The sequence below is a fragment of the Plecotus auritus genome, assembly GCF_963455305.1.
Source record: "Plecotus auritus genome assembly, chromosome: 3".
Classification (NCBI taxonomy): domain Eukaryota; kingdom Metazoa; phylum Chordata; class Mammalia; order Chiroptera; family Vespertilionidae; genus Plecotus; species Plecotus auritus.
The window spans coordinates 174136816-174208106 of NC_137772.1; the positions used below are offsets into that span (position 1 = coordinate 174136816).

At 46.0% G+C, this 71291-nt stretch overlaps 3 protein-coding genes and 1 pseudogene across 4 annotated transcripts; 3 read left to right on the forward strand and 1 right to left on the reverse strand.

Moving 5' to 3' along the window:
• Nucleotides 1-2297: 2297 nt before the first annotated feature.
• KRT4 (keratin 4) lies at nt 2298-8442 on the forward strand (the record flags this gene model as incomplete). The annotated part of the gene is made up of 9 exons (XM_080659056.1): nt 2298-3004; nt 4599-4813; nt 5712-5772; nt 6066-6161; nt 6693-6857; nt 7109-7234; nt 7647-7867; nt 8126-8160; nt 8270-8442. Exons 1-9 carry the CDS (start codon nt 2516-2518, stop codon nt 8440-8442), a joined length of 1581 nt encoding a protein of 526 aa, XP_080515182.1. The 5' UTR covers nt 2298-2515.
• A 14549-nt stretch (nt 8443-22991) lies between these two features.
• Nucleotides 22992-28597, forward strand: KRT3 (keratin 3; the record flags this gene model as incomplete). The annotated part of the gene is made up of 9 exons (XM_080660222.1): nt 22992-23582; nt 24566-24786; nt 25341-25401; nt 25777-25872; nt 26168-26332; nt 26771-26896; nt 27223-27443; nt 27806-27840; nt 28257-28597. The coding sequence occupies 9 exons, from the start codon at nt 22992-22994 to the stop codon at nt 28595-28597; spliced, it is 1857 nt and encodes a 618-aa protein (XP_080516348.1).
• An 11683-nt stretch (nt 28598-40280) lies between these two features.
• LOC308243496 (keratin, type II cytoskeletal 2 oral-like) lies at nt 40281-49095 on the forward strand (the record flags this gene model as incomplete). Its single annotated transcript, XM_080659038.1, has 9 exons — nt 40281-40871; nt 41913-42133; nt 43652-43712; nt 44338-44433; nt 45002-45166; nt 45276-45401; nt 46025-46245; nt 47693-47727; nt 48596-49095. 9 exons carry the CDS (start codon nt 40281-40283, stop codon nt 49093-49095), a joined length of 2016 nt encoding a protein of 671 aa, XP_080515164.1.
• Nucleotides 49096-58699: 9604 nt separating this feature from the next.
• On the reverse strand, nt 58700-59154 carry LOC308243514 (ADP-ribosylation factor-like protein 2-binding protein; annotated as a pseudogene). The gene has a single exon. The product of its transcript is annotated as an ADP-ribosylation factor-like protein 2-binding protein (transcript).
• Between the last annotated feature and the right edge of the window lie 12137 nt (nt 59155-71291).

Sequence of the window (71291 nt, forward strand, 5' to 3'; positions counted from 1 at the left end):
AATTAAATGTTTGACCAAATATAGCAGGCTAATTTTTAAGTTGATAATTTTGTATGGCCTGTGAATGATATAAATACTCACATGACCTTTGGCAGAAAGAAGGTTCCCACCCCTGTTAGCTTATAAATGTCCTTGGCAATCAATCCCCCAGGGACAGCCAGGAGAATAGAGCCATGAGATGGAAGGGCAGAGATCCAGGTGAGGTAGCCAGGGGTCTGAGCCCCTGGGCTCTCCCTGAGGCTACGATACTAATGACCTTCCTACCTCTTCTTGGGGTAGGAAACCAGACAATCAGACTCAGCTCCCCAAGGGGTAGCACCAGGTCTCCTCTGCTCCTGCAGCAGCAGCCCCAGAGACCTGAAGTGGCTTTATCTTCCTTACCAGCCAGGCCCATCCTTGGAGTCAGGGTGGAAATCAGTAGACCCTTGGATGCTGGGCCCTCAGAGGCCCTTGGCCTGATCAATCAGTTCAATCAGGTTTGTTCAGTTGCTGAATTCTGGATTGGCTGCTGCACAAATCAGACAAACTGACTTCATGCCAGCAGGATGGTATGGGTGAGAGTCCAGGGAATGCAGAGACTTTGGGAACAGACTAATGTGGGTCCAAGTCCTGGCTCCACACATGCTCTTGTGTGACCCTGGGGCTCCTTTACCTGCCTTGGGCTTCCAGGTCATCATTTGAAGACAGGGCTAATCATACTGACGGCATAGCTCTTGAGGAAGATTAAATAGTCACATGTATATAAAGCATCCCACACAGTGCCTGGCACAATGTTGACACTCACTAAATACGCATTAAAAGGATGAAGGAATGTTCAACCCCATCCCTTATAGGAGATGGTCCTGGCTATAGAATGCTCACTTACTATAGGTGGATGGACTATCCCTTGGGCTTTCTCCCATGGACCTCGGATGGGGCCCGGCTTTCTGTCCTCACTGCCACAGCTCTTCCACCCACTCTTCATTCAGTCAGAGGCCACCTGGGCAAGGCAGGGGGCGCTCAGCAAAGGCTGAGGTAGCTGGGCCAGAGAGAAGGTGCAGATCAGAGGTAGAGGCAAGAGGAGGGCAGGTAGAAGCGGGGAGAGTGAAAGTGGGAAGAGGAGAGGCTGGCAGAGGGGAGAGACTTCCCTGCCAGTCCAGCCTTCCCTGCACTCCTGTCCCCAAAGCCTGGATCCACTGACCAACCTCTTCTCACCCCTCGGGTCCTGCTCTCTCTCTTTGCATGGAGGGAGCTGTTCATTTTTGCTGTAATCAGCTTTAATTCATTCAGGGTCAGCTCAGGTCTGGGGGAAATATCCAGGCCCTGGTCACTGCTGCTTCCTAGATTTGGACTAGCAGTGTCATGAGGAATTGAGAAGAGGAGAGGGGTACAGATCTAGCTAATGTCTCCTCATGAGTGGCAATGGCAAAACCCGGGCAGGAAAAGAATGAATACTTACTGACCTACTAAGTGCCAGGCACTATAAGTACGTTGTCTTATTATCTATGAGGTAGGTTACCGATTTTATGGATGAGAGGATGGGTTGAAGGGGTTCAGAGGGTTAGTTGACCTGCTCAAGACTGCACACCTAGTTAGTGGCAACAGGTGGGATTTGAACATAGGTCTGTTTGTTGCACTCAGTGGGGAAGAATTTAAGTTAGGGCTTAAAAGTCAGATTTTGTAGTTGAAAACACTGCTTTGAGAAGGGGCTCATAGGTTTCACCATTCTACCAAAGGGGTCCCCAGCACCAAAAAAGCTACAAACACTTTTGAACGCTGGGACTAATTATGAGAAAACAGGCTCTGTCCTGGTGGAGGCAAGCACACATCTGGGCAAAAAACGGAGCAGAGTTGAGTCTTGACGTAGGTTTGGAAGGCTATAGGCTATAATACGGATTTCACCCTTGGTATGTGTACATGGGGCCAAGTGCACATGGAGGAATATTAATGACAATAATAACAAATATATGTGCAGCTTCTGACAGTTTACCAAGCAACATTTCTAATTTACAGGTGAAGCAAATGAGTTTCAGAGAGTGACTTGCTCCAGGTTTGCAGAGTTGGTAAGGGCAGGTCGTGCACTTGAACCCCGGCCCTCAGGTTCCAAATTCTGTGGAGTGAGAAAACAGGCAAGGGGTTGTCTTGTCTGGAGCAGAGAGGCCACTGGCAGCTGGTGAGATGGAAGGATAGTGGGTGGGGGACCTAGAAGGTGGGGCCAGGCAGGGCCGCTGATGCAGGAGGCCCTGAGGCACCCGTTCAGGTTCTCCTGGAGGGGAGTGTGTTGGGATCCAGTTACCTGTGCCCTCCGATTGACTTCTGTAGGTGTGTTTAGTGACATGCTCAGCAAGTGTGAGAAGGATGGGCTGGTGCCAAAGGCCAAGCCCAGAAATGTTTCAGATTTTTCCTTTATGCCCCTGCAACCAAGCCCTTCTGCTCCAGCACATATAAGAGACCCAGGCTAGAGCTGCGGCATTCACTGGCCTGGCCCCTCTTGCTTCTCTCTGACAACTCAGAGCTCACTCTCCTCTCTCCAGCCATGATCTCCAGACAGCAGGGTGTCCGAGGCGGGTCCCAGGGCTTTAGCTGTGGCTCGGCCGTCGTAGGTGGGGGCAAGAGGGTTGCTTTCAGCTCGGCCTCTATGTCTGGGGGTGCAGGTCGTTGCTCCTCTGGGGGCTTTGGCAGCAGGAGCCTCTACAACCTCGGGGGAAACAAGAGCATCTCCATGAGCATGGCCGGATGCCGGCAAAGTGGCGGCTTTGGAGCTGGGGGAGGTTTTGGGGCTGGTGGCTTTGGTGCTGGTTTAGGTGCTGGCAGCTTTGGTGGTGGATTTGGGGGCTCATTTGGTGGACGGGGTGGTTCTGGCTTCCCTGTCTGCCCTGCTGGGGGGATTCAGGAGGTCACCATCAACCAGAGCCTGCTGACCCCACTCCATGTGGAGATCGACCCCGAGATCCAGAAGGTCCGAACTGAGGAGCGAGAGCAGATCAAGACCCTCAACAACAAGTTTGCTTCCTTCATTGACAAGGTGAGTATCCCCTTGGCCAGATAAGGTGGCAGAAACCAGGGTTTCTAGAGTCCCAGCATCTCAGACCTGAGCCTGCCATGGGAAAACCACTGAACTACCTGGGCCTCCATTTTCCAGCTGTTGAAGGGGTGTCAGTGTTCTGAGTCTCTTGTTTCATGCCGGTGGGCTGTCAAAGTAGTTCAATATTTGGAGTTTTCTAGATGTGCTGTGTGATACTTGGAAACTCATTCAACTTTTCTGGGTCCAATTGCCCCAGCTATAAAGTGGGTTCATTGTTACCCTGCTTTTTTTCAGATTTTGGTTTTAAAATAATACAGTTAATAATTTAATAATTAATTAACAATTAATTGTAGTTAATATAATAATTTAAGTGTTGGCAATTCTGTTGTAACAGAAGGAAACCAGGCTGGTTTGTCAAATAAAAAAGAGGCTACTTCAATGGCAGAATCTAGGTCCCCTCCTGACTCTGGGCAAAATTGCTTATCTGGGTCTGTTTAAAGAGATGAGAAGATGGGTCTCTCCTGTTCTTTTAGTAGTCCAACTTCCTTTTCCACACAAGGTTAGAGATACAAGTCCTCAAACTCAATTATAGTCAAGTATGATGGATGATAGCAAGCAGATTAGCCTCAGAGAGCTGAGGCATCCAATGACTAATAAATGAATAGATAAATGTAGCACACTCAGTCAAGGATGCTCTGGGTCTCCATGCTTCAAAGTCTGAGTCTGCTTAGCTGTATGAGGCAAGAATGAGCAATCTTGGAGTAGATTGAGTGGGATTGTTTGCTCTTCCTGCTAGTTTGAATAAACCAATAGTAGCTTAAAGAGGCTTTTTTTGCGACCCTAGGGCATACAGATATAATAGCAAGACCAAAGGTTTGGTGCTTGTTTCATCTCACCTTTTTGGTTCAAATTGTGATCAGTTGCCCTTACCTGCTTTTATTTCAATTCTAAGCACATAAAGTGGAAATGTCATGCTAAGCTGCTACCTTGATTTATCTGGCTATCTTTTCATAGAAAAAGGGAAAGTTCTGGGAAGTCCTCTTGCAGAACTGAATCTAGCTGAGACTCAGAATATGTCTAGGGCCTTGATCTTAGTTAAGTATACTCAGCTGTACACAAGTTCACAGGGACATACCAAGTGCATTTATGAGTAAGTGTTTTTAAAAAATCTGCAATGAATTTATCATTCCTTTGCTATGGGTCTGAATCACTTTGAATGCAATCACTCAGACTATGGGTGTATCCCCTAATTTTATTTTATTTTATTATTTCATAGAGGTTCAGTGTTCTTAGTAATTCATCCCAGGGCCCCTGGATCCCTGTACAGGAAGTTGTTCTTGCTGCATGGTCAGGCTCTGCTGCTCTGTCTGTGCTCTGTTTTTCACAACCCACATGGCCCATTGGTTTCCAGGAGCTCACAAGTGGGGATCACCACATTGACCCAGTGGATGGTTCCTGAAGTTGCAACATGATGGCCCTACTTGAATGGCTCTTGGGCCCCCTGGTTGACTTGGATTGAAGAGGTTGGTGTTGGCCATGGCCAACTCTCCTGTCAAATCTTCAGGCCTTCATTCTGTACCTTTTTGAAACACAGGTGCGATTCCTAGAGCAACAGAATAAGGTCCTGGAGACCAAGTGGAACCTCCTCCAGCAGCAGACGACCACCACATCCACCAAAAACCTGGAGCCCTTCTTTGAGGCCTACCTAAGTGCCCTCAGGAAACAGCTGGATTGCTTGGTCAATGACAAAGGACGCCTGCAGTCTGAGCTGAAGACCATGCAGGACAGCGTGGAGGACTTTAAGACCAAGTACGTGGGGAAGAATGAGGGAATGCCATCTCACAAGTCTGCCCAGCCATGTCGCAGGCTTCCTGGGCTCCTCTCCAGTCATTTAGAATCCCAGGCTCTGAAGATATCCCAAAGGTGTCAGGAAGGTCCTCTAGTCTGCTCCCCTGTATCACCATGGTTACATTTTAATGGGGTAAGGTCTAGTAATCCTAAATTGCCCAAACATAAAATGAATGATACATTCAGAGAGCTGGGCTTGCCATATACAAACAAGATTAGAAATCAAACAGATGGAAAATACAATACCATGATCAGAAGAATATAGGTTGTAGAGACAGCTGGATTTGGATTAAATACTGAGTCTTTCACTGGCTGTGTGATCTTGAGTAAGCTTCTTAACCTCTCTGAACCTTAGTTCTTCATATTTAAATGGGGATAATAGTCCTACCTTATATGTTGAGAATTAAATGAAATTAAATGAGGAAAAGAAAGCAGGTAGCAATGGACATATAATGAACATTCAATCCATAGTAGCTCTTATTATAATGCTGACTCATTATGGGGTGCAGATGAGAAGATATCAACACTCTCAGTTCACTCTCACATGAAACAAAGAGAACTTCTATGGAAATAAAATCAAGCAGATCATTGCTGGTTTTTTTTCTCATATCTTATCTCTTGAAAACAGTCTTTTTAAAGTTTGGTTTTCACTTCTCTGAATAAAACAGGGTCTAGATTGGTACCTCATGCCTGGTCATTATTCAATAAATGTAGGTTGAATGAATATTTGTATGAACATGGGGAAATGTAGCCAATTAGCTGGATATTTCCAAATAGATGTTTGAAAGGAGTAGCAGGTTGCTGAGAAACACTAGCTCACTGTGGGGCTTCTGTCTTTTCCTTTCCATCTCCACCCCAGGTATGAAGAGGAGATCAACAAACGCACAGCTGCTGAGAATGACTTTGTGGTGCTCAAGAAGGTAGGGGATAAAGGAGGACAACCTTCCCTTGGGAGTGGTCTTTGGCTGGAATCATGGGGTTGGTCTATCTCTGCCTCATCTCCACCACATTTGATACTATCCAGATCTACCTGAACTGGGTCCTAAGGAATTAAGGCTGGGAAAAACCCTGTTTAGATAATTAACATCCAGGTGGCTTTAGGGGCAGAATATGTCTAATGGCTTAGTTCCTCACCTTTCTGTGTCACTTAACATCTGCTGCCCCCTATTATAATTACTGTAGCGCGTCTCTTCTCCCCACTCTTCCTCTGTAGGATGTGGATGCTGCCTACATGAACAAGGTGGAGTTGGAGGCCAAGGTGGATGCCCTTAATGATGAGATCAACTTCCTGAGGGCCCTCTATGCTGCGGTGAGGACTCCATTGCCCCCTCTATTCAGGGAAGGGAATCCTCCATCTATGAGGCTGCTGGTTGGAGTTCACAGTTCTTTGAAAGGACTCTAACTCTTTACTTCAGGTGGGTGGGTTCTCAGCAAGGTCATGGATACAAGGGGTAATGTGAGAAGTTCTCAAAACCAGATGTCTTAGAAGAGGTGATTAGATCTAAAGATTGCATGGGATAGAATTTATTGCCATTTAGCATTTCTCTAGTGAAATGCTTTTATTCCATTTTCTTTCATCCAATGTACTGACTGCCCACTGATAAGGATGGCTGGTAGTCCCTGGGGAGCAGTAAGGACTACAAACATTACTTTCCTGTCTTGAAATGTCACAACCACTTGATTTATACATAGAAATTTTCACCCCCCCTCCCCATTGGGAATGCTAACTCTGCTTCCATCTGAGCTTGTGGCATGGCCATTTCTGTGACGACAGCAGATTTCTGGTCTTAGATAAGGGAAGACTCTCCAGGTGGCCTGATGTGAGACATTTTTCCTGTAGGAGCTGTCCCAGATGCAGAGCCACGTCAGTGACACTTCCGTGGTCCTGTCCATGGACAACAACCGCTGCCTGGACCTGGATAGCATCATCGCTGAAGTCAAGGCCCAATATGAGGAGATCGCCCAGAAGAGCAAGGCCGAGGCTGAGGCCCTGTACCAGAGCAAGGTGGGTCCTGAAGATTTCTCAGGAGTTCGGAGTGGCTTCTGGGGTTTTGCTTTTGATGTCTGTGAGCAGGCAATTATCAGCTTGAATCCAAAAGAAGTCAGAGATGAACTGATTCTTTGAGGTCTGATTTGAGATTATGTGACATTTTGTTTTATTCCTTCCACCTGTGGCAATTCTTGCTGGGATGACTTGAAAATAGACCCTACTCAGATACCTCTAACCCCTGGTTCCCTGTGTCTCTTGGGTCTTAGTTCCAGCAGCTCCAGACCTCAGTTGACCAATATGGTGACAACCTGAAGAACACCAAGAGTGAGATTGCAGAGCTCAACAGGATGATCCAGAGGCTGCGGTCTGAGATTGAGAATGTCAAAAAGCAGGTAAGTGTCACCTCCTTCCAGCTGCAGTACAGAGCCGGGGCCTAACAGATGTCTCCACAGGAGATGAGATGGTAAGGCATCAGGCCAGAAAATCCTGAGCTTGCCTGCAGGGGATTTGTAGCTCTTTACATAAGCCATACCCAGATCTTTTCAGCAGTATCCTAGTTAACATGACATGCCACCCCAGGAAATTAGATTTCTTGGCTCTTTTTCATTGGTTTTTGCTCTTTAACCAGTCTGGTGGGGGCACTGGTGGGCCCTGGTGGAGTGGATGAAATGCATAAGAAGGTGCATCAGGGAAGGTGGGGAGGACAGACAAACATGTTAAGTCCAGCAAACAGGAGAGGGGACAGATGTAGAGTTCTTGACAGCAGGACACTGACGATTGTCTGTCTCATGCCCTTGTCTACAGTGTCAGACTCTGCAGGCCTCCGTGGCTGATGCTGAGCAGCGTGGGGAGCTGGCCCTGAAAGATGCCTACAGCAAGCGTGCAGAGCTGGAGGCTGCTCTGAAGAAGGCCAAGGAGGAGCTAACCCGGATGCTGCGCGAGTATCAGGAGCTCATGAGTGTGAAACTGGCCCTGGACATTGAGATTGCCACCTACCGCAAGCTGCTGGAGGGCGAGGAGTGCCGGTGAGGAGGGGAAGGCAGGGCAGGAACATGAGGAATGGAGAGGTCTGGGGCCATGGCAGGTCTGGGGCACTTCTATGGGGCCACCTGCTTCAATGCTGCTCTGGTGCATTATGAACAAGCACACTGTTAGATAACAGGTTCATAGTCAGGCCTTATATTTGTCTGCTTAAGGATGGGAAAGGTGCTCGACACCTGCTTATTTAATGAAGTGTGGCTCTGGGCTCTGCTGTGGCTCACTGCTCTTTCTCTCTCCCACAGAATGTCTGGAGAATGCCAGAATGCTGTGAGCATCTGTAAGTACCTTCGGTCCCTGCCAGGCCCATTTGTTCACCCTGGTTTGAGCTGCAATTCTTGGTTGCCCACACTGTTGGAATAACCATGTCCTTTGCTTCTCTCCCACAGCTGTGGTCGGTGGTGCTGCCAGCGCAGGAGGCATTGGTGGAGGATTAGGAAGCTGCTCTGGGTTTGGCCTGGGCGGTGGCTTTGGCTCTGGCTCTGGAAGCGGCTATGGGTTTGGTGCTTCCAGCAGCAAGATCATCTCTTCCACTACCCTGACCAAGAGATCCCACCGATAGAGGAGATGAGGTCCCTGCAGCCCCCTGAGCCCAACTGGGCCCAGTCTTGGTGTCTCTGTTCTTCCTTCACCTCCGCCTCCATGCTATCTTTCTGGGACTCATCTCACCAGTGTCACCTCAGTGCCGGGGTGTGGACTCTGCCCTTTTGGAGTTTGGTAGTTTCTTCTCAATGTGGGCTTGGTGACTTACCTGGAATGGGAAGATTGTCAGCTGACTCTTCACCCGACATGGACAGAGGAGAACACAACCACACGCTTCATCTTCAGAATAATTGGGATCATATATGTGCCCTCCCAGCCCAGTGCCATCTCCTACCGGATCCCAGATATCTCTCTACATCAGGACCAACTCCTTCTCCATCACTTGGCAGCAACTGGCCCTGCAAGGTCAGGACAAGAACCACTCAGTGTCCCATTCAACTTTTCTCCTTCCTTCTATCCATCTGTGGGTGAATTTTCAATAAAATGCTTTTGTCATTCACTCTGAGCAATTGTTCTTGTTCATTAGGAAGAAGTCTTCCGAATTCAGGTGAAAGTGAAGGAAGCTGGGGCTTGAGGGCTCTGTCTGTGTAGATCAAGGTCATCAGTTAATTTTTCAGGTCTCTTTTTAAAAAAATACTCAGATTATTGAGGGAGAAGCATATGGAGCCTGAAGGCTGCATCTGGAATAGAGACACAGACTCAAAACAATTAACAATTATACAAAAATAAACCATTGTAGGGAATCAGGGCCAAGCCATCTCAGTGCTGAGCCTGCAGTGAATCTGGAGGGAAGGGGTCCAAATCTGGGAGGTGTGGAGTGTATGAATGGTTTGAAGAAAGGCAGTCAGGAGTCTCTACTCAATATGGAATAATTGGGTGTTTACACACAGAGTCTATCTAGCAAGGCCTCCCTAGTTACAAAATTCCATGTGTGGGGCTAAATCTCACCAGAACAGCAAGGCTTTCAGAAACTTGTTCTAAGAATCAACATGGTCATGGTTGTTGGATGGAGGAGTGAAAGCTTGTCCTCTTCACAAAGTTTTTGTGCTGTGCCCACTTCCCCAGCTCCTCAGGTGACTGTGTAATGATGCAAGAGTCGGGGAGGCGAGCAGTAGAGGGTGAAGCTGCCCGATGGGCCAGCCCTGGAGATTCCTGTTGGTAAAAGGAAGAATGGGGGTAAGGGCACTTAGAGGTGGAGGTTTGGGCATAGCCTTTGTGGACACCCTGTTTCTATACTGGACCAATTCCAGGATACCTGGAGCAGCATAATCTTCCCTTCACTAGAGAAAGACTGCATAGCTCCCCATGTGCAGTCTGACACTCATTCCCTTGGCCACCCAATTGGTGCCTCACACCTTTGACTTCTGGGGCGTTCATTCAGACTCCAATCCCTCCAGTGTAGTGCCCATGTGGCCCTGATTATGTGCACATAGAAGGCACACATTTTGCTCAGGGCCAGTCCTTGCCCAAGGGGCCTTCACACAAACGTGGAGGTAGGCTCAGGGCAGCAGGGGTGGAGCAGCAAAGAGTTAATCTGGGCTCCCTGGGCTGAAGCTTTTTGCCAGGAGCAGCCACTCCCTGGGCAGAACTCCTTGGTTCTTCAAAAACCCTGCCCTAATCTCCCCATTGTCTCAGGGGCTCACCCCAAGTGTCAGAACAGGAAGTCTTTGACTTCTTCCCACCACTGCACCCCTCTCCTGGGAAAATGCTGAACTGGCTCTTTTCTGAGTTTCTGGGGTACCTACGAGGGGAGGAGTCAGGGGTTAAAACAAAGGGAGAAGCTTCTCAAGTTCACCCACCAGGAAGTTGCAAATTGTGATGGACCACATTGAGAGGTCAAGGGTGGTGGTGGTAGTAGTTGTTGGGCAGGTTAATGAATTAGTCATGTCCTCTGAGCAAGCGAAGAATGAGAGAAACCACCCCAAGTGCCACTGCTAGGTCTCTAGGTTTTATATTTGTAGGTATGTGGCTATGTGAGTGTTTTTTATTTACTTATAAAAGAAGATTCCTATTTTACAAAAAAGAGGAATAACATTCATGTTGTTCTCTATTTTCAGAACAGTCCAAGGCAGTGGATCCTGGTCATGAGCCATAGTTTTGAAGCTGGGTGGCTAATTGAAGGGAATTATTTGGGGAGAAAATCCACTTCTGAAGTAATTGGTGCCACCCTTCCCTCAGACCCCTTAAATTAAATTCTGGCCAGCTCTTTGTGTTCATGGGGAACTATAGAGACACAGGTTGCATTACCTGCCCCTTGAGAGCTTCCCTCCCTCTCCCCCACCGCCACCGCCAATGCTTTACCTCGAAGTATTCTTAAATCACTTACCACGTCATAATGTGAGTTGGGAAATCTTTAACTCAGTTTTTTTGATTCATCTGCCCTGATCTCTGCTCTCCAAGCTCTTGACTTCTAGTCATGGCTGAAACCTCACCCTTGGTTTGGCTCAGGCTCCGGGCTCCCAAGCAATGACCACATTTGCACAGGTCCCTCTGCCTTTACCAAAACCCTCTGTTCTGGGTCCAACCTTCTCAGTTTCAGCAGATTGTCCCTCTCTTGCTGCTAGTAAAACCAGAAGGTTATAGCACAGAGGAGTTTATTAGGGTTGTCCTACTGTGGGATTTTGGTTTAGCTTACTGTTGGGACCCAGGTTTTGGATTCTAAGACCTTGGAATATGTCCATTATTATTTCTTGGGTGGATGGTCAAGGTATAGCTACCTGGGAAAATAACTGAGGGAGCTGTTCCCCCTTTGTGGTCCTCCAGGGCATGGTACTAGTGGGCCAGCCCAGGACAAAGGGGGCTTCATGCAGGAGGTGGCATTTAAGGACATGTAAGCATGGGTGCTAGAGGTGGAGAAAAGTGATCTGACAGAGAGCAAGATTCTATTTTATTTTTCAATTATAGTTTACATTCAATATTATTATTATTATTTAAAAATATTTTTATTGATTTCAGAGAAGAAGGGAGAGGGAAGGAGATAAAAAGATCAATGATGAGAGAGAATCATTGATCAGCTGCCTCCTGCACACTCTACACTGGGGATCAAGCCTGGACCTCCTGCACACCCCAAACAGGGGATTGAGCCCTCAATCCAGGCATGTGCCTTGACTGGGAATTGAACCATGGCTTCCTGGTTCATAGGTCAGCATGTGCCCTGACTGGGAATTGAACCGTGACCTCCTGGTTCAAAGGTTGACGCTCAACCACTGGGCCACACCGGCCAGGCTATATTCAATATTATTGAGAACAGGATTCTAATCTCCTCTAAGAGGAAGTCCTTTTTTTCTAGGAAGCCTCCCAGAGTGGCTCCGCCTTATTGGCTTACCCTGTTGTTCTGCCACCCACAGGCCTCTTCAGGCCTCATTCTGATCACTCTCCCTTCCCTGTGAGGTGTCTACAGCATTTCCTTCATCAGACTGGGAGCTCCCTTGTCTGCAAATCCACCAAAAGCTTCAGCTGGACAAGCATCACACAGGAGTCCATGCCATTGAGAAGGATATAATTCTATCTGAATATGTGTGCATGGGTGTGGGGAGCACTGGGGAAGCAGACATTAAATATAGATTTTCCCTACTTTCAGGAAAGAGAGCGATAGTAGATGTAAATACTGAGGCTCTGGCAAATCAAGGGATAAGCATTTACTTTTGCCTAGGGATTCAAGGAAGGCTCTATGGAGAGGTGACACCAACAAATCTTGAAGCCTGAGGAGTTAACCAGGTGAAATGGGTATAGACTTGGAGTTAAGGTGAGAGGTGCAGGTGTGCAGGGGAGAAGGGCGCTCTAGACAGCATGAATACCAGAGTAAAGGCAGGGAAGTATGGCCCAGCGCAGTATATCTATGAACCCAAAGCAACTCAGCATCCCTCAATACTAAGAGCAGGGAGTGGTGGGAGAGGAGGCTAAAGAGGTAGGTCTAGGCCAGTGGTCAGCAAACTGCGGCTTGCGAGCCACATGCGGCTCATGAGCCATGGTTTGCTGCTCTGTTGACTAATGAGTTTGCCGACCACTGACTGACCTAGACTCTCGATTCCAATAATTACAGGCTGTTGTTCTTCCTTGTGATTAAGCCCCTATCCCAGTGGTTGGCAAACTCATTAGTCAACAGAGTGGCAAACCGCAGTTTGCGAGCCCCATGTGGCTCGCGAACCGCAGTTTGCCGACCACTGGTCTAGGCCACGCTTGGAGGACCATTTGGTTCAATTCGTTTGGGGCTTGGCTTCATGTGCCAAGACTGAATAAGCTCAGGATGAGGCATGTGTGAGAGAACAAGCTCTGAAAGAGATGAAGAGGGGACTCTGGTTCACCTGCTTTCAGGATGTGGCCTTTAGGTCCACGATGGGCTTTGGACTCATGTCTGGGAACTGCCCCTGCACCTCACTCCCTTTCTACGGAACAGTAATGCTGAGCCTTGCAGCTGCTCTACTTCTTTTCCTCTCTTGTTTACTATGAGAGATGTTTTCAGGGACTGGGAGATTTATTGCCATTCCTTGGTCTCCTGGAAGAATCATCTCCCTCAGAATAACATCCATCCCTTCAATAATTGTTGCCTACCTTCCATGGGCTAGGGGCTGTGAATCACTGTCTCTAAATCTCCCTAGATTACTTACACAGTATCTCATGGTCATCTTATTTCCTACCATGCCCACATCCTCAGCTTTAAGTCCAAGTGGAATCCCTTAGATTCTCCAGTGGAGGGAGTGAGATCTGTGCTTTTCAAACCATTGCACAGTAAAATTAATGTATATTTCCTCTTAACTTCCTCTTCCCCAGGTCAAATGATCACCTAATTTTCCCTCCTCCTCTCTTACCTTTTGTCTCAAATAACTTATTTAGTAACTCCCTGTTATTAAACCTCTCAATGAGGACAAGATGAGCTTTCTGCTACTACAACCACTGGTTTGAGGAGGCACAGCAGACAGACAGGATTCAGCACAATGATGGGGTGAGCTCTTAGCCACAAAGGAATCTTACATAAATAAAGGCTTTCTCAGGGTGAGCCTCATCTTCTGTCTTGTTGTCCTGTTTATCTTTTCTGCAGTGCTCTGTGGCTGCTGTTCCTTCTTCTTACAGCAGGAAGTGGAAGTGAGTTGCTTGAAACTGGAAGGCGAGTGTCTGTCACACATTCTCCCTGACCCCTGTGATTGAACATCCACACAGCAGCTAGACTTATTTATTTATTTAAATTTTAAGAATGTACTTTATACAACCCCCCCCCCACAAAAAACCCACCCAGTTAATGGAAAGAAATCTACAGACATCTGAGGATCTAAAAGCTTTTTAAAACATTCTTTTAAAAAATTATCCAAGCCCAGCTGGCATGGCTCAGTGGTTGATTATTGACCTATGAACCAGGAGATCACAGTTTGATTCCTGGCAGAATCATCAGGGCATATGTCCCAGTTTCAGGCTTGATCCCCAATGGGGAGGTGTGCAGATGGCAGTCAATTGATGATTCTCTCCCATCATTGATGTTTCTGTCTCTCTCTCCCTCTCCCTCCCTCTCTGAAATCAACACAAATATTTAAAAAAATTATTCAATATATAATATTGAACTTACTATTGAGATGTCGCTCTCAGTAAAACAGGGAATTAGCAGACCACAGCAAAATATACACAATATAAAAGGAAATAGCATTCTACTTCCCAGTACTAGCCAGGAAAAGTTCTTGTGGCTTTTGTAGCAGGAGCAAAGAATCCCTGATCCTGTGTGTCATAGGCTGGTGGACACTGGCCTGGGCTCCCAGGAGCTGTGTGCAAGGTGGGACGGTGAGGGGCCTGAGCCCAGCTATGGAAAAGAAGGGGTCCAACAGAGTGTCTGAGTCGGGGCTCAGCATTTCAGTAACCTACTCCTGTTTCCAACCCCACTCCACCCCACCCCACCCTAACCGGGACAATTAGTTGGTTATCAGGCATCTATATCTACACTAATAAAAGAGAAACATGCAAATTACTGTCACTCTGCTAAGCCCAACAGCCAATCAGAGTGAGTATGCAAATTAATCTGAAAAGATGGTGGCAGCCCTGCGGCCCAGACGCTCTGGGCCTGTGGGAGTCAGAGAAGTTGGGTGCCAGCACCTGAGGCTGGCTGCAGCCAGGGAGACCAAGAAGCCACCTGCCCCATGATCCCAGGCTGCAGCCAGCCACAGAAGTCACCCTTATTGCATCCCAGGGAAGACGGAGAAGCCGCCCGCCTGTGGTCCAGGCGCCAGCACCTGCAGCTGACTACAGCCTGGTAGTCAGAGAAGCTGCCCACCCCACAGTCCCAGGCACCAGTACCTGTGGCTGGCTGTAGCCCGGGAGACAGAGAAGCCACCCACCCTGCAGTTCCGGGGGCCAGCACTTGCGGCTGCAGCCCAGGCGAAGCCACCTGCCCACCATCCCCTGTGGCTGCAGCTGGCCCGAGCGCCTATGGCTGACTAGGGGGAGGGAAGCCCAGATCCCGGTGCCTGTGGTCGGCTGGAGGAGGGAATCCTGGGTCCTGGATGCAGGGTCGCAGAGGTGGTTAGGGGCAATCAAGCCAGCAGGGGAGCAGTTAGGGACAATCAGGCTGGCAGGTAAGTGGTTAGGAGCCAGCAGTTCTGGATTGTGAGAGGGATGTCTGACTGCCAGTTATCCCCTGAGGGGTCCCAGATTGGAGAGGGTGCAGGCTGGGCTGAAGGACACCCTTCTCTCCTCCCGCCCCCCTTCCCCCCGCCGTGCACGAATTTCATGCACCGGGCCACTAGTACATATATAAAAGCCTAAGAGATCGTTTGACGGAACGAATAGAAGGATCAGAACGACTAGTCGACCAGTCGCTATGATGAGCACTGACCACCAGGGGGCAGATGCTCAATGCAGGAGCTGCACCCTGGTGGTCAGTGCACTCCCACAGCCAACCTCCTATGGCCAGCCAACCTCCCTGGTCTCTCCCCACGGCTGGCAGGCCCCAATCAGGACTGGGTGAGATGGCCCTGATAGGCCCTGATTGCCAGCCAGGCCTAGGGACCCCACCCAGCATGGATTTCGTGCACTGGGCCCCTAGTTTCTACATAAAGGTTCAATAAGACCCCTGGTGCAGAATGAGGGAAAGAGACTAGCAGGAGATAGCCCCTGTAAATGTCTGTTTAGTAAAAGCTAACAAAGCAGAGAGGGATAAACTCTGGGGTTTCCAGAATGCAGTGGCCCAGCGCTCTGGTCAACACTGCAGTGAGGATACTTGAACTTGGCTGAGCATGCAGAGGGTTTTCCTCCTGGCCTCACAGCACTGTCCAGGAGCCAAGACTGTAACTGAGCCTTGCTGTGTGAGAAGAAACCAGGTCCCCGTTTTCTTTTTTGGTGGTTTGGACTCTACCATGCTGCTTAGGACACTGAGCCCTGTTCTCCATTCCTTTTGGGAAAACAGGACTTGAGTGGACACTTCTGCATCCCATCTCTTGTATGAAGCTGTGCACAAGCTTTGTCTCTAGACTCAACCTTTAAAAAGTCAGCTCTTGTCTCACCTTTGCTAAAACCCTTCAAGGTCTTCACTTCTCAGAGTAAAACACAGCCTTATTCAGCATCTCAGAGCCTTGTGTGATTTGCCTCCCAGCTGCCTCAGACCTCATCTCTGATGCCTGTCCTTTTTTCCCATTTGCTTCAGCTGTCCTGGCCCCACACTGCTCCTCAAACACTTCTCACGCTTCTGTCTCAGGGCCTTTGCACTTGTGGTTTTCTTTGCCAGGACACCCTTTGCTCATATGTCTGCATGCCTTGCTCCTTCACTGCGTTCAGATATCTGCTCAGGTCTACACAGACCACCCTCTATGAAATAATACCCATTGTCATGTCTACCCCTGTTTCCTGCTGCATCTATTTCATAGCACCTTTTACTACCTGACATGACATCTATTTATTTCTTTGTTGTCTGTTTCCTACTGGTATGTTAGCTCTCAGAGAGCAGGGACTTCATCTTGTTTTGTCCACTACTGCATTCCTCACACCTAGAACAGTGCTTGGTAAACAGCAAGTGCTCAGTAAGTGTTTATTGCACGAATGGAGAGAGCCAGGGCAAGCTGATCAGAGTTGATGTGTTGCATCTGTGGAAGAAGCAGGACACTAAATCAAGAATATGATGAAGAAAACGGGTGCTTGGGTCATGTACAGATGTAGACGTCCATCTCTGTGTCTAATTTCATTTCATTTTTAAGTTTTATGCTGTGACCTTTGACCAACCTCACTGTCCTTAGCAATCTTGATAGTTGATGATTATCTGTGTTTCTTAAAATGTAGCTATAAATAGTTTTGTTAGTAAGGGACTGAATGGCATGACAGCCAAGATAAATATCAAACTAGTGATATTATCAATGATAAGCAGTCATCTATCATAAGACCACCAGGAGATAGAGCCCCTGGTATTACTGCATTCTCTATCCCTTTACCTTGTCAGTCATTAGTACCAAAGTTATAGCATAAAAAGTACTCTAATAGGGGTCTATTAGCGGAGAATGATCTGCACAGAATGCTGGGTCATCTTTTCTGCTCTGACCCAATCTTCCCGTAGGTAAATTACTCTATAATAAATTCTGATATATTCTATGGAGTTTCCTGCTTTGTTTTTTGGTTTGAAGATACCTCCTTGTTATGGAGGCCATTACATCTCTACTCCACTATCAGACACGTAGTCACAGGAGCAATTAATTCATTGAATTAACCTGTGATTTTTCCAGAGCAACAGAAGAAGCCCTATTCTCATGTTAGGACACAAGCAACTTCCAAAGTGACACAAAATGACAAATGTTCCCTGAGTATTAACTATATCTAGGTACATTCTTAGTGTTTGCCATACATTATTTAATTCAATTCTCACAATAGCTATGGAAGATAAATCTGCTATTATTTTCATTTCACAGATGAGGAAAGTTGCCCAAGATCACACACGTAAGAGGCAGAGCTGAGATTCAAACCCAGGACCAGCAGTTAAAGAAGGGCATAGAATCTTAGCTTGCATTGAAAGAAGCAGTGTCCACATCACAGACAATAAGGGTCCTCCTGGTAGTTTTGGTGCACATTACACCACGTATAAATATTACATCTTAATCAGGCACCATGGCTTTAAGAGGTACATTAACAAAACGAGTGAAGAGGCCTGGAAACTATGTGTACTGAGGACTGGGAGAAGTAACTGGTTGTATTTAATTTGGAGAACAGCTTCTGGAAATTCAACAGGTTTTCTGATATTGGAAGAATTGTCAGACAGAAGCCAGGGGAGTGTGTGTGTGTATTGTTCTGGAAGGCCAGATGAGAGCAAATTCATTTCAGTTCAAGCCACATCCAATGAAGGCCTGTCAGGACCAGATTGCGGCAGTTGGACATCCCTCTCACAATCCGGGACTGCTGGCTTCTAACCACTCACCTGCCTGCTTGCCTGATTGCCCCTAACTGCTTCTGCCTGCTAGCCTGATGGCCCCCAACTGCCCTCCCCTGCAGGCCTGGTTGCCCCCAAGTGCCCTCCCCTGCAGGCCTGGTCACCCCCAACTGCACTCACCTGCCGGCCTGATCGCCCACAACAACTCCCCTGCCGGCCATCTTGTGGCACCATCTTGTGGTGACCATCTTGTGACAATGTGGGGGCAGCCATCTTGTGAAGATGTGAGGGCGTCATGCGAGGGCGTGAGGGCGTGAGGGCGTGAGGGTGCGAGGGCCACCTAGGCTTTTATTAGTATAAATATTAGTATAGATACTATTGAAATCACAGAATGTTCTCAAAGGATACTGAAAACATTAGTTCTGACATATATGAAGGTCAATATGACTTTTTGGCATTAAAAGATCCAGAGAGGGGTGGGTGCCGTGGTAATGGTGGATAGGCGGGTGAAGCCCCTGTCAACCCCAACTTCACTGATCCCATGAAAAGGAGTCAGGTTCCCACTGGAGCAGAAGGCATTAAAGCTAGATCATGAAGACTTTCCTCAGGTCAGGGTGGTGCCTTGCTGGCTCAGGCAAGCCAGGAGATTTGACGAATTGCTTTCCACAGGGATCCTGAAGAGAAGGAGAGGCTGTGTGTGCGGGGGTATGCCTCCAGGTGGAGGAGTGGACTGGATAGCCTCCTGGCTGGAGCACCCTATGAGGTTCTGATTTGATACATTGCAATACAGTGACTCGCTCTTTTCTCCAGGGAGAAAGTACATAGGACACTTAGCTAAGCTTCAAATAATCCAGGTGTTGTGGGTGAGTGTAAGCTAATTCCATTTTCTCAAAATATTTATTGGGTTCCCAAGTGCAGGGACTTGAGGGTTGAGCCTGACTATCAAGAATTTCAACTCACTGAGCGGTTGGTTCCTCCCCTTTCATCATCTACATCATTCATGACTCTCCAATCAGAATGGACATTCTAGTCCTGCTAATGTACTTTTAATCCCTGTTTTGCTTTTTGTTTCCTTATGGGCAATGTCTTCTCCACAATCCTGCTTGTACAATAAGAATAGATTAAGCCCCTCTTCCCACTCCTTCTACCACCTGCTGGGGAGGTCCCAGATCTAGGTCTAGCTGATGACAATCCTAGCTGTGACTTTACTTCTCAAAGATTCTTCTCCAAGTGATTTCTCTCTAAAAAAATGACAAGTATGGTGCAGAATCAGTGGGCTCTGGTGATGGCTGGTATCTTCCCTGGTGGGGGACAGTAGGTGCCTTGATTCACTATGGGTTTAAGGATTCCTAGAGACCCATTGCCCAGGACTTCAAATATGAATATCTGTTCTGTCTAATGAAAACTGAGAATAATTTATTAAAGGACATTGTTGCTCCTGGCATCTCTGGAAGCTTTGTAGTCTGGAACCACACCAGCCACACCTGGGGGCTGCTCTGGTGAAAACATCATGACGACTGCTGCTGTACCCATGATGCTTGGGGCAAAATGACAAAACTCCACCTCTGCCCATGGATGCTCCATCCCAGATGCTCCCAGATGCTCCATCATTGTGCTCTCTAGAAGATCACTTTCTCTCTCTGTGTCCATCTCCTTATGTTGTCCCCAAGTCTTATAAAGGTCTATCTCAGTTGTCGGCAAACTCATTAGTCAAAAGAGCCAAATATCAATAGTACAACGATTGAAATTTCTTTTGAGAGCCAAAATTTTTAAACTTCTTCTAATGCCACTTCTTCAAAATAGACTTGCCCAGGCCGTGGTATTTTGTGGAAGAGCCACACTCACCGGGCCAAAGAGCCACATGTAGCTTACGAGCCGCAGTTTGCTGACCACTGGTATATCTTATTGGAAGATTGCAAGGCCTGGCCTCTAGCTGCAAAGTGTCTGCAAATGTGTTTTCTAGATTCTACCTTTAGGAAGGTCGGGATCACAATGTGGAATATGACCAGACCGTAGGAAGGGTGTTCAAAGATGTTGTGTAGCCACAAATGATAAATGTCTCCCACAGTCTTCACTTCCTAAATCCAACTGTGCTCATTTTCAATGCTAAGCCTTGGCTCATGACCACTTGGGCTGAAATGCCTGTCCTTCTGTCTATCTGAACCTGCCCTCCTTAAAAGTTAGAGCTCATGTCTCTTCCTGAAGCCATGTGATTCCACCTGTTCATTGCTTTTTGATTCTCCATGCTCTCACAGCACCTGCAACACAGCTCTTAGCTTTACACAGTCTTGTGTTGTTCAGTTTGTCTAGGTTGTGAGCTCGTTATAAACCATTCTCTCTACCACATGGTGACTGAGAGAGTCTCTGCTCAGTAAACACTCCTCCTATTTGTTCACTGATTTCTCTTTGTGGCGCTGGAAGCTGAGGCCTACTTCCCCTCATCCCAAGTTGTGGAGTTTATATGATTTCTATTTGTGCTCACATTCCCTGTGGGGCCTCACTGGATTATCTGAAAATGGAAGCATCATTTATTGAATGAATTGTTTTGACAGGTATGAAAGCTGAAATTCTGTGTGACTTGCAAACCAAAATAGTTAAAAATAATAGTGAACACTGATTGAACACTTACAATGTGCTAGGTACTGTCTAGGCATGACAGTGACTCTATGGGAGAGGTACCGTTAATAATTTTATAGATGAGGAAACAGAGGCACAGAGAAGTTAATGAACTTGCTCTTGCTCATGTAAATGTAGTGACAAAGCTGAGATTTAAAAACTGGGTCTATGCATACCCAAAACTAATATAATGTATGTCAATTATACCTCAGTTAAAAATAAAAGAATTAAAAAACTAGATCTATTTGACTCTGAAGTGCATACTCTTAAATATTAAGAGAAAAATAAGGCTAAATTTTTATATGTTTACTTAAACACCTGACAGAGGTTTTGTTCATTCTGCTATGTTCCTGTGAGACCCAGAGGGGTAGAGATGATTGGCCATCGTTAATGGTTAATGATGCTGATGTACAGAGAGTTTAAACAGCCTTGGTCATGGTTAGTAATGGGGAGGGGCTGGTCCAGCTCTGGGTTTGGTTCATTCTTTAAACTCTGGTTCCTTTGAGGAAGCAAAGACAAGGAGGGTGCCTGTGTGTGGCCTTGGGCTAATTTCACATGCCATTAAGCCTTGGACAGTAGCCATGGAAGATCAGGGCTATAAGTTAGACATGCTAGGGAGGGAACCTTGGTACTGGGCACGGGAAAGATTATGGGAAAGATTATGTGATCTCGAATGCCCAGTCAACTTCAAGTTGATTCTATGATTGACTGATTCTTAATCCTGTGATTCTATCACGTTTTCCCCACTGGAGAGGCGATGACATCCATTTTGCATGTACATTTCTTAAATCTGAACACCAAATTTGAGAGGTCTGGATTCCTCATGTTCAGATGGTCTCAGTTAGCTTGAGCTATCTCATGTAATGGGATTTGAACTAGCTTTTGACCAGTTTTATTTGGTTGTAATTCAGTATAAAGGCGCAATTCATTCATTAGTTCATCAATTGATTGATGCATTCAACCAACCTCTATGAACATTTATTACTGGCAAAGCACTGTGCTAAAAACTAAGGGATCCAGTATATTAACAAGACCATAAGCTCCTGGAAAGTTTATGGCCTTATTTTGGGAAAACAAGCATGTCAAACTCGTGGCCGGCGGGCCGCATGCCTCGTTTATTTGGCATGTGGCCCACCACAGCAAGTTTGACATGCTTGGGCTAGAATGTTGCATAGCCTAGGGGTAACAAATGAGGGAGAGAAGGACAGGTGGGAGAACCAGGCTACTGAAGAGCATTTTCCTTCCTCTGCCCTTGGGCCATCTCCAGCCCTTCCCGGTGAGCATTGAAAAATCCCTTGTTCTTTCCTCCTTTCTGCCCATTCTGTGGAGCCTCCTGCCAAGGCCACACAGGCCACACCCTTGGCAGGGCCTTGTGCACAGCAGACAGAAGGAAAAAAGACCTGTCCTGGAGAGACAAGCGGCTGCCCTGGCAGGCTCCAGACCTGTGCAGGAAGGCTTTCCGCTGGTACAAGCCAAGCCCAGTCGCTAAGCCTCTGAAAAACACCAAGCTGGCAGATTCTCAGGCTTTTAGAGTCAGACACCTATGGTAGTGCTGCCAGCTCTGCCAGATCTGTCCTTCTGAGGCTGGTGGGTGAGTCTAGATAGCTAGGCCCCTCCACCAGAGAATGGTCCTACAGAGGCCCCGTGTGCCTTATTCATGACCGAGTCTCCAGTAGCTGGCACGAGTTAGGTAATCTGTTAAATTTGTTGAAGTGATGGTAGAATTGATGTTTGAATTTCCAGTTCTTTGAGACTTGGACTGAAACCAGAGAAGCACCAAAAATGGGGTGGGGGGGAAGCAAGAAAGGAAGCCTTAGAGATACCCCAAGATGTGGAATAGTGTGTAGTTTCTCTGGGAAGGTTTCAAAACAAATGAACAAATAAACAAATAAATTTTTTGCATGTTGAATTTTGCTAATGACTCATCAAAGCACTTAGGTATTAACTGCCCTTTTTCTCTAAAGATAATCGTGAACCCACATGCTGCTCTCTCCCCAACTATAGGTTGGGACAGAGGGGGAATAGGAAGGCAGATTTGTGATGGTTCTGGGCTTTGTTTCCAGGAAGGGAGGCAGAGAGATTACCACATCATCCCCAAATCCAGCACAGAGCTGGGCACACAGTGGGCACTCAGTGACCATATACTGTTGATAGAGTGGAATGTATCATCTCTTCTATTAAGATATTTTCTCCAGAACCTCCCCAATCCACCTTCCATGCCATCCCTTCCAGAGCTGAGCCCAGTTCTGGTAGGGCAAAGGCACCTGATGAGGATGAGCGTGCCTCTGGGTCCTGTCAGACAAAGCTAGGAGGTGGCCAGGCCCAAGCATGGGGCAATGCCAGACACCACCCGCTTCCAGGTAAGCCTGCCACCTTAGCACTTTTACCATTTCAGATTATTTTCAAGGTGTGTTTTAGCAGCCTGGAACAAACTTATTGCCTTGGAGGCAAACCCAACCCATGACTATTTTGGATTAATTATCTCTCTTTCATTTGAGCCCAGCAATCTCTTAGATGTATATAAAGGGATTTATTCTGCAGAGAGTCTTCAGTGTCCTTCCCTCTTCCTCTGACTCTAGGCTTCCCTGCTGCACTCTAGAACTCTTCCTTCACCAAGTCTTCTCACCATGAACAGACAAGTCTGCAAGAAATCCTTCAGCGGTGGAAGCCAGGGCTGCTCCGGCCGCTCTGCTGTGGTCTCCAGCGGCAGCAGCAGGATGAGCTGTGTGGCCCGTTCAGGGGGAGCCAGTGGAGGAGCCTGTGGGTTCCGGAGTGGGGCAGGTGGCTTTGGCAGTCGCAGCCTCTACAACCTGGGTGGCAATAAGAGCATCTCCATCAGTGTGGCTGGTGGTTCCCGGACTGGTGGCTTTGGGGGAGGGCGTAGCGGCTGTGGCAGTGGCTTTGGAGGTGGCTTTGGTGGTGGCAGAAAAATGGGAGGTGGCTTTGGAGGAGCTGGTGGCTTTGGAGGGGTTGGTGGCTTTGGAGGGGCTGGTGGTTTTGGAGGGGTTGGTGGCTTTGGTGGGCCTGGTGGCTTTGGTGGTCCCGGTGGCTTTGGTGGTCCTGGTGGCTTTCCTGGGGGAATCCAGGAAGTGACTGTCAACCAGAGCCTTCTGCAGCCCCTCAATGTGGAGATCGACCCTCAGATTGGGCAGGTCAAGGCCCAGGAGCGGGAGCAGATCAAGACCCTCAACAACAAGTTTGCCTCCTTTATCGACAAGGTGATGAAGCTCTGACTGGACCCCATTTCTAGGCTAAGAACTTTGAGTTTGACATTTAGACACAGTGTTTAAGATAAATTCTGGATGGGCGAGGCTGATAGGGTAGGATTAGTCAGCATTCTAGGGTTTGTGAACATGTTTAGGGCCAATAAGTTTATCCACATGAACATGTGAGTAGGAAAGATAGTGGCCCTCTATTTGGACCCAGACATCCCCAAGTCCTACTTGTCTGACTCTCTGCTCATGGCCAGGGCATTGACCACTGGCAAGGAAAGGTCTGACATAGAACTGGGGGCTTTACAAACATAAGCTGCCCTCTGAAGCTTTCCAGGGGACCTGTTCCCTCTATGTTTCTGTGCCAGGCAATGGAGGTGGGTGCCCAAGAGAAGGGGTTAAAGAGGCTTACATGGAACCTTAGTCTCAAGGGCTGCAGAGAAGCTGGCAACCTCATCCGCACCCCTAATCAATCTTTTAGAAAGAGAGGGATGGTCAGTGACTTCCAGGCTAGGATAGCTCACACAGACTATCGCTCTCCTGTCACAATGGTTATGCCATTTCAATCAGTATCAGTTCCCAGTGACTCAATCCTTTGAAAACTGGAGTGTCAATGGAGCCTTACGTGGAAATGACGCTGCAAGGTTAAAGTACAGTTTTGCAGAGTGCAGTGTATTTTTGGAAGTTATGATAGAGTCATGAAATCCCTGGGAACACTGAAGGGTCATCTTTACTTCTGTGTCCAGGCAGAGCTCATTTCAGTTTCCCTGTCCATCTTTCCTCCTTCTGTAACTTTCCAAACCATGTTGCATCCTTAGTAGCCTGACTGATGGGACTGTCTGACCATATCTTCTCCAGCCACAGTAGAAGCCTATCTTCATGTCCTTTCTAGGCCTTTGTGCTGGGATATGGGCAGATACAGACACCTGTCTTATCTGAGCCAAGTTCCCTCTGGTCCTTTGCCTCATGTTTTCCTCCATACATTGCAGGTACGGTTCCTGGAGCAACAGAACAAGGTCCTGGAGACCAAGTGGAACCTGCTCCAACAGCAGGGCACCAATTCCATTATAGGCACCAACAACCTTGAACCCCTTTTTGAGAATTATATCAGCTCCCAGAGAAACTACCTGGACAGCATCCTGGGAGAGAGAGGCCGCCTGGACTCAGAGCTAAGGAACATGCAGGACCTGGTGGAGGACTTCAAGAAGAAGTGAGTGACAGGAGCAGGAGTGGGCAGATGCCATGAGACAACCTGTCTCAGAGTCCCAGCCCTTACTGCATTCCTCCTGTCTGCTGGCCAGTGGTGTCAGTCTATTTTCCTCTCCTTATTGTCATAGAGGATAGCTTGGTTCATTAGGTTCCCTCCTCACCTTCCTTCTTTAAGGATAGTCCTTTACAAATGAAATTGTGGCAAGCAGGATGAGTGTAGAGTTGAGAGAGCACTTCTTCAGGAGCGAGGTTGGGGAAGATCCTGGTTCTAGGATCTGGAGGATGCTGGGACAACTCATGGTGTGTTGACCAACCATCCTGGTTTGCCCAGGACAAGGGACTTACAGTGTTAAAACTGAGATAGTATGTCTGGACAAATTGGAATGATTGACCCTCCTAACTAATAGGGAGGGTAGTAAGAAGGATATGTTCATCTAAGTGGGTTGGGAGAGGGACAGAGGGCTGGAAGAGATGAGCTTTCAGAGTTTCAGAGAATAGTGGTGTTTATGACTACCTCAAAACCCAAACTTAGTTATTTCTTTTTAACTCTTACAGATATGAGGATGAAATTAATAAGCGTACATCTGCTGAGAATGAATTTGTGACCCTAAAGAAGGTAAGGGCTATGTGTGAGGTTCCTGGGGCTTGTAGGTGCAGATTTCTGGCTGCTTTGGAGAAAATCTCCTTACTCCATTGCTATGGAGCCACCAAGTTCAGGCAGTTGGAGAAAAAAAGAAAAAGAAAAAGAAACCAGGTGCATCTTAGTCTGGAAAGATCCCTCAGTTAGTCAGTTCATTTGTTTTTAGTTTTTGAATAGGGTTGAACTTGAACCTCCCCAGTAAGATGTGAATCATTTCTTTATGTGGAGATCAGCCTCAGGCAAGGACCAATCAATCACCAGCTTTGGTCCTCCTAACTCTTTCTTGCTGTGATGATGGTTTGTTGTTTGGTCCTTGGGAGAATAAGGCTTCCATGCTTTTTTCTTTCTCAGGATGTGGATGCCACCTACATGAACAAGGTAGAGCTTCAGGCCAAGGTGGATGCCTTAATGGATGAGATCAACTTCCTCAGTACCCTCTATGATATGGTAAAGATATTTCTTACTAAGAGGGAGAGAGAAGGAGGGTGAGATGTTTACAGATTTGAGGCTTAGACATTTAGTATTAAGGTCTGGAAAGACTGAGCTTAGAAATAAGGCCCCATGTTGGGGTTCTGTAGGATGGGCTGCAGACATAGGGTTTTCTGAGGGCCTATGGGACATGGTAGGGCAATGCACATTCAGAGCTGAGTCAGTGAATGGGATTGTTAATCAAGAGTCTCTCTGGGCCTCAGTGTGCTTGTTGTAGAGGCCTGAGAGTGAACATATCTCTCTGTGTTGGCAGGAGCTGTCCCAGATGCAGAGCCATGTCAGTGACACTTCTGTGGTTCTGTCCATGGACAACAACCGCTGCCTGGACCTGGACAGCATCATTGCTGAAGTCAAGGCCCAGTATGAGGAGATCGCTCAGAGGAGCAAGGCCGAGGCTGAGGCCCTGTACCAGACCAAGGTGGGAGCTGAGCACCACTCAGAGGATCCATTGAGGGTCTCAGGGAGTCTGAGGCCTGTGGGGCTGCTGGGTGATGAGTCCTCAGTGTCCCTGGGTAGGTAGACCCCTCTTGGTTCTACTCTCTGAAGACATCCCTCTAATGGTTGGTTGTTTAGCTTCTAGAAAGTGCTGCCCCTGCGGGAGGTGGTTCCACTGTCCCCTGCCGTGACACATGGGACTGACTCTAGCTTGCTCAAGGACTGCAGGATAGAAGAACCTTCTATCATGACAAACCAGATGTTCTTTTCCCTGCTGCCTCAGAGGTGTCCCTGCTGAAACATGACTCAATGTCATTTTAACAAATGCTTACGAAGCACCTCAAGGTTGGGTGGTTTTAGAAATAGAGAAACAAATCAGGCAAAGCTGCATGAACACCTTATTTTCCCTTCTGTTCTCCAGTTGGGAGAGCTACAGACCACAGCCGGCAGACACGGGGATGACCTGAAGAGCACCAAGAGTGAGATCATGGAGCTCAACAGGATGATCCAGAGGCTGCGGGCTGAGATTGAGAACGTCAAGAAGCAGGTGGGATGGTGATAAATGCTAGTGCCTGGGATTACTGGTGAGGGATGGGGGCCTAGAATATCAGGATTCACAGTCTGAAATGGACTTCTGGGTTCATCTCAGGCAGCATCGGCTTCTAGGGTGTTCAAATACCAACAAGTCAGTCTAGATGGCTGGTAATCCACAAGAGAAATATCTTCATGGATGAAGACAAGATACAAGTGCTAGCGAAGGGATGATGTTGCCTGACTTTAAGACATTTGCTCTAGGATAATCTATTCTAAGACTCAGAGAGCCTGGGACACTCCTACTGGGCCCATCACTTCTCCTACCTCCTCCTTTCCCAGAATGCCAACCTTCAGGCAGCAATCTCTGAAGCTGAGCAGCGTGGGGAAATGGCTCTCAAGGATGCCAATGCCAAGCTTCAAGAGCTGCAGGCTGCCCTACAGCAGGCCAAGGATGACATGGCCCGGATGCTGCGTGACTATCAGGAGTTGATGAATGTCAAGCTGGCCCTGGATGTGGAGATTGCCACCTACCGCAAGCTGCTAGAAGGCGAGGAGTGCAGGTGGGTCTCCAATTCCAACTCCCCTGAGCCAAGTCACATGCTGAGGACTAGATAAGTGAACAAGTATATGGGGATGAAGGCCTGCTGTGTAGAGAGAGGCCCCCCCACCTCACCTTCCACAAGCCTTGCAGAGAAGCACTAGTGGTTACTAGCCCACTCTCACCACACTTAGTCAAAGCACATATGTAACCAAAGTGTATAGGGTCTCTTTGTTGTGGCCCATAGAAGGGTGGAAAAGGGGACCAATCAATCTGCTAGGCTTCTGAATTCAGTTCAGGTTTGTGTTATTCATCACCTTCATTCATGGACTTGTTGGAAATTTGCTTTGTGATGATGACATTTTCTCTTGCTTTTTCATACAGGATGTCTGGAGAGTGCAAGAATGCTGTCAGCATCTGTAAGTAGCCAAAGTAATCCTGATAATGGGAGCTGATGCTGAAATATTAGTAATAATACAGGGCAGAAGCAACTAATTAAAATATTTCTATGGAAATTGGAGGTGGTGGTAGGGGAAACAGATACGATTTTGTTATTGTTCTGGGTCCAGGGCACTATTAATAGGTCTGTAGCATGGGGAATAATCAATAGGGAGCCTGTTAATGGGAGGAGAAACTATGATTAATCTCCAAGGGTGTCAAGAGTTGATCGAATGCAGAAGGAACCACAGGACAACTCATGACGTTTTAAAACTGTGGGGCTGAACATCTTATGACATTAGAATGTATTACAATGATCAATCATCTTGGGCCCAGCGGATCATTAATTATAATAGTGTCCTGGGCCCTGATCCCTGTACTGTCCTCTCCCCTGCAGCCATGGTCAGCAGCAGCAACACGACCTCAGCCTCCGCAGGTGGTTATGGAGGTGGTTTTGGCGGTGGCTTCAGTGTAGGTGGGGGAGCAGGCAGTGGATTTGGTGGAAGCAGTGGATTCGGTGGAAGCAGTGGATTCGGCGGATGCAGTGGCTTTGGAGGTGACAGTGGATTCGGAGGAGGCAGTGGATTTGGTGGAGGCAGTGGCTTCGGAGGCGGCAGCAGCAGCTTTAGCTCTGGCTCCGGAGGTCGCTGTGGGGTCAGTGGAGGAGGTTTCAGCTCTGGCAGCAACCGTGGTGGCAGCGTCAAGTTCTCCCAGTCCTCCCAGCGCTGCTCCAAATAAATAATAAGCATGGGCACCATCGCTAGAGCGCCTCTAGTCCCCATCAGCTCCTCCCCTACGACAGACAGCTGCTCTTTGGATTTAGAAGACTGGGGCTTCATGCTCCTCCATCCAGATCCCTGGCCAAGTGCAGCCAAGGAAATTTCAGGTTCTCTCTGGCTCCAGTCTGTGCATGAGATTGTCCAGGTGTGGCCTTAGCTGCCACCTTCTGTTGCTCTTGGTGTCCCCTCCCTCAGTGAAATGGTCCCCACAGTTCTGATGTGTCTAACACACAGGTTCCTCTACCCATCTGTTTTGTCGCCAATAAAGTGCATTGTGTTTCACTTCAGGCTTCTGAGTCCTCTCTGGAGGCCTTTCTCCCCACTGGACTGACTTCTCCATCCTCTCCCAGGGTGGGCTGTGTGCACCAAACCAAGGCAGTTGGTCCCCACTGCCATTACATGGGATCTAAATGGGCAATACCTGACTCATTTATTCTTTGAGCATGGGGGAAGGGCAGGGGCACACTCCAGGAGGCCCCGTGGCCTCACAGTTCAAGGGAGAAGGTTGTATCATGCAGACATTCATATCATCCTTGCTTTCTCTCACTGGGGGGAACCTAAGAGGACCTTGAATTGCTGAGGGACTTGGGGACAGCGGATTTCTTTCCTTGGTGCTGTCTCCACTCCAATTGACATCCTGAAAACTTTCCCTCAAAAGTGCACCCAGGAAAGGGTGAGGTGATAGAACTTCAGGTTGCAAGGATTTCTGAGAGCTAGCTACCTCAAAGTCTGAACCACAGAACCCCGGTCTGTTGGGAGCTCTGCAAAAAAGGTTTCCTGTCCATTAAATCTTCCCTCTTTGGAGCCCATATTAGAGGTCTGAGAAGTCTTGTAGCAAAGAATACTTGTTAGCTATGGTTAACCCAGCATATTCCAAAGACCTCCCAACCCTCTTCCTGGCAAACAACTATTAACCACCCTCAGAAAACGTCCTGCACCTAAGCACTGTCTGCATGCATTCTGGGCCCCCAGGTGTGTGCCCCAGTTATGGGAGCTCTTGGTGTCTGCTCTGCACCAGGAAGCCCTGCTGCAGTGTTAGTTAGCCATGGGAGTGCTGTTGAAGGTCAAGGCTGGAAGGGACTCAGGCACAAGGAAGCCAAAAACTTCACATGCGAACAAGAAGACTGAGGCTCCGAAAGGTGGAGTGGCTTGCTTAGGCTCTTCGGGCATCTGATGGTGTGAGCCTGAGGCACACCCAAGTATCGGAGTCCAGACCTTTTCCCACCTCCCCACACTGTTTCTGAGGCTGTGTTGCTGCCCTTCTTGCATGGCCGGTTGCCTGGGGACCCACAGAACACGCAGGCGATAAAGTAGAAATGCTTATCATCTCAAGGCACACATTCAGACTCGCTTTTGCTGCTCCTCCATGTACTCTAACCAATGCCCACTGGCCCCTGTTCATTCTGTGGGGGTTTATGAGTGAGTCCTCCCGCCCGCCCCCCACTACTTAAGTATCCCCCTAGTGACAGGGGGGAATCCATGCAACTTCTCAAAGGAGAGAGTAGCCAGAGGTATCCTGGCTCAGGAGGAATGGCACCATGGAGAGGGCTATTTCTAGGAGGAGGTATCAGGTCAGAAGAATGGCCAGGCAGGTGAACTTGGTTCCAGAACCTGAGACTGAAGGAATTAATTCCATGTTTGGCTGGATATTCTCAGCCCAGCCCTGACCATTTCTAATTCAGGCTGAAACACCTCCAGGGAAATGTACCTGGTTCTGAGTGCTCTCTCCTCCTATCACCTCAGCATTTACAGAATTTCTTTGTATGTCAACCTTTCAAGTGCTCTTTAGTTGCTGGGCTTGGGTTTGCTTTCTTGCACTGTCTAGACTTTTCATTCTTTGAGTAGGATACAAGTTGGTGCTATGTTGTCCATTCTTGTCATATCTTATAAAGCATGTCTCCCCCCCTCCCCCCAAACAGGGCAAGCTCATAGAGGTTGTTGAATAATGCTGACTTGTATGCCTGGGTCGTAGTCTGGGATTTGGGCCATTGGCCTTTTGCCTCTCTCTGCTTTGTTCCACATCTCTCGTCCTTGGGTGTGGAGTGATACATCTTCTTGTGATGACACAGAGGGCACAACTTATATCCCCTATTCCTACCCCCATTCATTCCTCTCTGCCTACTCCCGCTTTGAGCCCCCTCCCCCAGTTGGGAAGAACACTGAAAACAGCACCTTCCTGTTCTATGAGCTTGTTGATGCACTGGTTCACCCATCCTTTGATGTTAAGGAGACCTAGATGTGTTTTAAGATTCAGGTTATTTCCTTCTGGGATGCAGGCTACACTACAAGCCAGAGCAAGTATCAACAGTGATGGTGACACAGTCATAAAAGGCTCAGTTAAGAAAATTAGGGGATTGTTCCTCACAAGAATCTGCCTATGCCCTGATCGGTTTGACTCAGTGGATAGAGCGTCGGCCTGCGGACTGAAAGGTCCCAGGTCCGATTCCGGTCAAGAGCCTGTACCTTGGTTGCGGGAACATCCCCAGTAAGGGGTGTGCAGGAGGCAGCTGATCGATGTTTCTCTCTCATTGATGTTTCTAACTCTCTATCCCTCTCCCTTCCTCTCTGTAAAAAAAAAAAATTAATAAAATATATTAAAAAAAGAATCTGCCTATGGATAATCCAGCCATGACTGTTGATGACTGAAGTTTGACTATACAGTTTTGGGTAATTTGTAGGTACGTCTCCATATGACCCTTTTCTGTTTTGTCTGGGGCAGGGTGGGGTTTTTGTTATCCAATCATAAGAAATCTCATCTTTTGGGCTGCCCCTTCTCTCTGCTTTCTCAGCACCTTAGCCAAAGTACATTCTCTCTCTGCAGCCAAGACTAGGAATGTGGACACCTTGCAACAATCGTGGGATGACTGAAAAAAAAAAAAAAAACCACACAAAACACCTCAAAACACCTCCTTCACATATTTTATCTATATTCTGTACAAGCCCCTCTGGCATTCAAACTGCTTACTGCACATCTCTTTTGTGCCTAAAATCAAGATAATCACCACCAACACTTCCACCTAGGCTAAAGGCTAGTTGGTTCTCCTAACCACTGACTGGGATATAGTGGGAGCAGTCTGATACCCTTGGAATCCATGGTGACATCACTAAATGGTGACATCACCAAATGGTGACAGATTCATCAACTGCTAGAGAAGACGGGGCAGGGAAGAATAGCTCTAGGTGGCAATAAAGCAGTGATTCTCAGTGGTGCAATCCCACTTCCCCGGGGAACATATGGCAATGTCTGGTGACAGTTTTGGCTGTCACAACTAGAGGAGTACCACTGGCATCTAGAGGGTAGAGGCCTCGTTGCTACTAAATACCCTACAGTGCACAGAACAGGCCCCACCACAAAAAATTCTCCAGTCTCAAATGTCAATAGAGCTTGTTGGGAAACCCTGCACCCAAGCAAGAGGTCATTTCCTTTGACCCTCTCCTTAGGCAAGGACTGTGGCTGTGATATTGGTTATGACTGAGCTGAATAGAAACCATTCTGAATTTGAAGGACGTATACATATTTAGAAGTTTGTTTGTTTTAAAATGGAAATGCCCTTTTATTTTGGGCAAAGACATAGGAAACAAGCCAGGTAAATATGTGGCCTTATGGGAGTACTTTCAAGACCTGAGCCTGCAAAACTGGTGTGAACCTGGCTGGTTGATGCCTCTCTGCCTTTGATAAGCTGTTCCCCTGGCCAGGAATACTCATTCTACCTTCAGTTGTTTTTTTTGTTTTTTGTTTTTTGTTTTATTAGCCCTGATTTCTCATTGATGATCACTCAGGCATTGCCTCTTGAAAGCTTTCCTGGACCTTCCACATGGCACTGAATGTCTGTTGGTATTCCCATTGCCCCTGTTAGCCTCTTTGTATCACTCACTAAATTATATTAAAACTAGTGGCCCAGTGCATGAAATTCGTGCAGGGGGGGGTGGGTGTCCCTCAGCCCGGCCTGCACCCTCTCCAATCTGGGACTCCTTGGGGGATGTCTGACTGCCGGTCCAGGACTGCTGTCTCCTAACCGCTCACCTGCCTGTCTGCCTGATTTCCCTTAACCACTCTGCCTGCCTGCCTGCTTGCCCCCAACTGGCCCCCCCCGCTGGTCTGTTCACCCCCAACTGCCTCCCCACCAGCCTGATCACCCCCACCTGTCCTCCCTGCCGGCCTGCTCACCCCAACTGCCCCCCCCCTGCTGGCCTGATCACTCCCAACTGACCCCCACTGACGGCCTGCTCACCCCTAACTGGCCCCCTCTGCTGGCCTGCTCACCCCCAACTGCGCCCCCCACTGGCCTGATCACCCACAACTGCCGTCCCATCCTGGCCTGATCAAGCACAACTGCCCTCCCCTCTTGGCCCCTAACCACCTCTACCTCGGTCCTGCCACCATGGCTTTGTCCAGAAGAATGTCCAGAAGGTCTCCTGGAAGGTCTCCCAGTCTAATTAGCATATTATCTTTTTATTAGTATAGATAACTAGTTTCAGTGTCTGCTCTCCATACTAGAATGGAAGTGACTGATGTGCCTTCTTCATTTTTGTGCCTCTCAATGTCCAGCACATTGCTTGGCACATACTAGACACTCTGAATGTCATTGAGCTAATGAGATATTTGAAAAGGGCAGGGGAGACTTAAATGCAATTGCTGTTCTGACATTTAACATAAACAACTAACATTTTTCTGGTTCTTACTGGTGCAAGTCATACACTGGACATTTTTCACGTCATTGCATTTAATCCACACAATCACCATAGGAGACAGGTGGTAATTATCATCATTTTCCAGATGAGGAAACTGGAGCTTAGAGGCAGGGTACCATTAACATGTCTGGCATCAGAAAGGAAGTGGCAGATCTGGGTCTCAAATCCAAACACTGTAACCACTATGTTATGCTGCTGAACGGGGCTGGCTGACTTATTCTCCGCCCCCTGGATGCCCTCTTGTACCAGCTCTGGCACATGGTGCTAAGAGTTCACTGGAATCTTGAGGAGCCAGAAACAAAACTTGAAGTTCCTATATTAGCAGGAGAGGTTTCTCCAGTTGAGGCCCTGTGAGTGTGGGTGGGCCACCATCAACTCCGGAGAGTTCTGGTCTCCAGTGGAGAAGTCAGAGAGATTGATTGGGGAAATACCTTGATAATGGTAGGTATTTTTCTTTGATGCCAAAGAAGAATTTGTAGGTTTAAACCTCTTTCAGTAGCACAGTTGATGCTTCAAGGCACATCTGTCCACCATATTCTATGGGTGGACTCTTTAAATGTCAAAGTGGACTCTTCATTTTCGGATGATGTGCTTTGACTTGTGGAAGCCCGCATAGATAAAAATGATCCATGAGATGATGACAGGATTTGGAGTTGGGTAGTCCTATTAAAATCCCAGCTCAGTCAGCAAATTGATTTGGGGTAACTTAATAAACCTCACTAAACTTGTCCTTATCTGTAAAATGGGCATAAAAGTCCCGACTTTGCACAGTTTCTATGACAGTTAGAAATGATACTAATAAACAGCCTAATTCAATGCCTGGTAAATGGCAGGCACTCAATGTCAGTCATTTTTACATATTTTTCACAGACAGGTGAAAGAAGCAAGGATCTGAAGGAGGAAATTATGTTCACTAAATCGTATTCCCCATAATTCTGGGAAATATGCAGTAGCTCAATAAATATTTGATTGATTGACGGCTTGCATTACAGACGAGCCCAGAGTGGAAAGCTGGTGTGGCCAGGCAGAAGAGAATGGTTTTTATGAAAATCTCAATTCAGAAGCTGTGAATCCTTACAATTTTATGCAGAAACCAGACTTCAATGCTGCATTGGCCTTAAATAGGACTACTCCTTAGAACTCTTCCCTCCCCTTCAGCCTCCAAACTGACAGCTTCTAGAAGGGCTTTGTACTTCACATTGCCATTATCATCATGTTGGTGTCCCTCGTTAGGGCACCATAATGCTGGGGTTCTTTTCCCAGCCTTACAAAGGGTTTAGCTTTCTGGAGAAAGGGGCTGCACGTAGATAATTAAGAGGAGTCCAAAGAAGAAAGATATTTTTGAAAGACATTGGGGGTCAGAGGAGCTTCAGCTGAAAGGAACTGAAGACCCTCCCTTGACCAAGGACCAGTGCTTTTATTCACACGATTTATCCTAAGGCAAGGTGGAAATATACACTTCAAAGGGTAAGGTATCAAAGGATACACAGAAACATTGGGGAATAGCCTATAGCTATTCAGGTGTTTGGCCAACAGGAGGCAATAAAATGCCCTGAGCTGTCTGGCAGCAAACTATTATCCTATTCAGGTTTGGGGGAAGTGCTGTTTAGCCGTTTCCAACAGGCAAATTACATATGTGGCTCACCCTTGTTGAGCCCCCCAAGTCCCATCAACCTTTTGACAGAACTCTTGTAATTGTTACATGCTGGATTTGGTTTTTGGCATCATCACAAGGGCTGCTAAGTGCTGATCACTGCCCTGTGTAAGGGCTTTCTAACACTACCTCCTGTAGTCCTCTGCTGCCCGATGAGGAGGCTATGCTAATCCCAATTTACAGACCAGAAAACTGAGGCCGGAGGGTAAAAAAACTTCCTGGAGGCCATGTCACTGAAAAGCAGAGAGGCTGAGCTTTGAACACAGGCCTAACTCCAAGGACTATGTTTTCCACTCCTCCAAGCTGCAAGGAAAGAGAGGGAGGAGGTGTTGTCATTTGAGTTCCAGAAAATCCAGCATACCAATGAAAATGGATGAGTCCCCCTTCCCATGGTGCTCCCTGAAGGAAGGTCAATGACTTTTGGAAAGACCCATCAAGATCCATGGCTGGTGAAAAGTATACATCGATAGGAGAATTGGTCTTTAGGGACCTTCTTCATTTTCCAGCATCCTAGAGTCCTCTCTGCATCTGCAACATGCAGGCCTTAGTCTGCTCTCAGCTTTCTCTGTCTTTCTCACTTGGGGCAAGTGCTTTCTCTACAGAGATGAAGCAAGTCTTCTTCTTCTTCTTTTTAAAATATATTTTATTGATTTTTTACAGAGAGGAAGGGAGAGGGATAGAGTTAGAAACATCGATGAGAGAGAAACATTGATCAGCTGCCTCCTGCACACTCCCTACTGGGTATGTGCCTGCAAGCAAGGTACATGCCCTTGACTGGAATCGAACCTGGGACCCTTGAGTCCGCAGGCCAATGCTCTATTCACTGAGCCAAACCAGTTAGGGCAAAGCAAGTCTTCTTGACCTTATGCCTTAACCATGACTGCCCTGTCTGCACATTCTTTCCCACTCTGGACATAGTAGTTGAACCAGTGTTTCTCTGAGTATATTCAACTGCATGTTAATAGGGGTCAAGATAGAATGGTTTTATTGTTAAGTTTGTTTGGGAAGCCCTGATTAAATAAAAGTAAATGATTCTTTTCTATAGGACTTCTCAGGGCATTTAATATGTAAATGAGCTTTATTAAAACCCTAAGAGAAAGCTATAGAATTTTCATTACCCAAATTTATTTGACCACAGAATCTCTTAATCAAGGCAATCTTAGGGCATAGAATTCTGCTCTAGACAAGCCCCAGGAGAGAATCTAGTACCAGATAAGGATTTAAGGGTGAGTTGAAGAGTATTTTAACCAAGTCTGTAGAGAAGACCAGAATTAGAATAAATTGTTATTGCTAACAACTAAGACTTAGTAACTAAAGGATTTAGCTTACTTTTTAACAATCTCTAGTTATAAAGGGAGCTAGCCCTATATTTTTACAGTTCATTTGTTAAAGTTATTTAGTTGTGATATGTTTTTATTTTAACATGATAAAAAGGAGAATTTTTAGTCCAGGGACAGCATAACCAGTATGATTGTTCATTTTTCTTTTTTTTTGGAGAACAGATTAATAATGACCTAGAAAATTGGATCTGCGAATCCACACACATAAAGGAGCATGTAACTCTCATCCCTTCATCCTTGGCTCCAGGTGGAGAGGGATGTCTGCTTACTTTGACTTATAGGTAATGGCCACTGTCTCATGATACCTCCACTCACAATTACATGACAAGCCACGCTTAAGTATTCTCACTGAAGTGAATACCAGAGAGCAATTTGGTGAGAGAAAATAACTCTGCTTGGTGACAATTGCCCCTATTTTATAGATGAGGAAGTAGGGACCCAGAGCACGCAGCCACTTGGCAACCTTCACACAGAACTCAGACTGTTGACAGCAGGCAGACCATTTAGACGCCACTGCTCTAAAAGATCCTGCAGTGAGTAAGAAAAATGCTGCCAAGGATGCTAACTCTGTATATTTCCAGCAGTTTCAGTCAACTGCTAAGAAAACAACCCCAACCGGCTAAATAAGGTGATGCTTTGGCAGGCTCCGGAGACATGGATTAGGGGAACCCAACCCAAACCGTGCTTTTGTGATCTGCCCATCGCCTCTCTCAGTCCCTCTTCTCCAGCGTATGCTGGGGTGGCAGTGATGAGCCACACGTAGGAGGCTGCCACCGCTGCCTCAGCACTGCAGCCAAGGAAGGGGAGGGGCATCGGAAACACTAATGTTTGTCCTTGTTTGCTTTGGGCTCTCACCTGGGGCTTCAGGTGAGGCTGGCTCAATCTTTTCCCCAGGGAGGGCATTTGATATACTTTTAAAGGAATTTTAAAGATTATGCGTAAAGATCTCAACGAGAGAGATTGGCACTCAATTAATGGGTGGAGTAAATGTCTCAAAGAAGAAGCCAACCCAGAATCCCCTTCTTGGGTGGTCTGGATGAGTAGTGTTTTTAAAAAATCCAAACATTTGCTGCTGGACACTATTTAAATATCAAAACAATCCTGCAAGTGGAGTAGAATCCTCATTTTACAAATAAGGAAAGAGTGGCTCAAAGAAGTCAAGACTCTTGTCTAAGGTCACCACAGAGCGAGAGGTAGACAAGGGGTATGAACCCAGATCTTCTGACATTCATGATGATAGGGTTTCTGTTAGACCACAGTTACCTTACTTTTGTGTGCCTTTTTGTAAATTTTAAAGGACTTTCACTTATATTTATCCTGTGAGGCTCATCACCAACCAGTGAGTAGGAAGGGATTTGTCAGGTCAGAACAGACTTGTGTGCTAAATCACAGTCCAAGGTCACCCAACCCAAATCCATCATAGCAGAGATCTTGCTCTCTACTATCCCAGCTTGGTTTTCTTACTCTCCACTCACACTCAGCTTCCTTTCCCTACCATCCATTCATGAGTTTCTCAAGGGGGCAAAATTGTTTTGAGAATAGCTGAGGCCAGACATGTTATTCCCTTCCCCCATGTCTCCAAATACTGAGCATTGATTTGGTTGTTTAATACTCATAACAACCCCACAAAGTACATGCTATTATCATCCCCATTTTATAGTTGAGGAAACCAAGACACATAAAAGTTAAATAACTTGTCCAGGTCAAAGAGCTAGTGAGTGGTAGAACTGACTCTAGACAAACTGCAGAGCAGAGAATTGAGAATTAGCTAGAGAGTACTTAAAATTGCTTAATTTGGGGTTCTTCAGACCCTGCCCCAGACTGTCTAGAAACCATCCCCAAAAGACAGAGTGCTTGCTGCTGATCTGATTGGAGTTCTGGAAGATACCAACCACCTGTTTCTGGGGAGTCTAAAATCATTCTGCTCTACTCCTGTCATACCTCATGAAGTCCCTATATGTAGATAACCACCTGAGAATTTGCTCTAGCCATGTGTGGCATGGTTGAGTGTGGAAGTAGATTGCATGAGGATGGGGAACAGTTGAGCTGTAGTAAGTTAGAGCAGTAATGTGTCAGTGTACCCACTCTACCACCAAGGGTCCTTTCACCTTCTCCCCCTTCCCCCCACTTCCCGGCCCTGATGGAATACTCATAGTCTAGACCAGGACTGTCCAAACTTCCCTGGTCATAGGGATTACTTGGAGGGCTTGTTAAAAATATAGACAAGCAAGCCCTTTCTCTGGAGATTTTCATTCCATAAGACTGGGGTGGGACCTGGGTCTAGATATTTATATTCTTAGACACTGGTTATCAGCCAGTTACCACATGTTTGTGTTATGTTTACCCTATGCGAGAAGCCGGAGGTTCAGAATGAGTAGGACTCAGTTCCCTCCTTCAATGAGCTCAGGGCCTAGATGGATACTGACTGTAGAGGTGTTCTCTCTTTTCTGCGTCCAGCACGGAAAAGGAACAGGTCCGGTTCCTGAGTGGAAAAGCTGGGGATTAAGAAATAAAAGAAAGAAAGAGACCAGATAGAAAGATAGAAACAAAGCTGGGAGCCAGGTGGGACGCCATCCTCTGATGGAGAGGCAGGGACCCCGGAGCCCACGCAGCACATTTATTTTATACCCCCAAATACCAGGAAGTATCACCAAAACTTAGGATCAAAGGAGCTTATTTGCATTCTTGAGTAGGCCCTAGTATTCCTGGTGCTTGCCTGGATTTACATATCAAAGCCCGCTCCCAGGCACCTGGACAAAGGTAAAAAGTCAGTACTGATAACACCCCCCACCTTCTTGAGGAGGGCATAACCTAGACGCCGCTCTGCCAGTCACCTCGGGCTCAGCTGACAACAATTTAAAGAAATGCCCATGTGCCTTCCCAGGCAGCCCTCTACAACTGACAGATGAACAGATAAGTATACATTAAATCAGGGCCATGGTGGGAAAAGTACAGGCTATGGTGGGAGAACAGGGAGGGGCATCTAACTCAGACCAGGTGGTGAAGGGGACAGGAGATCCTAAGGCCACCAGATCTGATACAGCACACACTCTCATCTTAAGATGAATGGGGTCTTTGAGCTGACTCCATCAGCCAACTAAAGGATGCTCACACTCTCTCTTCTCTTGCTTCCTGATCCAGAAATCATCTGCTGTTGATCTAGGATGGTGGTGGAGGGGTTTGGTCTGAGACTCCTCCCTGTCCATGTCTCCTTCTTTCCAAGCCTCACACTTGCTTGCTTCATATATGGCTCTCACTTTTCTCATCGGTCAGACATTTTATCTCCACTTTTGTTTCCCATGAGCAACACTTCTTAGCTCAAATGGCAGGCTGGTTTAAACAGATGCCCTTGGCTGAGGTGGGGCTAGAGTACACCCTGTGGTGTCAGCGTACTTTTCATCCCCCTCTCCCAACCCCAAGCCCTCCTCTGGGTGTTTCTCTGAAGAGATGGGCACAGATCACAGATGACATGTCACTGGGAAGTGGCACTCTGGCACTGCAGGAAGGCACTCAGCCCACCTGGAAGAGGTTGTCTCCTCCTCACCCTTGTGTCTTGGAGCTCAGTGGCTCTTGATTCCCTGGTGTCAAAACCCAACTCATCCTGCTGGATCAGGTGCTGTTTGTGTTCCCTAAGACCCTTGAGGAAATCACATGAAGGGAGGGTGGAGAGCTCCAGTCTTTTGTCAACCAAGGCAGGTTTGGGTGATTAAGCTAAGAAAGCAAAGTCATTTTGGTCCAGAGGATTATTTTTGAGGTGTGTTGGGAAATTAGAAATAACTTATTGCCTAGAAGGCAAACCAAACCCAAGATGACTCTCAGCTAATTGCTGGCCTCTCCTTCTTCCAAGCCAAACTGCTTGGTATATAAAGGCCAGTCTCCTCTGTTGTCCTCATCCTCTGTCTTCATCCCTCTCTGCTCTTGCTAAGTGATTGCTAGCTCACCTCCAAGCTCTCACCATGAACAGACAAGTCTGCAAGAAATCCTTCAGCGGCGGGAGCCAGGGCTTCTCCGGCCGCTCTGCTGTGGTCTCCAGCGGCAGCAGCAGGATGAGCTGTGTGGCCCGTTCAGGGGGAGCCAGTGGAGGAGCCTGTGGGTTCCGGAGTGGGGCAGGTGGCTTTGGCAGTCGCAGCCTCTACAACCTGGGTGGCAACAAGAGCATCTCCATCAGTGTGGCTGGTGGTTCCCGGAGTGGTGGCTTTGGGGGAGGGCGTAGCGGCTGTGGCAGTGGCTTTGGAGGTGGCTTTGGTGGTGGCAGAGGAATGGGAGGTGGCTTTGGAGGAGCTGGTAGCTTTGGAGGAGCTGGTGGCTTTGGAGGGGCTGGTGGCTTTGGTGGAGCTGGTGCTTTTGGTGGAGCTGGTGGCTTTGGTGGTCCTGGTGGCTTTGGTGGTCCTGGTGGCTTTCCTGGGGGAATCCAGGAAGTGACTGTTAACCAGAGCCTTCTGCAACCCCTCAATGTGGAGATCGACCCTCAGATTGGGCAGGTCAAGGCCCAGGAGCGGGAGCAGATCAAGACCCTCAACAACAAGTTTGCCTCCTTTATTGACAAGGTGAGGGAAAAGCCCTGGGATGTCATAGAGGGTTTGGGCCACCCAGGGGGTTGGTATAGAAAGATGCAGTGGGATCTGCCTGGCTTAAAGGCAGGGGTGTGGCTTCTTGTCATGGTTCTGCCTTGGTCCCTACAAGACAGTGAGCCTGCCTCTCTTACTCTTTGGGTTTTCCCAGCTATGAAATGCAGTAGGATTCTGGCTCCTGATTTACTTCTAGGGCTAGAACCAGGAAAAATGAGGTGAGGGTCCAAATATGCTTTTAGTTCTTGTTAAGAATAGGGCATTAACTATGACAGTATAATAGCTAATTTTCAATTACTCTTAAAAAGCAATTGTGAAAATCTAAACTGGCTGGTAATTAAGCTTGCACTAGTAGAAATCTTGGGACTTTCTCTCAAAGATAGTATTGGCAAATGACTTACCTTCTCAATGGTGCTGTGCTTTAGCTGCTATTAAATTGAGAGGTCCATGCTGGGACAGGGGAGGGTGTGCTTGGTCTGGAGGGTGAACCTGGGATTGGAAGTTAAACCTAGATTACCTGTAAGTCTAAAGAAAATCCAAAACAACCTGAGAAAAGTTAGACCTCATTGACTGTTTTCTCTGCCTGTATAGAGGTGAATAAGTTTTCAATAATAAATAACTTTATTTATGCTGTCCTCCTTTAGTTGTATTCTGAAGGATTTCAATAGACTAGAGAAGTGCTTGGTTTGACTCTTAGTTTTGTCTATTAGTAGCCACATCACTTTGGGCAATCTAATTAAGCTCTTTGAGCCTCAAGTTCCTTATCTACAAAATGGGGATAATAACATCTCCTTTATAGGTAGTTGTGAGGATGAAATGAGAGGAGATATGTGAAAATAGGTATAGAGTAAGCACTTAATATTCTAGCTCTCCCTTTTCTAAATTTTCATCCTTCCCAGATTCCAAAAAAACAAAAACAAAACAAAAAACCCAATAAACAAAACAACAACAAAAACCCAGAAGCTATTGCAGTTAAAAAAACTGGATCCATGCTCCATATTTCTACCCTTCGGGATGCAGGTGCGGTTCCTGGAACAGCAGAACAAGGTCCTGGAAACCAAATGGAATCTGCTCCAGCAGCAGACCACGGGTTCCGGCTCGGGCCCCAACAACCTGGAGCCTTTCTTCGAATCCTACATCAGCTTCCTGCGCAGGCAGCTTGACTTGGCTTTGGGGGAGAGGGGGAACCTGGAAGGAGAGCTGAAGAACATGCAGTTCCTGGTGGAAGACTTCAAAAAGAAGTGAGGGCCCCAACTGGGCACTTTCCTCTTCTGGGGGATTAGCAGGGAGGCCTGGCCCCACTTTGGGAGTTTAACTGTTCCCGACTGAACCTTCAGTCAACACCTTGGATGGTTTATTGAGGGAAGCATGACCAAGCAGAAGGGGGTGAGAGGATGGGGACTGAGTCTTCTAGGAGGCTAATTATGACATGTTTTTCAGTTTCAAGGCAGGCCCCCTCCTATACCAGCCCAGATAGGCAGGAGAGCCTCCCAGAGTTTGAAGCTCTGAAGGATAGAGAGCCCTACACACTTAACTGTACATAGGAATCCCCTTGGAAGTTTGTAAAAATGCACATTCCTGTGCTCTGGTCCTAGACATCCAGAATCAGTGGGTATGGGCAGGTCCCAGAAGTCTGAGTGCCCCACAGGTCCCAGGGATTCTGGGCAGACAGTCCAGGCTTGCTGTGGAAGGCACTTTCAGTGTGTACAGTCCAACCCCCAATCTCTGCAGGTAAACAGGGCCTCTCACAGACATCCTTGGGGGTCAGGACCCATGGGGGTGGGCACACCTGCTCAGGGGAAGCCCCAGTCCAATTCAACTGCACAGACCTGGTGGGTACCCATCTGTGGCAGGCTGCATGCTGGGCTCTGGGTGTCCAGTGGCAACTCATATTCTCATCACCCAGAAACCTCTTTCCTCCTGGAATCATTCCAGTCTTTAATCTTCATGAAATCCAAACTCTCGGCAGGAGATTTTTAACAGGCAAAAAGCTGGTAACTTTGATGCATTCAGAAGACACGAGTTCATTGTTATCCCTAATTCCTATAAGAAGCAACTCTAATTAATGAAAAGGGAAACAGCCCTAACTGGTTTGGCTCAGTAGATAGAGCGTCGGCCTGTGGACTAAAGGGTCCCAGGTTTGATTCCGGTCAAGGGCATGTACCTGGGTTGCGGGCACATCCCCAGTAGGGGGCGTGCAGGAGGCAGCTGATCGATGTCTCTCTCTCATCGATGTTTCTAACTTTCTATCCCTCTCTCTTCCTCTCTGTAAAAAATCAATAAAATATATAAAAAAAAAAAGAAAAAAAAAAAAAAGGGAAACAGAAACACCAGCTCTAAGCAAATACCTCTCTAGGCCTCACATGCGCACTGTGCTTTTTGTGATGCCTGTCAGAGCCACAAGTAACTGCTGGCTCCTTGAAATCTCCCTCCACCCCACCTGCCCACACCTCAGCCTGTCACCCAGACTTGGAGGAGGGCGAGGCAGAGGCCAGAGCTCTGAGAGGCCTCTAGACCAAATTGGCTATATAAATGTGGGGGTTCAGTACAAAATGAAAATGCAGGGCCCTTGTTAAAATATTATTAAGAATTTAAAGATGGTGCCAGCAGAGCATTAAACCGAGTGTGAGCCCAGTGCCCCATATAGCTGGTCTTGTCTCTGAGTGAGGAGGTTCCACATGAATGCTAGAGATCTTCGTCTTTTTTATTTTTTAACTTCTGAAATGTCACTGTCTAAGTGTTGCTTCTTTCTGTTCCAGGTATGAAGATGAGATCAATAAACGCACTGCAGCCGAGAATGAGTTTGTGGGACTCAAGAAGGTAAGTGAGTTGGGACAGGCAGGTCGAGGCGCCCTTTCTGGGCACTGCCACCATGGGGAGAGCAGAGCCAGCTCTGGGCATGGCTACCCTATGCCATGTGTGGGGCTTACATATTTCCTTACATTTTTGGAAATGAGCTGATTAGTAATGCCAACCAATAATGAACATTTTTTGGATAGAATTAATCAAGGTTTTCAGTCCACAAATGTACTCGGATGTTATTAAAAGTAACAATCCATAAATACTTGTGGCTTGTTTAAATCAGTTATCATACAGATGGAATAGTGAGAAGAATACCTTTATTTCAATTCAGAAGGGTGGTTTTTAGTGCTATATTACCTAAGTCAAATATTAGATAAATGTGCTTTTTCTACCTTTATCCCATGCCTGGCTGATGTGGTTTATAGTTTGTTACAGCATTGGGGTTTGACTGGTCAAAGCAATTTTAAAGGAAGAATACTACCTTTTCTTTTTTTTTTTTTAAAGAGGGAAGGTGAGAATTCACAATTAGGAGGAGGGGTGGGTGAGGGACAAAGGGGAGAGATGAAGACTTAGAAGAGAACTATGTGTGGTAGGGGAGCGGAGGTCTTCTTTTGCTTTCTGACCACCCTTCCCTCTGCCCCAGGATGTGGATGGGGCCTACATGAACAAGGTGGAGCTGCAGGCCAAGGTCGACAGCCTGACAGATGAGCTCAACTTCTTGAGGACCCTCTATGAGATGGTGATTCCTTGGTTTGCCAAACTCCACAGCCTTCCTGCCTGCATCTTCCCAAACATGCTTCTCAAGTGTAACTTTAGGGGACAACCAAGTTGCAGAACACACACAAAAGCAGTGTCAGGGCTCAGAACTCAGCTCCGCCCTACCCAGGAAATGCTAACTTAGCTCCCCAGCCTCCATAGACCTGGCCCAAAGGGCCAAGGTTCCTCTCTGTCAGCTTTAGTTTCCCATTTTGCTCTACATCTTTTCTCTGACTCCTACACGAGTATCACAGCTAGGTCCTTCAGAACACTCTTCCCTATTGCAGTCCCATAGAAACCCACACAGAATTCTGCTGATTGATACTTTCAGGCTGACCTAATTATATTTGTGTGTTTCCTTTTCCTTTATCATTGTTGTCTGGCATCCTTTCATCTATAACTAGGCCTAAAATGCAAGCTTATTATTCTAACTGTCCCACTCCTGGCCCCATTGTTGGGATATCCCTGCTGATAAAAATTCTTGAACTTTTTCATTCCCAACATCCCCTGGGGTCAGGGGATAGTGAAGATGACCATCATGTTCTCCACAGGAGCTGTCACAGATGCAGAGTCATGTGAGTGATACGTCTGTGGTCCTGTCCATGGACAACAACCGCTGCCTGGACCTGGACAGCATCATCGCTGAGGTCAAGGCCCAGTATGAGGAGATTGCCCAGAGGAGCAAGGCCGAGGCTGAGGCCCTGTACCAGACCAAGGTGGGAGCCCTCCCCCTATTTCCACACTCTAGTTTTAGGTTCTGTTGACCTTCATCAAGAATGCTCCCACACTTTGCAAAAACATGTTGGTTGGTTTCTCCTCTGTCAGCTTGGGGAGCTGCAGACCACTGCCGGCAGACACGGGGATGATCTGAAGAGCACCAAGAGTGAGATCATGGAGCTCAACAGAATGATCCAGAGGCTGCGGGCTGAGATTGAAAATGTCAAGAAACAGGTTGGTCTGGGATTACTGGAAATCCTGGAGATCTTCTGGGCTCTGGGGAGAAGGAGAATCAACAGTTGTGCCTCTTCCACATGCTTTCTCTGTCCTTTCATGGTGTCACATGTGGACTAGCACCATCTCTGGGACATTCTGTTTCTCCAGATGTTCCTCCTAAAGGCTGGGCTTCCTGATGGTCCCTAAGAAGAGATGGTTGCCCATTCTGGTTTTTCAAATCTTGCAACTGTAGGGGTGGCCTTAAACACTCAGCTCTCAGTAGGATCTGCTCTCCATGACTATTTGTCACATAACCTTGATGGCTAATTTGTATCACTGAAATGAAATGATTAGACAAGGGAGTTTTTAAACAGTCTTACCAAAAGAACCACCCACCAGACCACTACAACCTTTGCCAACAAATCAGTGTTCCTTTTCTTGATGAGACATGAGTCAATTTCAATGGGCCAGAGATGAATGAACCACTTGCAAAACTGACTTCTGTTTTCTGAGCATGCTCCATTGAATCTCTAAGGAAGGGAACAAAGGGATGCTCGATGGCGAAGAGACCTCCTCTCAGGAAAGTTCAGGTGTTTGTTTCCTGGTCACTATGCTAATTGATCTACTTTCCTCTGCCTCAGCATGCCAACCTTCAGGCAGCCATTGCTGAAGCTGAGCAGCGTGGGGAAATGGCCCTCAAAGATGCCAGTGCTAAGCTTGAAGGCTTAAAGGCTGCCCTACAGAAAGCCAAGGATGACATGGCCCGTCTGCTGCGTGAGTACCAGGAGTTGATGAATGTCAAGCTGGCCCTGGATGTGGAGATTGCCACCTACCGCAAGTTGCTGGAGGGCGAGGAGTGCAGGTAAGGGGTGGTGGGGTCAGCATTCTCCAGATATAATTTTAGAGTGATGTTTGATAATGAAGAAAGAAGGCAAGATGATAAGGAGAGGACAACCCCGACAAAGGGTAAGGAATCTCCTGAATGACAGCATTTAGCATTCAAGCACCATTATTTTTTTGTTAATCAACATCATCCAACTCTTCAACTTACCATGGACATCAATATTGTATTACATCCTTTGTTGATCCTTACTATGTGCAATGTGTAAGAAAAAGTGCTTTGAGACTATAAAAAAGTTATAGTGGCTGTCTGGTGGGACTTTCTGAGATGATCAAAATGCTTTCTATCTGTGCTGTCCAATACAATAGCCACTCGCCATTTGAGCACTTGAAATGTGGCTAGTCCAACTGAGGAACTGATTTTTACATCTGATTTAATTTTAATAACTTTAAATATTTTCATGTGGCTAATGGTTAACATATGGACAGCTCAGTATAGACAGTTCTGCAACCACCAACTCCTGAGCCTGAGTCCATATAAGGAGGTGGCTGATACATACATACTCTGGAAAACTAACTCAATATCAAGCAGCAGGTTAGGGCTTAGTGAGTAGATATCAAATGCCAAAAGTGTGTTAAGAATTGAGAGATCTTTCTGCTGACTAGATGCTCTAGGCAGTCCATGTTCATAGCCTTTGTCTCTGGGAAGCTCCCAATCTGATGGAGAAAAGCAAAATGCAAGTGTGAGAAGAAAACATAAGGATTTCTTATAAGTCCCTATGGAGAGGAGTGTGAGTGAAGATGCAGCTCTGTGTACTGGGAGCTGTGCAATGAGGAGGGAGTGGTCGACACCAGTGGGGCCCACATTGGCAAGGTGTGCGGACATATTCCATGTCTACCTAGATATGTGAACATGCCTGCTCCACAAACAAGAATGAGGCACAGGGAGATGATCAGTGTGTACAGGGTATTTTCAAATTCATGTGCTGTGTCAGCTCCTCTCACATTTTACCCACCTTGAACAACCATTATCATCACCACCACCAGCACCACCCCAGGAGAGCTCATTGGGAAAGGTCTCCTGGAAGAGGAAAGTCAGAAATAAAAAAGCCAGGGCTGGGTGGAGAAGGAGGGCAAGGTGGGAAGAAGGTCCAGCAGGGGAGGAGAGGTGAGAATGGGTTAATCAGGTGGAATTTGCCTGGAACAGATAATCTTGGGAACTAAGGGAAAGAAGTTGTGATCTGGAGGGTAGCTGGTGGAGTTTCTGGACATCTCAACCCTTAAAGCAGCCCCATTTCCTGGGGAGATCTGGTCATAGAAACAAGCTTGGAATAGCCTTTCTACCCCTGTGAACTTGACCCCTAGTTGGGCAAATGGGAGAATATGGCTCCCAAAGTTATGAACCCTCAGCAGTGTGGCTAATGGCTCATTGCAGAAATAATCCACCTCTCCTTCTCTCCTTTTTAAAGGATGTCTGGAGAGTGTCAGAGTGCTGTGAGCATTTGTAAGTAGCCCTTCAAAAACCTTCTCCTGGGTTGTAAAAAGAGGAATTAGAAACATCCTCCCTGACCTTCAGGCAGGAGAACCTGACCCATGAAAGGAGGCCAGGCCACCAAATGATACCTTGGGTCTCAGGCCATGGCCACACACACTTAACTTAGTGTAACCCGGCACACCCTTGAGGTCTTGGGGAGTTCCCCAGGTTGGAGAACCAGAAATTTCTGTGGATACTGCTGGCTCTTGTTTTTGGAAAAGGGCACTAAAGGGCCAGCCTTTCTCTCTCTTTCTTTCTTTCTTTCTTTCTTTCTTTCTTTCTTTCTTTCTTTCTTTCTTTCTTTCTTTCTTTCTTTCTTTCTTCCTTCCTTCCTTCCTTCCTTCCTTCCTTTCTTTCTTTCTTTCTTTCTTTCTTTCTTTCTTTCTTTCTTTCTTTCTTTCTTTCTTTCTTTCTTTCTTTCTTTCTTCCTTCCTCCCTCCCTCCCTCCCTCCCTCCCTCCCTCCCTCCCTCCCTTTCTTTCTTTCTTTCTTTCTTTCTTTCTTTCTTTCTTTCTTTCTTTCTTTCTTTCTTTCTTTCTTCCTCCCTCCCTCCCTCCCTCCCTCCTTCCCTTCCTCCCTCCCTCCCTTCCTTCCTTCCTTCCTTCCTTCCTTCCTTCCTTCCTTCCTTCCTTCCTTCCTTCCTTCCTTTCTCTCTTTCTCTCTCTCTCTCTCTCTCTCTCTCCTCTCTCTCTCTCTCTCTCTCTCTCTCTCTCTGTCTCTCAAACTAACTGAGGCCTCAGAGAAGTTGGGTATCTTTCTCTAAGTCACACAGCCAATAGGGTGGAGCTGGGATATATGCCTAGCCCATTAGCCTGAATCGAGTGCCTGTCCTCCTATAGCGGTGGTCAGCAATGTCACCAGCACAAGCGGCAGCTCTGGTGGAAGCCGTGGAGGCTTTGGAGGGGTTAGTGGCGGCAGCAGCGGTGGCTACAGAGGCAACAGCAGCAGCAGAGGCAGCAGTGGTGGCCACAGAGGAGTAAGCGGTGGAAACAGCAGTGGCTATGGTGGTCTTAGCGGCGGCAGCACCGGAGGGTTCCAGAGCGGTGGCACTGGGAGCTACCAGAGTGGCAGTGGCACCAGCACCGGAAGCTACCAGAGTGGCACCAGCACCAGAGGCTACCAGAGTGGCAGTGGCACCAGCACTGGAGGTTACCAGAGCGGCAGCGCTGGGAGCAGGCTCAGCAGTGGAGGCAGCAGCTCTGTGAGCCAGGGCGGAATTGGCTCCAGCTCTGGTGGCATCCAGACCACTGGAGGCAGTGGCTACAAGTCTGGCAGTGGAGGCAGCACCAATATCCGCTTCTCTCAGACGCCCAGCCCTAGCCAGCAGAGCTCCAAGTGATCCTCCAGGGCCAAATCTCCATGCACACCTGCTTCCCTCCAGCCTGCAACAGCACTCCCACTCTCTGGTTAGCATCAACAGATGCCAACCTCAACCTTGCTTTTCCCCAAATTCCCTGGAGAAGGGGCTGAACTTCTTTCTGGCTCCTCCATCCTGAAGACATCTCCCAGGCCAGGGAAGGCCAGATGCTAGTCTGGGATGTTGATGTCCCTAGATGTGACCTTGTGATGGTCCCTGACTTGGACAGCAACACTTGAGCTAAAACCAGTGTGGACCTTCCCAGCCTGGCCTGTTTCCACTCTGGCCCATCTCCCTTTCTCCCTGGGGGTTAATGGTCTGAACCTGGCATGTTTCAGCCTTGTCTGAGGAGGGCCAGTGCTAGAGGGTGGATGGTCAAAATTCCTGGACTGTTGGTTCACAGGGTGCCTTCCTCACATCTGGGCATCATATCTTGACTTACCTCTGTCTCCTTAATCCTTTAGCTGTGGGTCCTCTGGTGATGATTATGTCACATTTTCTTTTCTGAATAAACTGCATTGTATTTCACATTTTGGTGCTTGACTTTCATTCAAGGAGTCACACAATAAACAAGAGTGGAGGGAAATCAGATGTGGATGGTGGTCCTCCAGAAGTTCAGTAGTGGGTAAAAAGGACACTGACTTGTCTTGGCTTCTCCTTTACCCATTTGGTTGGGCTTCTTGTGATAGGTCTGCCCAAGAGTACTTACATTGTGTAAGTGGGGACACCCCCTCCCCACTACCAAAGAGATCTTCTCATCCATCCTTCTGTCTCTGGGAAGGCCCCTGTGATCCAGCCTTGGAAGAAGAAGGTTTTGCAGATCATTAAGGGAATAGATTCCACTGGGACTTTGGCTCCTTTGCTTCACTCCTATGCCAGCCAGACACAGAGCAAATTTTCTGCAAATACAGCTCCTGGGATCTGAAGGGGTCAATATATAACACACTCTTTCCCTGACCAGGTTCTAAGCCAATTAAAAAAGACAAAGGAATGCGCAAATGGAGAGCCAATACTGCCTTTATTATCAACAAAGCAGGTATGGGAGAATGTGGCTTATACTTCGGTGAAATCCATTTCCTATCACAAGACCTCAGGATTAGGCCAGATTTCCCCCTGGACAGAGGCAGCATAAAGCCATCATGATCTTCCCTATGGGCTCAGACCCCTCATGATAGACAAAATAGCAGAACATAAACTTGCTGTGGACAGCCAGACCCTAAGAGATGGAGGGGCAGAGCAGTGCATGCCCAGTTCTTCCTTCCAAACTCATTCATCAGGGAAGAGACAGTAGGAGTGCTATCCTAGTAAAGCTCATTTTGTTAGCGGCAGAAACACTGCACCAGGTGTTAGACTTCAGTAGTGGGTAAAAAGCAATCTCAGTACTTGAGTTCTGGGTAGGAAAGAATTCAGAGCCAAGACTCAAACCATAAGAGAAAGTTTATTAGGAAACCACAAAGGTAGAAGAAGTGAGCCATAGAAGAAATGGGCTCAGGAAGTGAGTTACAGAGGCAAAATAAGGGCCCTTGGAGCTTAGGGAAGAGAGAGAGAGATACTTGCCTTGAGATGAAAGCCAGAAGAAAGGCACGGTGTGCTCTGGAAAAGAGAGAGAAAGCACTCTGGGGAAAGAAGGTGTGTGTGTGTGGGGAAGTGTGGACATACTCCACAGAGAGTTGTGCAGGGTCCTCCATCTTGAGGTCTTTTATCTGGAGGCCTTAGGGGAGAATATCAATAGACCATTCATCAACTTTCAAGTGTGCCCCTTTGTGGTCTCCACTGATTGGTCAGCACCAGGGGTCATTAGTCAATGCAGCTAGTCTTGATGTCAGCCATGGCATCACACCATCTGATTTTGCTGCTTCTCTGGGCCTGGAGATGAAACACATCTGAAGCCTAGATGTCACCTTCCCAGAGTTAATGCTTAAGGGAGTGGTCATTCAAGGGCTTATAGTTTTGCCCATCACTAGGCACCCAGAGCTCTACAACCTGGTGACCCTCTGTTCCTGGCCTATTGTTCCTACTCTACTCATATATGTCTAACTGCCTATTACAATTCCAGATAGATGTAAAATTAGGAATGGGGAAAATGCATGCATGCCTAACCTTTCCCTGGCATTTCCCAGCTCTTCTCAGAAAGCTGAAACCCTGGGGTAATGGGACAGCTGCTGAGGGTTTGTAAGTCATGGTAGATTATGCATCACCTCACCCTCCCCAGAAGTCATATCAGAGCTGGACTAACAACAGGGCATCTGTATTTGTCTGATGGTCCAAGGAGAGTGCCAGGACCTCGCCTTTTGTTCTGGTACCTTATCTAATTTCCTAAACTCATCCAATCTGATCTCCAAAGTATAGCAGCCCTGGTCTTAAGACTTGGAGAAGAAGCCATTTTAAAATTCCTAGTCTTGAGAGTTCAATAAATGCTTGCCCATCTTTTCAAGGCTTACAGACAGGAGGTAGCCCTCTCCCCATTTATACTTGGCAAGCTCTGGGTACTTTGGGAGTAGGTCAGGCTGTTCTGGATTGTTGCCCTAACTGGCTTTTTATAGATGTTACTAGGGGCCCGGTGCACGAAATTTGTGCATTGGGGGTGGGGGGGTGTCCCTCAGCCCAGCCTGCCCCCTCTCACATACTGGGAGCCCTCAGGGGATGTCCTACTGAGGCAACCGGGCTGATCAGGGGAAGGCACCAGCCCCATCACCCGGCTGCTGCAGCCACTGCCAGTCACCACAACCACCAAGGTGTTTTCATCAACATGGACTCCAGTCCCTTCACCATGAAAAAATGACAACTTTCTTTAGGCATTTTCAAGATGTGTCTTTCATAGGATATGGCATTTCTTTATTTTTTTTAATCCTCACCTGAGGATATGTTTCCATTGATTTTTAGAGAATGTGGAAGAGAAAGGGAAAGACAGAGAGAAACATCAAAGTGAGAGGAACACTTTTTTTTTCTTCCACATATTTATTTATTTATTTATTTATTGGATCCACTTTTTAAAAAAAATTTCTTTATTGATTAAGGTATTACATATGTGTCCTTATTCCCCCATTACCCCCCACCTCTCATTCATGCCCCCACCCCCCTGTTGTCTGTGTCCATTGATTAGGCTTATATGCATGCATATAAGTCCTTTGGTTGATCTCTCCCCCTTACCCCCACTGTCCCCTACCTTCCCTGAGGTTTGACTTTCTGATTGATGTTTCTCTTTCTCTGGATCTATTTTTGTTCATTAGTTTATGTTGTTCATTATATTCCACAAATGAGTGAGATCATGTAATATTTATCTTTCTCTGCCTGGCTTACTTCACTTAGCATAATGCTCTCCATCTCCATCCATGTTGTTGCAAATGGTAAGAACTCCTTCCTTTTTATGGCAGCATAGTATTCCATTGTATAGATGTACCACAGTTTTTTTTACCCACTCACCTGCTGATGGGCACTTAGGCTGTTTCCAAATCTTAGCTATGGTGAATTGTGTTGCTATGAACATAGGGGTGCGTATATCCTTTCTGATTCGTGTTTCTAGTTTCTTGGGATATATTCCTAGAAGTGGGATCACTGGGTCAAATGGAAGTTCCATTTTTAGTTTTTTGAGGAAACTCCATACTGTTCTCCACAGTGGCTGCACCAGTCTGCATTCCCACCAACAGTGCATGAGGGTTCCTTTTTCTCCGCATCCTCACCAACACTTGTCATTTGTTGACTTGTTGATAATAGCCATTCTGACAGGTGTGAGATGGTACCGCATTGTTGTCTTGATTTGCATCTCTCTGATGATTAGTGACTTTGAGCAGGTTTTCACATGTCTCTTGGCCTTCCTTCTGTCTTCTTTTGAAAAGTGTCTATTTAGATCAGTTGTCCATTTTTTGATTGGGTTGTTTATCTTCTTTTTGTTAAGCTGCATGAATTCCCTGTAAATGTTGGAGATTAAACCCTTATCGTTGATATCATTGGCAAATATGTTCTCCCATGCAGTGGGCTTTCTTGTTGTTTTATTGATGGTTTCCTTTGCTGTGCAAAAGCTTTTTATTTTGATGTAGTCCCATTTGTTTATTTTCTCTTTAGTTTCCATTGCCCTAGGAGCAGTATCAGTGAAGAAATAGATTTGGTATATGTCAGAGATTTTTCTGCCTATGGATTCCTCTAGTATTTTTATGGTTTCCCGTCATATGTTTAAGTCCTTGATCCATTTTGAGTTTATTTTTGTGTATGGTGTAAGTTGGTGATCTAGTTTCATTTTTTTGCATGTACCTGTCCAATTTTCCCAATACCACTTATTGAAGAGACTGTCTTGACTCCATTGTATGTTCATGCCTCCTTTGTCAAATATTAATTGAGCATAGTGATTTGGGTCTATTTCTGGGTTCTCTATTCTATTCCATTGATCTATATGGCTGTTCTTGTGCCAGTACCAGGCAGTTTTGAGAACAGTGGCTTTGTAATACAGCTTGATATCTGGTATTGAGATTTCACCTACTTTGTTCTTCTTTCTCAGGATTGCTATAGCTATTTGGGGTCTTTTTTTATTCTAGATGAATTTTTGGAAAGTTCATGCTAGGTCTGTGAAATATGCCATTGGTATTTTAATGGGAGGTGCATTGAATTTATAGATTGCTTTGGGTAGTATGGACATTTTGATGATGTTGATTCTACCAATCCATGAACATGGTATGTTCTTCCATCTGTTTATGTCTTCCTCTATCTCTTTTTTCAGTGTTGTGTAGTTTTCCGTGTATAGGTCTTTTACCTCTTAGTTAAGTTTATTCTTAGGTATCTTAATTTTTTTGGTGCGATGGTAAATGGGATTGCTTTTTTAGTCTCTCTTTCTGTAAGTTCATCATTGGTGTATAGAAATGCCATAGATTTCTTGGCATTAATTTTGTATCCTGCTATCATTTATTAAGTCTAATAATTTTTTGATGGAGTCTTTAGGGTTTTTTATGTACAGTATCATGTCATCTGCAAATAAGGACAGTTTTACTTCTTCTTTTCCAATTTGGATGCCTTTTATTTCTTCTTCTTGTCTGATTGCAATGGTTAGTACTTCCAGCACTATGTTGAACAGGAGTAGTGAGAGTGGGCATTCCTGTCTTGTTCCTGTTCTTAGGAGAAATGGTTTTAGTTTTTGCCCATTGAGTATGATGTTGGCTGTGGGTTTGTCATATATGGCTTTTATTATGTTGAGGTATGATCCTTCTATCCCCACCTTGCTGAGAGTTTTTATCAAGAAAGGGTGTTGGATTTTGTCAAATGCTTTTTCTACATCAATTGATATGACTATGTGATTTTTATCTCTCAATTTGTTTATGTGATGTATCACGTCTATTGATTTGCAAATATTGTACCATCCTTGCATCCCCAGGATAAATCCTACTTGGTCATGGCATATGCTCTTTCTGATGTACTGCTGGATCCGATTTGCTAGAATTTTGTTGAGGATTTTGGCATCTATGTTCATGAGGGATATTGGTCTGTAATTCTCATTCATTGTGTTATCTTTATCTGGGTTTGGTATTAGGGTGATGCTGGCTTCATAGAAGGAGCTTGGAAGTGTTCCTTCCTCTTGAATTTTCTGGAATAGTCTGAGGAGGATAGGTTTTAGTTCTTCCTTGAATGTTTGGTAAAACTCCCCTGTGAAGCAATCTGGTCTTGGGCTTTTGTTTGCTGGAAGCTTTTTGATGACTGCTTCAGTTTCTTCCATAGTTATCAGCCTATTGAGATTTTTAGTATCTTCCTGAGTAAGTTTTGGAAGGTTGTATTTTTCTAGGAATGTGTCTATTTCCTCCTGGTTGTCTAGTTTGTTAGAATAGAGTTGTTCATAGTTTTTTTTAATAATCCTTTGTATTTCTGTGGGGTCTGTTGTTATTTCTCCTCTTTCATTTCTGATTTTGTTTATTTGGGTCCTGAGAGGAACACTTTGATTGGTTGCCTCCTGCATGAGCCCTGACCTGGGCCCCAGCCAGGGAGGAGCCTGTAACCTAGGTACATGCCCTTGATCAGAATCAACCGGACCCTGCGGCCGGCAAGCCTAGGCATTATCCACTGAGCCAAACTGGCTAGGGCAGGATATGACATTTCTTAGCCCTTCAGCAGCAGACCTTCCTTTATTTCTCCAGTAGTGAGGTGGAAAAACACTAGATCACGTTTTTAGATTCTTATACCCAAGTTACTAAGAATATTACCCGTGGAAAACAGGGAGCTTAGCCAATGAGCAGTCAGAAAAAGGCATTTCCTCTGTAATTCACACCGATGGCCTCCAATCTCTGGCTCCACCCCTGCTCAGGCCCCAAGCCTCTGGCCAGGGCTTGGGGCCTGGACAGGGGACCTCCAGCTCTCTCCAATTACCCTAGCCTGGACAGGGGACCCCCAGCTCCCTCCGATCTCCAGCTCCACCCCTGCCAGGCCTATACCCTCGGGGCCTGGGCAGGGGCCCCCCAGCTCCCTCCAATTGCTGGCTGGGCCTCTACCCAGGAGCCCCCTGGCTCAGGCCCTTCCCAAGTTGCTCAGGCCCCATGGGGGGCCTACCTCAGAGTGACCTGGTGCTGAGAAAGTTCCCGGGGCCCAGGCTGCTGGGCGCCTACATATGCAAATTAACCTCCATCTTTGTTGGGTTAATTTGCATACTCACCCTGATTGGCTGTGGGCGTAGGAGGTACTTAGGTAAGATAATAAAAGCTACCAATCCCTAGGAAAATACCCCAGATGCTCCATGTTGAAAAGGAAGCCCAGAGCAGGACTGGGAAAAAGAGAGAGCCTGGGCAACATGGAGGAAGGCCAGGTTACAGGTAGAGGTACAGACCAGATTGCAGGAGAATTCCAGGACTAGCATCATGGTCCATATTCTTGACAAAGGCTGGGAGTAAATTATGTGTCAGTGGATCAGGGAAGCTTCCAGGATGAGGGCATCATGTCTAAGCCAGACTAGGGGCTAGGGAGGAATATTTCTAAGTCTATGGGAGGCTGGCAATCCTGAGCCTTGAGGAATCCCTCAAATCCATTTTCCATTTGAAGACAGCCGGGGAAGTTATTTGCCTTTGAAGGCAGCCAGAGTATATAGAATAGGTACTTACTATTAGGGTTTTTGGGCTGGTGACTTGGGCTGTAAAAGAATTCACAACTAAGAGAAGAGGTAGATACAGTGAGAGAGAGTTTACTTTCCCACAAGGGAAAGGGCTGGTGCATTGCTAATCAATACAAGGGCAAGGAGCAAAAGCTGCCCTCCCACCCCTGCTTTGAAAGCCTTGGACAAGGAAGGGACGGGGAGGTGATGCATAATCTACCATGATTTACAAACCCTAGGTGAAATTAAGCAGACCTCAGGGGGGTTGTCTTTGTTAGTTCTTCAGGAGACAATCTGGGCAGATGTCCTGGGGAGTTGTCTAATCAGTATTTTTCTAAAGCCTGGAAGACATTCTTAGAGCAAAAGCGTTCAAAAGAGGCTGGTTGAAAGAGGAGGGGGAAGGGAACTTTCTACTAATTATCCCTGGGGTGTAAACCAGCAGGAATAAAGGGTATGCAAGAATGTAGCCTTGAAAGTGGCTTATCTTGTTCCACAGTTTGAACAGAGGGACTGTGTGTATCAGAGGAGCTAACAATCTTGGAGTTTACTTCTCATAAATTGTGCAAGGCTACAGCAAAGAAAAGAAAGGCCTTTTTTCCATCCTAACATCTATCTTTGTGAAACAGTCAGAGGGGTAACAGGAACCTCCCCAAATTGATACTTGATATCCTACCAGTTATGTCTTTAGAATTAAATAGTCCATCTCCCAGTGGTCACTGCTTCTTTATTCTCCATCCTTTATCTTTTATTCTTTGTCCTTCACTTCTCCCTCTCCCTCTAAATCTCTTCCCTTAGATTATAAAACAACACATACTACAACAAAACTGCATAACATTTAGCAAAGTTGAAGATCATCTATAATTTAACCACCCAGTGACATTTTTTTCCTGCAAACACTCTCTCTCTCTCTCTCTCTCTCTCTCTCTCTCTCTCTCTCTCTCTCGTAGATTTACTGTATTTCACAGAGTAGGGTCTTACATACTGCTTTGTAAATTGATTTTTTCACTTGATCTTTTGTGGGATTTATCCATTTATTCATTCAACAACTAGATTGAGTGCCTACTATTTTCTAGACCATTGTCAGGCTCAGAAATAGAGTAGAGAAGATACAAAGTGTCTGCCCTCATAGAGTTTAGTCTAGCTGGGAAGAAATTTATCAAATAATATCTTTCTATAACATCAAATAGAGATGGAAATAATCATTTTCCTTTTCAGTACAGATTCCTATTATTACTAAAAAAATCAAAGACACACCTTGGGAATTAAACTACTATTTCTTCCCCTTCTTTCTAGAGGTGTGATATACATGTTTTCTGATCTGAAATGTTGTACCAAACATTTTATTAAACTGAAGCTGGACAGAGGACCATTATAGCTCTTCTCTACCCACTTGTACTCAGGCTGAGTTAGACAAATGGAACACCATTTTGACAGGAAGATGAACAGAGTTGGAAGTGCAGAGCTTGTAGAGTTACATTTATATCAAACTCACACTCACCCCAACCACAACCAACCAACTGATTTATACAGAAAGGATTTTAAACAAACCAGCACAAATACACTTCATATGCTATAAAAAGGATATATTTAGTCTATTTCCAGCATATTGTGTATATTTATCAGTGTCCAGCAACATAGTAACACCAATGAAGAAAGTATTTTTGCCTTCATAGCAGTAACAACTAAAAAGTGCCACTATTTAATACTTGGATCTTTAAATGGGTAATCATAGAAATCTTAAGACTAAATCTACTAGATTAGCCTAAATAGTCAACTATAAAATTTCTTTTTTCAAAAAATGATACTTAAAAAGAAAAGGCTTCTCTCAAAACAGTGGGACTACACCAGGGCTAGAAGACAAATATAAAAAACTGCAAACTCAAGACCAGGAGTTGATTTTCACATGCAGCTTTTGGGTAAAGGACATCTTTTTGTTTTTCAGTTTATTCCCATAGACAAGACTAGTTCTAATTTTCCCAAATGGTAAGCAGAATATAAGAGTTTCAGAAATCTGAAGACAGGGGCAGCTGCTTAACACCCAAGGTAGGCACTCCCAAATAGTAAAAAACTGCACACAGGTGACCCACTGGGTTTGAAGCACTGAACTCTTACTCAAGTGCTGGGAGCACATGGACGATTCAGGCAGAGCCTGCTTGTGGTGTTTGGAGCAGGCAGGGCTTCTCATGGCGCTATTCCACTTTGCTGACACAGGAACCTGTGTGCTGGGGAAGGTCCTTCCAGGTGGAATGCTGCACATAGTCTTGCCCCAGGCAGTCTGACTTGCAAAAGCACCTGAGAGAGGTGTCTACTTTGGCAGAAGTACTAGGGGTAACTGAATACAAGAGGTGATTCAGGAAAAGCAGAAGTCCTGGGAGGGTCAGATCATTATCTTGTTGACCCACAGTACCTAACATTAATGTAGAGCTGCAGTCTTTCCAAGACACACTCTCCTGTCATCAAGAGCAGGAGCCTCTCCCAGACTACTGAGTTCATTATGTCCAGAAGGTTCCCATAGCCTGGGGGCGGGAACTAGTGTGGCAGACAGTTCTGGGAAGCCGGTTCAGAAGATGATTTGCACAAAGAAATCACCACTAAACCACTGCTTAAGTCCCCAGCCTTCTTTTTCTGCTCCATAGTCCAGAAACATCTCTTTAAATGCCAGAAAGTCCATAAATGTGAGCATGTCAAATATGTCATCAGCCACTTCAACTTTCGGTGCTTAAAGTTGTTGTGAAGGCTGCCATGTTGAATCCAGGAATCCTCTTCAGCAGCTGTTCCTCAATATATTTTTCTTCCAAAGAAAGGTAGTCATTAGCAATTGGCGTGTAGGTGAGTTTATTCTCTTTTGTGTCTTCAAACTCCTGGTAGTCCTTGTCCATGAAATTTCTTTGTAGGACTTGGAACTTGGCATCCATGATAGATCCAACCACAGCATCAAATTCTGCTTCAGGGGTGGAAGAGGTGGACAGCACCAATCTCTCTTCTTCCAAGACTTCAGTCTCTTCTGCAGTATCCATCCCCCGAGGGCCAGAGGCCCAGCTTCCAGCCTGGGGCACCCTGGAACCTTCCATCTGGTCCCCATTACTGACTTCCAGGAGCCACACCCTGCCTCTGGTCCCCATAGCTAAGCTCATCATTCTTAACGACTGTAAATTATTTCCTTATATGGATGAAGCACATTTTGATACGTGTTATTTCTACTTTTTTCAACTATAGTAAACATTGTTACAATGAACCCACACGTCTCTGAACATTTATCTAATCATTTCCTAGATGTCTAGAATGCTAAGCCACTTAAATTTTTTATGTATACTAGTATTGTTAAACTGCTGTACAGAAAGATTGTACCAATGGATACCTTTATAAGTAACGTATAAGATTTTCTGTTTCTCCAGTCTTATGAACACTGAGGTATTCCTTTTAATTTTTGATCATTTTCTAGGTTTGATTTTCATTTCTTTGATTGTTACTGAGGTTGAATATTATAAATGTCTTGATTTGCTATTTAATTTTCATTTTCTGTGAATTGCCTCCTCATTCATTCAGTTCATTTTCTCTTTGGGTGGACATTTTGTTTTTCTCATTAATCTGCTTACCTGAGTCAAGGACTTCAACAGCACCTGAGCCACTCAGAAGTACAGAATCCCTGCAACATTGATAATTGGGCCAGAATTAGTGCCTGTGGGGGTGCTGAGAATAGTTGATGTGAAGTGAAGTAAGGAACATAGAACCTAGCTCAGGGAGAGGGAGGCCAGAGGGGCTAACAGGACTGTAGGGAGGTGGGGCGAAGTTATGGGGAAGGGTCACCTCCAAGATCATGTCTCCAGTGGTAGAGGAGATGGTGGAGTGTGGTGAAGCTAAGAGAGAAATAAACAGGATAAGCCTTGTAAGATTTAGGGTCTGCTTCATTCACTCACTTTCAACATTGACCCTAAGAACATTCCCAACACATTTCCTGCCCACAAATCTCCTTCTTAGAGCCTGTTTCTTGGGAATCTGACCTAAGACAGGGGCAAAGGGAGCAGCCAGCTGGCTGCTAAACTGGGATTTGGATGCGGTGGGGGGAGTGGGGAAGGGAATGCTTCTCTTCTAGTAAGAGCTAGTCCCCTGGGGAGAGTGGAGATAATCTCCAGAACCTTGAAGACCCTGGAGGTGAAGGACCAGGGGCAGTGGGCAGCACTCCACATATACAAAGACTGTTAGAAAATTCTGCAGGGATTGGCAGTGGAGTGGGCATCTCTGGCTTGCTGCTATCTGATTAGGTGTAAACCTTTGCCCAGGGCACTCAGAAAAGCTGAGCTGTGGCTGGGCAGGGACTGATGTGCTAATTGGGTCTGTTTCCCCAGCCTCTCTTGCCTTCTCTATCCATTCTGGGCATTTTTTCTCCCACTGGTTGAGATCCTAGGGGCCTCACTCTGTCCAAGGTTACTGAAGAAATCACTCTCGTTAGCTATTCTCTGGCTGATAGAGATAAACTGTTTCTCTGTCTCTAGGGTGCTCAGGCTGACCACTCCCAACCCACCCAACTGAGGAGAGCAGTTAGCAAAGGCATGCACTAGAGCTCCTTCTTCACTCTCACTTTAAGACTAGTCTCTGGGTTGTTTCAAGCCAGGTGGTCTGCCTTATTAAAGGCTGGGTTACTCACAGTCAAGGCCAGCACAGTTCACATTTGAATGCCCATACATTTATTTCATTCACTTTTTGCCCCAAGGAACTGGTGATTAAGATGCAGGGTCTTAGCTAGCCAACAATAACACTTTGTGATGGAAGTACAAAGAAAACCGAGACTTGAGGCATTCCTAACAGTTTTTTTTTTCAGCTTTGGATAATTATTGCTGTTCCATTAGAACTAAGTACAATTTTTAATATAGGGGTGAATCAGTCTGTCTAGTTTTTCCATCCACACATGGCTGATGTCTGCCCTGAGCCTTCTGACAACACACACCTAGACACTCATGCACATGTGTATGTGTACACACACACTCACATCCACATGCCTGCCTTTTTGAAACAGAAAAGCACTAAACAGCAATGATGGCAACAACAACATTAGCAACACACACGAAATCTGGAGATTGAGGACACTGTTGATAAGAGGGTGTGACGTTTGGTTGATGTGCTGATACCACCTGCACAACTGTACATAGTGGCCCTGGTTTTCTGTCATTGTACATAAGGATGACACTGTGAGCTAAGAGCTAATGTGTACCTAGTGATTATTATGCGCCAGGACCTGTTCTAAAATAATAGAACCCTCAGGACAACCTATGAGGTAGATACTATTGTTATCCTCACCTTATTGAAGGAAACCAAGGCACACCAAGTTAAACAACTCACCAAAGGTCATGTAATTAGGAGGTGGCGAACCACGATTTGAACTCAGACAGTTTTACTACAATGTGATTTCACCAACACAAAGGCCAGTGATTTACAAGGGAAGGGAAGATTTTCTAGCAGTGGTTTCTCCTCACACCGAGACTCACAATGTCCAGCTCTGGTGTTCTGAAGTCTCATTGGCCTCTCTGGTCTTTTGTGCGTTGGAAACAGGTGTTTACCCTATGCAGACACAGCTCCACAGGCACATGACTTGGCAAAGGACAACACTTTGTGTAAAGAAAAGGTGACTGTGCTCTGGATGGACACAGCCCATGCTACAGCACATAGCTTGGTGACCAGAGTGTGGGATGGATTTTAGCTCTCACTCATACTCTTCTCTGTAGGAAAGTGGGGGGCCAAGTTATGGGGAGGGGCCGCCTACAAGATCATGTCTGCAGTGGTAGAGGAGATGGTGGAGTGGGTGGTGAAGCTAAGAGAGAAATAAGCAGGATAAGCCTTGTAGGATTTAAGGTCTGCTTCATTCACTCTCTCTCAGCCTTGACCCACTCTTGTTTGGAACTCATGCACAGGATACCACCTGCACAACTGTACATGGTGGCCTTGGTGGTTTTGTGTCTGGGCCCTGAGATGTGGGGAGGAGAGAAATTATCCCCAATCCCTTGTTGACTCTCCTTGTTCCCCAGTTTCTGCAGCTGGCCTGCCTCTACACCGCTCCATGCAGGGTTGGCACTGCCGTTCTAGAATAAGACAGTAATGACACCATTACTTCTCTCCAGTGGCTCAGGTTCCCACGGGATATTATGGCTTTAGAAGTACTTCAGCCTGCAAGGGATGGGTGTGTGCTTTCATCAACAAGGAATGCTTTGTCCATATTCCCTGATCAGATCTATCTATGGTTTATCTACCACAACAAAAGAAAGTTGCCAAGTTACACAAGAATGAGGACTCGGAACCTACTTATGTGGATTGTAGCCCTTTAAGGGATGTGGGGATTAAAAAAATATGTGCAAATTAGTGATACTGAAAATGATGGTTAATACCTAGTGAAAAAGCGAATACTACATTCCAACTGCAGCAGAGAGATCTGGGAGGATGAGACCTGGAGGGTATCTTTTGGGTTTGGCTTTTAGAAAGTCAGCAAGGAATGTACTCTCAGGGGTGTGGTGCCCATGATGCTGGGGGTTATGTGCAGAGCGAGGTTTCATAGATCAGTGATGGGGAAGTGGACAAGATGAATTTTGGGTTACCCTTTGAGACATTTACTTAAGAAGGGGAAGAGACAGGATGGTAACAAGGTGTCATGGGTCAAGAGTGGGACTTTAAGGATGGAAAAGACTTGAGCCTAGAGGAGGCATTGAGAACACGAGAGGGAGGAGGTAACTGATGGAGTAAAGACCTAGAGATGGGTTATGAGGCTGTGTTGTAGCCTTGTACAAGAGGAAAGAAAATAAGGCAGGTGCTTAGGTAGGTAAGAGTGAAAACACAAAAGAAATGCTGAGGGAAGATCACCTATGACAACTTCAATTTTCTTAGTGAAGTAGAAAGCCAGGTCATCTTCTGAGGGCAGGAAGTAGGGACTGAGAAGGGGCTCAAGGAGAGTGGTAGAAAATTGTGACAGAGGTCCAGGGAAATGAATGAGAAGCTGATAGAACAAGGGAGGGATTGAGCACCCAGCTGAAGGTGGAGATAAGGACCCTGTTGTGTCTCAGATTACATGCTATGTGAGTCCCCCAGCAGGGCTCAACCTCTGCAGTAGAAGTAGGGAGGAAGGTTCTAGCCTTGACCTAGAGATGGGACTTTGATGGACTGAAGATGGAAGAATGGGGAAAAAAAGGAAACAAGGATGATGGTGAGAAGGTTGTTCAGGCAGTCACTAGACTGTTCCATGAGAGATCAGCATTACTTTTGTTTACCACTCCCCACCACCTGGTCAGTGTCTGGCACAGAATATGTGCTTAAAAAGTATTTGTTGAATGAATGAATGACCTCCACAGCATTCCTGAGCCAGTGGATGGAAGGTCCAGCACATCATATAGAGATGGTGACACTGCCCATTGGTATGCCCTGTGTGTGTTTAGGAGTACAATCAGGTCCTGTTGGAATCCAATGACATATCTGTCATCCTCTCAATGGACAAAAACTGGCATCTGGACCTGGATGGCATCATTACTGAGGTCAAGGTTGAGGAGCAAGGTCGAGGCTGAGACGCTGTACCGGGCCAAAGGAAATGAGGGTCACTGTATCAACCTGGACCCACAAGCCTTTCCCAGGGCTCCTGCTCCTTCACCTCCAGTCCCTCCTGGCAACTTCTCAGAGAATGCACATTTTATTCATTGGGAAACCCACTGAAATTTCTTTACAAACTTGCAGTGTTTTTCATTCTACTGCATAATATCTTTAAGAGCAGCCATGATTTTCAGTTAAGTGCTTCCCCCCCCCCCCACTCCTAATGTCTGGTGTACATTTATGTGATATTAAGACCTTCTGAATTGATAGCAATCTTATTCCCCCTTTTTATATGTACATGTTTGAGGTTTAGAGATAATCTCCCCCTACTCATTCTCCCACTTCCAGGTTGAGGACTTGCTGACCACAGTCAGCAGACATGGCAATAACCTGAGGAACACCAAGAATGATATTGCACCACTCAACAGGATGGTCCAGAGGCTGGGGGTCAGGATTGAAAATGTCAAGAAATAGGCAGGTGTAGCTCCTCAAAGCCTGAGATTGTAATTCTGATGATAGTGGTGCCCTGGGATGACAACAAGGCACTTGGACCTAGCAGGATGGGCAGCTTTTCAGGTCCTCATTGAAACCTCCAGTAATGTGGCATCCCAGGTGATATATAGAGCAAAGGCTTCATGTTACCTCTACCCCCATCCATCACCTTCAAGATGGAATTATCTTCTCTCATTTCAGTGAGTGAGGCTCTAAGACTACATAAAATAAGTAGGGCTGGATTTCTGAGGTCTCAGATCATGGATTATCCCTTCCTAAGAGTTTGGGAAACAAGTTACCATTATATCTGGGTAAGGACTCAAATGACCACTGGAATTTCCCAGCTACATGGATAGGAATGATATGGGAAAAATAAGTTAGCATGGTCAGTTACACAGTACACAGGTTAGAGATTTCTCATTAAGGAGACAGATAGAAGCCTGTGCTCACCTTCCATATGTCCAGTTGGGTTTAGAGATTCAGTCCTCTTCTTCTCCCCTCTCCCACTTCAGAATGCCAACCTTCAGGTAGCAGTTGTTGATTCTGAGCAGCATGGTGAACTGACCCCCAGAGATGACCAGGTCAATTTGGCAGAGCTCAGGGAGGCTGAGGAGGACTTGACCCATCTTTTGCATGACTATTAGGAGCTGATTGCCACCCATAGAAGATGCTAGATGGTGATAAGTGCAGGTGGATGAGGACTCTGGCTAAGGCAAGGACCCAACTTGAGAACCAAGTTTCATAGGACTGTATGGTCATTATTTAGATGCATTGGCAAATAAGGGCCTCAACAAATCTTGATGAACTGCACTACACTACACTCTCCCTTTGGGTGCAGGGATACCAATTTTATATATTTGCTAGAGCAGAACACTTAGAGTTTCCTAACAGGCATACAGCACATCCCAAAGGCTAGTGTCAGCCAATCTTGATATGGTGGAGAATAGAAACTCTGCCTTGTCTACTCTCAGCTCTCTATTTCCTTTTCTTTGTTAAACTGTAATACATTATGGTACAATTGGTTTTATAAGTTTTTCAGATTAATAATGACCTAAGGTATTTTCTGGAACAGAGGACAACACACTGAAAATATGGCCTGCAGAATGTTATGTTAGCAGTGATGTGTGGACTGAGTGAAAGATGAGAAGATAATGAGGGTGCTAAGGGAATCCTTGGGGTTAAGCCAACTGGGTCAGACTACAATCTGCCTGACTGCCATGATGTGTTTCACTCTTTCTGGACCCATCCCAGGGCAAGCCACACCCCGGGGCTGGCATACTTCTCATACTGGCTTCTGTGGCCTATGTCAAGAGCCCGAAATGGCTCAGGGACAGTTAATTTACTAACTGCAGTGCCCAGTCTGGGTCAACTCTGGGGCAGCCTTTCCTTATCTTCCCCCTTGGGATCTTTAGTTAAGGATGGTCTAAAGCATGTGATCAAAAGCTGCCTTATATCTTCATTTCTTATGATTCAATGGCAGCCACCCTCTCCCCCAGCAACACTTTTCTACAGAACTCTGTCTTACTTCCCCTTCTATATCTTGAGATCTCAAGGTTCTAGAAAATCAATACACGAAGAAAATTCTTATTTAATAATTACCACCTGTTCAGACATTGTTCTGAGAATTTCATATGTAACTCATTTAATTTTCAGAAGGACCCTATGGGGTAGGTATAATTATCCTTATTTTACAGATGAGGAAAAGATGAAGGAACATAAAAGTTACAATGTGCCAAAGATCATAGCAAGTGGTAGGGTTTGAGTCAGGGTTTGAACATTGGGCAGTTGGACCCCAGAATCCATGTTTGTAACCTCCATACCATAGCAATAACATGTGTAGTTTCCCCCCAAGTCCCTGGTAAATTTGGGGGGAGGGCGGTGGTGGAGTTTCCTTGGTTCCAGAGGCTCACTTTATTTAGAGCCCTGCTCTGTCCTTGGTGCTGAAATCGGGTCCAGATGCCTGAGGGAATTTTCTATTTCTGGAAGCTGACACTGCTCCTGAGCCAAGCTCTCTCTGAACAAGACTTCTTCCAGCCCTAGCTGGTTTGGCTCAGTGGATAGAGCGTTGGCCTGTGAACTGAAAGGTCCCTGGTTCAATTCTGGTCAAGGGCACATGCCTGGGTTGTGGGCCCAATCCCCAGTGGGGGACATGCAGGAAGCAGCCGATCCATGATTCTCTCTCATCGTGTATGTTTCTATCTCTCGCTCCCTCTTCCTTCCTCTCTGAAATCAATAAAAATATGTTTAAAAAAAGACTTCTTCCAGTCCCTACTTTAGCTCTAATCATTTGCATTTGCTCACAGATTTTCTGCTTTAAGATCAAGTAAACATTTCGTCTAAAGCTCAACTTTAAAATAGACTTCGTTCATTTTGTTGTGTTCCCTTTAAAACAAAGACCAAAATATATTCCTTTTTTATTTCTCTGTCAAAATCTTATGGATAATAGAACTGAACTACATTTGTATGTTTCTATTTTTACCCCAGGTGCTGGGGAGTATTTGTCATTGGGTGATTAGAATACTTTCTTCCTCTTTATTATTTTTAATTTAACTCCTGTATTGGGATGAGAGGGATATAAAAATAAAGAAAATAAAAAGCTAGTATTTTTTTTTTATTGAAACTAAGCTCATGCTGGGCAGCACTGGAAACTGGGCACTCACAAAGAAAGAGAGTGATTTAAAATATTAGCTGTTAGTATTTATTAACGTGGTAATAAAATAATATCTGGATGTTTCAAGGAATACATAAAATAATGTACTATGTAAAAAGCACTTTATAAAATGAAATATATTCATACAGATATTGCAGTACATGTGTGCAAATTTGATTAGAACTTAGATTATAAATTCTTTTAAGAGAAGGACTATCACATATTTGTATATTACATAATACTGGACAGAAAATGTGCACTCCATAGCACTTGTTGACTAATGAACTGATTAAATAATATAATGCATGCTAGAGCTTAGCACAGCTCCTAAAACAAGGTAAATATTTAATAAATGGGAGATATTACCATAATTATTTCTAGGGTCACCCACTGCTGATTTCTAAGGAATCGGATTCTCAAGACTAGAAATGATCTCTGAGACCATAAAGAGAAACCTCTCTTAATATTTAGACTGGAGTCCTCTCTCTCACAGAGAATGCTAAGCTGAATCCTGCCTTATAAATTTCACTCACTGTCTCAGTTTTTCCCTTCTGTGGCCATAGGGAGCAGCCAAACCCTAAGTCACTTTGTGCATGAGAGTCTACAAAAGTTTATGGAAGGTTTTTCCCTTTATCAAATTCCTTCTCCATGTGGACACTTCCATTTCCTCCTCTTTGGGGTTCTTCATGGGTGCCTTCCCATAGATATCCTCTGGATATCTGGAACCCAATCTAACCCTCACTAGCCCAGGAAAAGGGGTGGGGTATAGGGCTTCTCTTTATGCATCCTCTAACCTTGCAGGTGAGTTTGCTGTGGACTCATCAGGAGCTTGTACCATTTTATATTAGTCATTGTGAAACTGTCTCCCCATGATAAACTACACAGCTGTTTTATTTTAATGCATGTGTAAGGTTTTAATTTACATTAATGTCTGTTAAATCTTTATTGTTAGATTTGGCTCAAGCTCTGAACTGTTAAATTATTTTTTGAATTCTGCTTCTGCCATCCAGCTTCTTGTTACTCTGACTAGGTTTAGGCCAGTTATACATTTGTGCTATATGGAAAGGTGCCCTCACTTGGGCATAGTGGAAACAAAAACTCTACTTAACTAAAAACTTCTTATTTATGCTATAATAGAGAATAAAGGTGTTATACTCAATCTCAATCTCAGGGGAAGTAGCTCTTTAAAAACTTCTTAATTGTGGAAAATTTAAAACAAATATAAAAGTAGAGAGAATAGTGTGATGAAATTCTCTGTATCCACCACCCAGATCAACAATCAACCCATTATCTCATTTCATCTCTATTCTAACAACTTCTCTTACCCCTCCAGATTATATTGAAGCAAATCCCAGATATCATGGCATTTTATTTATAAATATTTTTTTGTAAGTTTTTCTAAAAGATAAGGACTCTTTCAATAATAAAATCATAACAACATTATCATCCTTAACAGGCCAAACATTAATTCTTTAATATGATCAGATATCCAATCCCAGTTCACCTTTTCCATAATGTCTCATGAATGTTTTCATTAAAATCACTTGTTTGAATCAGGGTCTCCCCTCCAAGACTGTGAACTCCTTGAGAGCAGGCATTGATTCTTTGTCTTTGTGATCCCAGCACCTGGCAGTTCAGGGCCCAGAGCAGATACTAAATCAATATAGAATGAGTGAGGGCTGAGGACAGAGCATTCCTTCAGGGGTCACTGTCCAGCTCAGAGTACGGGATTCAGCCAGACACAGGTGTGTCTAAAGGTGCTCTGCTCCCTCCAGATAGTTCTCTGTCTCCTTCATGAGCAACCCAGTTGGCATCTTGCTGGGACCCTGTTTCTCTACATCTATAGTATCCTCTGACGTACCAGGCAAGCTGCCCCCAATAATAACGAGATAGTTAGTCTGTCATAATGTGCCCTTAGTAAAGCCTTGCTGGCCCCTGAGGTCTCATGGTGAGCAGGTGTGGAGGAAGATCTCTCCAAAGTTATCTTGAACACGTGCCCTGAAGCTCCTGGCTCTCTGTGATTCTCAATGTCCTGGGTGTGTCTCCTGCTTTCCTCCTCAGATGGGGAGTTCTCTGTGAACAGGGAACCTTCTCCATGTTCTCACCCCCATTCCCCCATTCAATATTGTATAGGTAATTGGGAAGGATGTGAACTGGAAATCTCTATTTGGTCACAATGCAATATGTTCATCCCTAGGAAATGCGACACTATTACTGAGTAGTGTCTGCACAGCAAAGTCAATGCCAAATCCCGGTGGCTGGTGCAGAGTGAGAAGGCAGAGTCTATCTGGTTATGATAAATTCCGGATGACGACAAATCAGGCCACTTCTCCAGCATTCTTACTAATTCCCACCAGAGCTGAGCATTCGTTTGGTGATCTGGTGGTTCTGGCTCTGTTGAATCATGCAGGGAGCTGGCTGGGGGGTAAAGCCCCATGGACCAGGGTAGAGAATCCTGCCATTGTGGCAGTGTGCTCACTGTCCAGAGATAAGGAGGGTTTGATTCAGCAGATGACTCCAGGGTCTCCTTTCCTGATACTCTTCACTTCCTCTGGGGAGGAGCAAGAAGATGCCAAGTTTGCCCAGCACATCTTCTTCACCTTGTGCTCTCCCACCAGGATCTTGCTCTGCCCACCCACTGACTCTGCACCCTAAGGTCTCCAGGGACTGCATCAAGCTCCACAGTGTTTTTTTTTAAAATTTTCTTAACCCTTTGAAGCTCTGCCACTATTGTTCACCCCTTTCCTTCTTATTTTTTTGCACCTCTCTTGCCTTGCCTGCTCAGGTACTTCTGTGGTCTTCTCTTCCTCATCTACCATTAAATGTTCGAGTTCTGCAACATTGAAAAAAATGTCAAAAAAGTCATTGTTTTTGGACTATAATATACTAGTGCATACAGAAAAGAGCACAGACCTCATGTGTTTAGCTTGATGACTCTTCACAAACTGAACCCACCCATGTAACCAGCACCCTGAGCAAGAAACAAATATTCGCATGACCCAGGCTCCCCCCCACTCCCCGCTCCCTGGCTCCCTTCCAACCACTCCCCAAATCCACCTCACCCCAGGAAACCGCCATTCCAACAGCAGAGGTAAGTTTTAAATGGTTTTGTACTTTATATACTTAAGATCATACAGTTTGTATTGGTACTATTTTTTCTTAATACAATATAGCAAGCTTCATCCAAAACCAGTTGTGCAGGTGTACACCATTCATTCTCATTAGTCTGTTATCATGTGACTAAGCCCCAGTTTATTTACATATTCTATTACTGATGGATAGACATGGTTGATTCTTGTTTTTAGCTATTATGAACAATGCTGCATTGAATAATCTAGCTGACAGGGGTCCTCAAACTACGGCCTGCGGGCCAGATGCGGCTCGCCGAGGACATTTATCTGGCCCGCCAGGTGCCGGTGCCTGTCCTGCTTAGCAGCTGACTCATCCCGGGCCCGCAGTGCGCATAGGAATTTGTTCATAGTTTTTTTTTTAAACTATAGTCTGGCCCTCCAATGGTCTGAGGGACAGTGAACTGGCCCCCTGTTTAAAAAGTTTGAGGACCCCTGATATAGCACATGTCTGGTGAACATGGGCATGCACTCATTGCTTTGTGTCTACCTAGGAGTGGGATTGCTGGGTCCATAGCCTTTGGGTATGTTCAGCTGTAGTAGATGTCCCAAACAGTTTGCCAAGGCAGTCATCCTACAGTGTAGAAATGTTCTGATTGCTCCACATTCTTGTCAACACTTGGTATTTTCTTTTTGTTGTATTTTAGCCTTTTTGGAGTGGGTACTATTATATATCTTTGTGGTTTTAATTTGCATGTTCCATAGTGGCTAATTATGTTGAGCTCCTTTCATATATTTATTGACCATTTAAATATCCTCTTTTTGTGCCTGTCTTATGCCCATTTTTTTTAATTGGGTGCGTTTTCTATCTTTTTCTTGCTATTTTACAGATTTTAAAAATATATTTTTATTGATTTCAGAGAGTAAGGAAGAGGGAGAGAGATATAGAAGAACATCAATGATGAGAAAGAATCATAGATCTGTGGTCTCTCACACGCGCCCCCCCTCCCCCCCCCCCCCAGGGATGGCAGGGAGCAGAAAAGGGAGGCTCCCCGGAAGTGGGTGGGGATGGGGCCTGCTGGTCAGACCTCCCACTGGTTCCCTGACCTCAAATACTCTTTGTCAGAGAAAGACAAATACTATGTTATCTCACTTTTATGTGAATCTAATGAATAAAATAAACTGATGAACAAAATAGAACCAGAGGCATGGATACATGAAACAGAGGTCAGAGGGGAGGAAGATGGGGGACTGGATGAAAGAAGGTGAAGAGATTAGCCAAAAAATATATATGCATAACTCATGGACATGGATAACAGTGTGGTGAAAGCCAGAAAGAGAAGGAGCA